This window comes from Schistocerca nitens, chromosome 2 (genome assembly GCF_023898315.1).
Source record: "Schistocerca nitens isolate TAMUIC-IGC-003100 chromosome 2, iqSchNite1.1, whole genome shotgun sequence".
Classification (NCBI taxonomy): domain Eukaryota; kingdom Metazoa; phylum Arthropoda; class Insecta; order Orthoptera; family Acrididae; genus Schistocerca; species Schistocerca nitens.
The window spans coordinates 873,785,343-873,846,290 of NC_064615.1; the positions used below are offsets into that span (position 1 = coordinate 873,785,343).

General features: G+C 41.6%; 1 protein-coding gene across 1 annotated transcript; it reads left to right on the forward strand.

Moving 5' to 3' along the window:
- Positions 1-12,967: 12,967 nt before the first annotated feature.
- On the forward strand, positions 12,968-57,967 carry LOC126237163 (trypsin-1-like). Its single transcript, XM_049947016.1, has 7 exons — positions 12,968-13,090; positions 13,557-13,655; positions 31,669-31,802; positions 42,542-42,633; positions 52,894-53,000; positions 56,926-57,122; positions 57,673-57,967. The coding sequence occupies exons 1-7, from the start codon at positions 13,042-13,044 to the stop codon at positions 57,814-57,816; spliced, it is 822 nt and encodes a 273-aa protein (XP_049802973.1). The 5' UTR covers positions 12,968-13,041; the 3' UTR covers positions 57,817-57,967.
- The last annotated feature ends 2,981 nt before the right edge of the window (positions 57,968-60,948 follow it).

Consider the following 60,948-nt stretch of genomic DNA (forward strand, 5'->3'; position numbering starts at 1 on the left):
TCGCAGGTTCGAATCCTGCCTCGGGCATGGATGTGTGTGATGTCCTTAGGTTAGTTAGGTTTAAGTAGTTCTAAGTTCTGGGGGACTGATGACCTCAGATGTTAAGTCACATAGTACTCAGAGCCATTTGAACCATTTGAACTAACAGCAACTTAAAAATGTCATGTTATTAACAATTGTTTAAAGTCTTTTCTTTTTATAAAATTGTAAACTTCTCTGGCTCAAAAACAGATGTTTACACTGAGGTGAAAAAAAGTCATGGGATGCCTCCTAACATCGTGTTGGACCTCCTTTTGCCCGGCGTACTGCAGCACCTCGACGTGGTATAGACTCAACACGTCGTTGGAAGACCTCTGCAGAAATATTGAGCCATATAGCCGCGCACAGTTGCGAAAGTCTTGCCGGTGTAGGATTCTGTGCACGAATTGACCTCTCGATCACGTCCCATAAATTTTCGATCGGATTCATTTCGGACGAGCTGGTTGGCCAAATCATTTGCTAGAACTGTCCAGAATGTTCTTCAAACCAATCGCGAAAAAAAGTGGCATTGTGACATGTTTGGGAACATTAGTTTCATGATTGGCTGCCAAAGGGCGTCTTAGTAGCTGAACATAACCATTTTCAACCAAAGATTGTTTCAGCTGGACCAGAGGACCCAGTCCATTCCATGTACACACAGACTACATCATTATGGAGCCACCACCACCCTGCACAGGGCCTTCTTGACATCTTCGGTCCATGGCTTCGTCGGGTCTGTGCCACACACAAACCCTACCGTCAGCTCTTACTAACTGAAATCGAGACTCGTCTGATGAGGCCACAATTTTCCAGTCATCGTAGGTTCAACCAATATGGTCACGAGTCCAGGAGAGACACAGCAGGCGCCGTCAAGCTGTTGGCAAAGACACTCGAGCCGGTCATCAGTTACAATAGCCCATTAATGCCAAATTTCGCCGCACTGCCCTAACGGGTACATTCCTTTTACTCCCCACATTGATTTCTAAGGTTATATCACCCATTGTTGCTTGCTGGTAGCAATGAAACTCTACTCAGACACCGCTGCTCTCTGTCGTTAAGTCAAGACCGTCTGTCGTCTGTTACTGTGTTGTTCGTGTTTCGATTTCCTAAACTGAATGTCCTATGCGTCTAGCGCCAATTAACATTCCGCGTTCGAAGTCTGGTAATACCTGTCGCATAGCCATAATCACGTCGGAAATCTTTTCACATGAGTCACCTGAGTACAAATAAAAGCTCCGCCAATTCACTGCTCCATAAGGGCGGCAGGTAAACTGCCAGCGTGCACTGAGACAATAAAACTTACGGGACAGCGGTATGCATACACAGGGTGTAAATTTTAAGTTAACAAACCAGAATAACTCGAAAACTAAGCTTCACACGAAAAAATATGTAGAATCCAAAGTTGAGTATTTTCTAGGGGAACATCTGCTGTTGCTAAAATTAGCCCGCCACCCCAGCCCCCTGGGGGTAGGGAGGGAGGCAACTTTAAAATTTCAAATGGGAACCCCCATTTTTGATCGCAGAATCAGATTCTACATAAGAAACTACGTACATTTTATCTTAAACATTTGGTTTGCTTCTTGGTAGTTGGCGCTGTAATTTAAGAAAATCCATGTTCCCATTTTTGCGTGGAAAGACTCCAACTAAGCAAGCACCCCAGTTGTGAGACTTCTCGACAAACAAGAGTGATTACTCCGAATCTAACAAAAAATTAGGTTCGGGAGTCAGTTAGTTTTTTAGTTAATGAGTTCACTCGTTAGTATGTATGATGTTTGGTTAGTTAGTTAGCTAGTCACATGATTTGTTTGATAATTAAAAGTCGTGTGGCCTCATGATAACGAAACAAACAAAACTTATCCGAATCTGCAGAAAAAATTAATATTTGGGTCAACATTTGTAAAACTCTTAATTCCTCTCACTCAAACCCCACCCTATGGGGAGAGAGGGAGAGTTTTAGTTTTAGCGAATCAAAATTTACGAAGTAAATAAGTATTTTTTATTTATCCGTAAACATTTTCCACGCAAAAATGAGAACATGGATTTTCTTGAATTACAGCGCCAACTACCAAGAATCAAACCAAATGTTTAAGACAAAATGTACGTAGTTTCTTATGTAGAATCTGATTCTCCAATAAAAAAAATGGTGATCCCATTTGAAATTTTAAAGTTTCCTCCCTCCCTACCCCCAGGGGGCTGGGGTGGCGGGCTAATTTTAGCACCAGTAGATGTCCCCCTTGAAAATAATCAACTTTGGATTCTACACATTTTTTCGTGTGAAGCTTACTTTTCGAGTTATTCTGGTTTATCAACTCAAAATTTACACCCTGTATATGCATATCGTTGTACCGTGACTTTTATCACCTCAGTGTACGCTGGCAGTTTACCTGCCGCCCTTATGGAGCGAGGGGAATGAAAAGAAACTTACATGTCGAATCTTCCAGAAAATTGCGCTTATTGAATTTAACGGTCAACATTAAACTTCACGCCCATCCTCGCAGGAGTCCAAACGGAGTTCTCAGATGTAATATCATTTCCCCACCATCACCACATAGTTCAAAGGGGTAGTGTCTGACATCACAATGGACGAGTCTGAATTCAGTTCCCATCATGACCTTTGAAGCAAATAAGCTCTCTGTACGAACACTTATCCAAACCGTGATGCTATTGTCTATATCTTTAGATACTTATTCTTATTAAATAATCGAAGCCAAAAAGAGGCGTATTACTGTTAATAATATAATTCTTCTACAATCACTGACGGAGTCCTGAATAAAAAATTGTACCTAAAGAGCCTCATAGAAACATACAACAGCAAACCACACCTGGCAGTAAATATCTGCTCCCTCTTCCTTGTAAATCCAACCAGTTTGTAATAAACATCCAATAACAACTCTCTTCCTATGTATAACGCCCATAACTTGCCTCATCCTGCTTCATCCTCGAAGTTTCACTAGCAACAATCACGCTTCCTACTAATCATTACACACTGATGAGGCAAAGAAGCTGGTACACCTGCCTAATATCGTGCAGGGCACCCGCGAGCAAGCGGAAGTGCCCCAACATGACGTGGCATGGTCTCGACTAATGTTTGAAGTAATGCTGGAGAGAACTGGTACCATGAATCCTGCAGGGCTGACCGTAAATCCGTAAGAGTACGAGAGTGTGGAAATCTCTTCTGAACAGCACGTTGCAAGGAATCCCAGGTATGCTCAATAATGTTCATGTCTGGGGAGTTTGGTGGCCAGTGGAAGTGTTTAAACTCAGAAGAGTGTTCCTGATGCCACTCTGTAGCAATTCTGGACATGTGGGATGTGGCATTGTCCTGCAGGAATTGTCGAAATCCGCCGGAATACACAACGGGCATGAATGGATGCAAGTAATCAGACAGCTGCTTACGTTCGTGTCATCTTTCAGAGCCGTATCTAGACGTATCAGGGGTCTGATGTTGTTATAACTGCATACACCCCACCACATTACAGAACCTCCACCAGCTTGAACACTCCCCTGCTGACATGCAGGGTCCATGGATTCGTGAGGTTGTCTCGTACCCGTACACGTCCATCCGCTCGATACAATTTGAAACAGGACTCGTTCGACCAGGCAACATGTTTTCATGCATCAGCAGTCCAATGTCGGTGTTGACGGGCCCAGGTGAGGCGTATAGCTTTGTGTCGTGTAGTTATCAAGGATACACGAGTGGGCTTCGGCTAAGAAAGCCCATATCGATGATGTTTCGTTTAATTGTTTCGCACACAGACTCTTGTTGGTGTCCCAACATTGAGATCTGCAGCAATTTACGGAAGGGTTGCACTTCTGTCACGTTGAAGAATTCTCTTTAGTCGTCGATGGTCCCGTTCTTGCAGGATCTTTTCCCGGCCGCAGCGATGTCGGAGATTTGATGATTTATCAGATTCCGGATATTCACGGTACACTCGTGGGACGGTCGTAGGGGACAGTCCCCACTTCATTATGTCAGAGATGCTGTGTCCCATCGCTCGTCCGACTATAACACCACGTTCAAACTCACTTAAATCTTGATAACCTGGTATTGTAGCAGCTGTAACCGAGCTAACAACTGCACCAGACACTTATTGTGTTATATAGGCGTTGCCCACCCCAGCGTCGTATTCTGCCTGTTTACATATCTCTGTAGTTGAATACTCATGCCTATACCAGTTTCTTTGGCGCTTCAGTGTATGATCTCTAATTTACATATATTTTGTCCTAAAAGTGTAACCACATTTCTTCCCTAGCATCTAGCATTCATTACTAAGACAGTTCACCACGGACTGCCCATACAGAACATGAATAATATACAGCGTAGATGATCCTGGTTACATTTCCTGTTACCCAGCGGCTTATGGTCCAACTTCTCTCCTCACAGCCTATTGCAACCAATCCGGTAACTTTAAATTGTCTATCTAAGGGCCACGTGACCTGAAGGGGAAAAAACTGCAACCCTGTGTGGCATTCCAATCTCCAAAGTCGAGAACTACGAATTTAGAAAGTCTTAACGATAACATTTGAATATAAATGCGTTTATTATATTCAGTTTCGCATTGTCAGCTTTTGAGCCATTTTCAAGTGTAATAAATCATGTAATACATCATGTCTCAACATGTCATCCTTCTTATTTAACTGGCCTCCAATCCAACTGCAGGGGTGCTCGAAAGCTCTATGCCCTTTATCCTCCTATATACCCACTACACTGTCAATATGCCTAAACGCACATCTCTTTTTACATTCTCAACTACATCAATGATGCCACATTCCTAGCACTGTGTCCTATCCTCTAGAAATGCCAACGATCCCTCTATCTCCACCTCTTTGTGCAACCATTTGATTCCCAAAATAAAGTCTTAGACACATTACCCATATGACATATAAAGATTTTTTTTTAATCATTAACATTATCATGGTATTCTCTCACAGATCCTTCTAAACCACAAACATATTGGTGTCCATGTCACTGGTACTTACTTCCTACTCACCGAGGAGTGTGGCCCAATGGTTATCACACTGAACTCGAATTTGGATGATCGGAGTTCAAATTCCTGTTCAGCAATTCAATTGGATATCGGCTATGTTCGTGAATCGCATAACACAAGTTATGGTATGGTTCCGTTGGAAAGGACTTAGCTGCTCTCTTCCTCATCATTCTTTAGTCTGCACTTACTTTCCGTCTCTCCGTCTCCAATGACTTCATCATTGATGGGGCTTTAAGCCGTAATCTTTCTTTCCTTCTCCGTCCTCCGAATCCACATCCATCCCTTTCCCACTGCGAGATTCAAAATCCTCCTCCCTCCTAGACACTTCTCCAGTTTAAATCTTCATCACCTATTTTTTTTTTTTTCATCAGAACGACACCTAGTCCAGACCCCATCCTTAACTCCATGAAATTCCACTTCTCTTCCATCCTTACTCCCTTAGAGTCACAATCACCGTCACAAACAATCTCTGTACAGGGTGATTCACGAAGATATGCAAATACCTTTAATATATTACTCAAGTAAAATTAAAAAATGTTCATACAAACATAGGTTAGCAAATGTTTAGTTACGGAGTTACTGCTAATAAAAGATATTTCTGAAGTTTAGCAACCTTGCTAATATGAGGCCGTCGCAAAACTGTACGAGGTTAATGTAAAGCACGATTTCCATTTGTTTTCTTGTTACTGGTCTGGTGAATCTAAGAAAACATACCCCAGACCCGTATCTGCAGTAGTTTTCCAGAACATCCAGAGAAGCAAAGAAGTAATTTCGTAAAATTTTTAATTTATTAATTACTTGGCCAAATTTGTTTTTTAAATTTCAGACAATTGCACAAAGTTTTCAACAGGAGTTGTAGAGAATTTGGTTTTGGAAAAAAATGATGGTAATAACGTTAACTGAAACTGTTTGAACGTGTCAGATAATCTGGTTTTATTAATACCATAGCACATGCGAATTCATGTTAAAACAGAAAAAAAACAAAGCTCAGTGTTAAGGAAGTTGTACAGTGCGAGTTCAATGCATTTAGCTGCAAGTGTATGAACGGATTTTGTTGCTTGTTTCAGTTTCACAGTGGTTTCACTTAAATACACTGTTGTTATTATGTTCTTTCACTGGACAATACGTAAAACTAACTCGTTTTAAGGTTAGAAAACGACTGAAACAACTCACTAACGGTTGCCAACAATGACTTAAACGTTTATGCATTCTTAATGGAAAGTAAACAAATTTACTTGTAAAATAATCTTTTGCTTCTCAGGATGTTCTGGAAAACTACTGCAGATACACGTCTGGGACGTTTCATTGGATTCACCAGATCAATAACAACAAAATAAATGGAAATCGTGCTTTACTTTAAGCTCGTACAGTTTTGCGATGGCTTCATATTAGCGAAGTTGCTAAATTTCAGGCAAAATGTTTTATTAGCCGTAACTAAACATTCGCGCCATCAGGTGAACTGACGGACTGAGCTCCTGTGAACGTGCCGGCTCGGAGATCCGTACGCTATGGCTGCTCAGAGGGAATTGGGTTCGGTCGCGGCGGCGACGCACAGAGTCTACCCCAGGAATTGGAACATCTGAGAACTGTATTTCGAAAAAATGGGTACTCAGAGTGGCAGATTCAACGTGCTCTCCGCCCAACCACTACAGCACAACCTGTGGAGATGGATGAAATCACGAGGGAGGAGTAGGCACTGCGTTTATTCCATATACAGGCGCACTCTCGGGGAAAGTCCCCCGCATTTTGAAGAAACACCGGGTCGGAACTGTGTTTTGTCCTCCGAATAAAACTCGTGGACTGGTGGGGAGCGCCAAAGATGACCTCGGTTCGAGGGAGGCCGGCGTGTACCAGATTCCGTGTCAATGTCGCAAGTCGTATATTGGTCAGACGATGCGTACCGTCGAGGATCGATGCAGTGAACATCAGAGGCACACTCGACTGATGTATCCGAGCAAGTCGGCGGTCGCTGAACATTGTCGGAAAATCACGCTATGGAGTATGAACGCACGAGGATTCTGGTACAGACGTCGAGATACTGGGACAGCGTTGTTAGAGAGGCCATCGAAATTCGCACCAATGACGACCTCATAAACGGTGACTGTGGCTGTAATCTTAGCAAGGCTTGGGAACCAGCGATTGGGTTAATCAAGAGTAAATCGAGCAAACGTATAGTTGTGACGACCACGGCGGACAGAGCCATCACACCGACGTCATCTCAGACGCCGTCGCAATCTGTTCCACCGCGCGACCGTGGCGCGGGGCGCGGACAGCGGACAGCGGAGAGAGCGCGCCGCGGGCGGAGGGTATTTAAATCGGCCGCCGCCGCGACCGAACCCAATTCCCTCTGAGCAGCCATAGCGTACGGATCTCCGTGCCGGCACGTTCACAGGAGCTCAGTCCGTCAGTTCACCTGATGACGGCGACATGTATGATCGCCGAAATATTGTGCCCGTTGGACACTGTAGACCGGCAGTACACCCGTGGATATTTTGATTATCAAATACGCCGGGAGAAACTCTAGAACCACATTTGCGTACCTATGTTTATATGAACATTTTCTTTAGTTTTACTTGTAGAATAACATATTAAAATATTTGCATCGTGAATCACCCTATATGTAAAAGGCAATGTCCTGACTGACTGACTCATCACCGTCCAGTTCAAACCGCTAAGGATAGAAACTTGAAATTTGGAGAGGGTATGGATCTCATACTGTAGGCATCGTTGAAAAAGCGATTGTCCGAAATTCCACTCCTAAGGGGGTGAAACAGGGGATTTTTCGAAATTCCAGTAGTAAGCGGGTGAAATAGGGGATGAAGGTTATTTTTTGGAAAAGGTCACTATTAAGGCAATTTTGAAGCTAGACCTACGAAAATTGGTATTTAGTTTCTCGGTTCGAAATAAAGAAATACGGGTTTCAGCATTTTCGAAAATTCAACTCTATGAGGGTGAAATAGGGCGAGAAACTTTTTTTGCAAATATATCATTAGTAAAGAACTACTGAAGTATTTTTAAAGCTACATCTGTGAATATTGGTATTCGACTTCTCGGTTACAAACAAAAAAATTCGTGCTTCGGTGTTTTTGGAAACTGAGTCCCTAAGAGGGCGAAATAGGGGTTGAGATTTTTTATGAAAATATTTTATTATTAAAGCATTCTTAAAGCTAAATCTATGAAAATTTAAATTTGGCTTCTGAATTAGAAATAAAAAAATACATGTTTCGCTGTTTTTGGAAATTCAGCTCCTATGGGGGTGAAACGGGGATGAAAGTTAATATGCAAATATTTCATTGTGCAAGGCTTTTTGAAGCAAAGTCTACGAAAGTTTGTATTTGGCTTCACTGCTGGAAATGAGACATATACATGTCACCGTTTTTGGAAAATCAACCTCTAAGGGGAGAAACGTTCGTTGCGAAAGCATTTTAAAGCTAAATCGTTGAAAATTGGTGTTTGGCTTCTCTGTTAGAGATTAAAAAAACACGTGTTTCACTGTTTCTGGAAAGTCAGCTCCTAGTCAGACTGATTCACTCACTCATCGTCGTCCAGCCCAAACCGCTAAGGATAGAAACTTGAAATTTGGAGAGGGCGTGGATCTTAACCGCAGGCATCGTTTAATAAGGAATTGTCCGAAATTCCAATCCTAAGGGGTTGAAATACGAATGAAAGAATTTTCTTCGAAAGTATGTCGCTGTTAAGAGAATTTTGAAGCTGGAATTACGAAAACTATTGATATGTGACTTCCCGATCAGAAATAAAACAAACTATGTGTTTTAGTGTTTCTGGAATTCAACCCCTAAGGGAGTGCAATAGAGGATGAAATTTTTAAGAAAACATTTCGTTACATTAAAAAAAATTAAAGCTTATTTAATGAAAATGGTATTTCACTTCTCCGTTAGATATAAAGAAATATTTGTTAGGGAATGATAGTTGCTATGGAAATATATCCACAAGAACGCAATAGGCATGATTACAAAAACTTTGGGCTCCAGCTATCAGAAACGCGTTTTGGTCAGACGTACATTCGGAAAGGACCACGCTTATATGGCCTTAAAGTAGCCTGTAAAACTTAGAAGGTGTTGCAATTTGTGAATAAGCTAGTGAATCTATAGGAATGACGAATTTTCTTACATTCATACAATGTGTTTGGAAATTCCCGTTACAAACTTCTAGGAATTGTAGAGGGGAGTAAGTAAATAACATTTTGAATAGGAACCCAAGTCCGGGAAAGCACCATTTCCGTTCTACGACGGTTTCAATGTAGATGTTTAACTCATCCACTTCTGCTTGAGGAATTAAATTACGTGTCACTCTGAATAATTATTAGATAACCATTAGAAAGGAAATATAACGAAACATCCATTTATCGCTTAAGCTCAATTGTCTGTATTTAATTTCCGAGACTATAGTAGAGTCAGAGGCACGAGTTCTGGCCGCTGCGCTAGAAATTGAAGACACCAGCTGGGCTGGAGTGTGTGTCGGAACATGCTTCGTAGATACAATGTCTGTAACAGCGCTGGTGATCACCACATCGAGCCGCTGTTGTAATGCATCAGTACTGCTCTGTACGAACAGTATGCAATGTTCTTTTTTTTTTTTTTTTGCCGGCCGCGGTGGTCTAGCGGTTCTGGCGCTGCAGTCCGGAACCGCGGGACTGCTACGGTCGCAGGTTCGAATCCTGCCTCGGGCATGGGTGTGTGTCATGTCCTTAGGTTAGTTAGGTTTAAGTAGTTCTAAGTTATAGGGGACTTTTGACCTAAGATGTTGAGTCCCATAGTGCTCGGAGCCATTTGAACCATTTTGAACCATTTGAACCAATGTTCTTTTTTCTTTTGGAATAATGTAAACATGTAATGTTTAAGTTTTAATACAAACAAATGTGCTTATGCGACAGGTGGTCGAATTGTTACCTAATGATTGTACTGCGTCACGTCTAATTCAGTTCCTCAAGCAGAAGTGGATGAGCTAAACATCTGAACTGAAACCGTCGTGAAACGGAAATGGTACGTTTCCGGACGTGGGTTCCTATTCAAAATATTATGTACTCACTCTCCTGTACAAGCCCTATAAGTTTGTAATGGGAATTTCCAAACACACTGTTTATTTCATACGGAATCCCCAAACTGGGTTTTTCATCAAACGGTCAAATGTACCAATTATTTATTATTTATAAAACACGTGTTCTAATATCATATAAGCAATGTTACATATACCAAATTTCTTCGTTGTTTCTCGCAGCGCGTTCCAGCCTTTGTGGGATGAGGACCATTGAAGAATAGCAAAGGACAAAGAGACCAGACAGTTCGTATGTGATCATGAATATGAACTATTAAAGACGTTGGGAAGGACTGAAATGAACAGGAATGAGTGACTGATAACATTCAGAGAAACAAATAAATTGAAATAGCGGTCTAATGATCAGTAAAATTAGAATTATTTTCGTGATACTTCAACGCACAAGCATCCGATAAGGGCCAGTCATCCTACCGAGCAACCTGCGGTCCCCGTTTCCCACTGCACAGTAGAGTCCTGACTATACCGTGTGGCCACAAGCAGTCTTGTCAACGAAACAATTAACAACCATGCCGTATAATGTAAAGAACGAATTCGTGGCATAATTATATGAACCGTAACTAGGCAAATTTTCCTAAGTATGCCTTTGAATCAACGCAACAAGTTATAAATATGATTTATGGGAAATACGGTTGTACATCGACAGATAGTACAACAATTCCACGACATACACTGAGGTAACAAAGGCAATGGGATCGCGATATCCACATATACAGATGGCGGTACTATCGGGTACGAAGGTAAAAAAGGGCAATGCGCTGGCGGTGTTGTCATTTGTACTTCAAGTGATTTGTGTAAAAAGTTTTCCACTGTGATTATGGCCACACGACGGGAATGAAGAGACTTTGAACATGGAATGATTGCACTGTATGTTAACCGGCGGCCGAGAAACGATGGAGAGGTAACCCCCCCCCCCCCCCCCCCCGGTGAACGTCTCACACCAGACGAGCGTAACCCCAATGTTTGCGTAGTAGAGTAACGCTGGTGTACGCGTACGTGTAGAACTTCTTTGCGCAGCAATCGCCGACATAGTGTAGCTGAGGCGGAATAAGGGGAACCAGGCCACATTCACCGAGGCAGATGAAAAACCGCCTAAAAACCATCCACAGACTGGCTGGCTCAACGGACCTCGACCCAAGTCCGCCGGGCGGATTCGTGCCGGGGACTAGGTGCTCCTTCCCAATCCGGAAAGTTCTGCGCTAGACCGCACAGCTAACTGGGCAGGCAACATGGAATGATAGTCACAGCACGAACATTCCATTTCGGAAATCGTTAGGGAGTTCAATACTACAAGACCCACAGTGTCAAGAGTGTGCCGAGAATACTAAATTACAGACATTACCGCTAATCATGAAACAACGCGGTGACCGACGGCCTTCACTTAACGACCGAGAGCAGTGGTTTTTTTAGTAGAGTCGTCGGTGCTGATAGACAAGCAACGCTGAATGAAATAACGACAGAAATCAATGTCGGACTTACGACGAACATATCCGTTAGGACTTTGCAACGAAATTTCGCTTTAATGGGCTATCGTAGCAAATCACTGACGCTAGCGCCTTTTTTAACAGCATGACATCGCCTGCAGCATCTCTACTGGGCTTGAGACCATATCGATTGGACCCTAGACGACCGGAAAACCGCGGCCGGGTCAGATGAGCCATGATACCGGTTGATAAGAGCTGATGTTAGGGTTCGAATGTGGCGCACATCCCGCAAAGCCATGGAACCAGTTTGTCAACGTGGCACTGTGCAAGCTGGTGGTGGCTCCATAACGGTACCGGCTGTGTTTACATGGAATGGACTCGGTTCTCTGGTCCAACTGAATCGATCACTGACTGGAAATGATTCTGTGAGGCTACTTGGAGATCATCTGTAGTCATTCATGGAGTTCATGCTCTCAAACCACGGTGGAATTTTTATGGATGGAAAAGAGCCGAGTCTCTGGGCCACAGCTGTTCGCGATTGGTTTGAAGAGCATTCTGTACAGCTGGAGCGAATTATCTGGCCACCCATCGAACATTTATGGAACATAATCGAGAGGCCAGTTCGTGTACAAAATTCTGCACTGGCAACGCTTCCGGAATTATGGACAACTATAGAGGCAGCATGGCTCAATATGTGTGCTGGGGACTTTCAACGACTTGTTGAGTCCATGCCACGTCGAGTTCCTTCCCACGTCGGGCAAAAGAAGGTCCGACACGATATTAGAAGGTTTCTCATGACATTTTTCACTTAGTATTTCCATATACTCAGAACCAGGCAAAATAAATCAGGCAAGCAAACAGGGATCCACTAACTATTAATGTATTATCGTTTAAGTAGATGAAAAGGGAGCCACAAAAATCCAATTCAGTTATGTTGTTTTACTTTGATGTGTTATAGGTATGCCAAAAGTTCAGAATCAGGGGAGATTTAGTTCCATGAAATATATTTTGGCCAGTTTGCTCAATAATTTTGCTGCTAAAACTCGAGGCGTCACAAATTTTGTCGCCTTTCAGTCTTGACACATCAGACGGCTTTTTTAGAATTGAGTCAGGGTTTTCGTTTATCCATTACATTGTGAGAGTCCAGCACATTAGCTAAACTATCTGCATAAATAGTAAAATCAACATTCTTTGTGACTTAAATATCTAGCTTTTTGGCTCCTGGACATCGGTATTACCGAGTGTGATCAAATGGGCGTTCCTGCCGCGTTTTTTATGAAATTAAATTTTACCGTTGCTTAACTACAGCAAGTGCGGTTATTTACTGTGAATGCCGTACGTAGATGATGATCGTTCGTTATCCATAAATCAAGATTCCGCTTACGTGTTCTATTAGATGAAGTAGCAAAGATAACAATACGTGGTAATCATTTCAGATAATCATTATATAAACAAGGTCAGCCGCTCACAAGTTATTGTGGTTGAGGCGTATATATTAATCACAGCAGGCTGCGCAGACCACAGCACGTCTTCTCGAGATGCTTAGACGGACACTTCTCGTTTTGGCACTCGCTGCCTGTGTGCTGGGTGAGTACTCGCCGTGGAACGGTACACTGTATCGAGACTAACTGTTTCTGTATTAAGTCGAGCACTAGCTGCGCTGATCTTTCGTGACAACTTCAAACGGACTGGTTAATCTGATACAGACTATTGAAAGTTGCATCTTGCGAGTTGTGTTCTCATGATGGAATTGTACGAGCACCTTTCTGACAGTTACTTACCGTACAGTTTGACACTAATTTCTGCCATCATAGATTTTTTCATTGTATCCTACGATACTGGTATCATGCCCCATGAGAGAGCATCTGCACAGGTTAGGTGGCGACGCGAGAAATGAACGGCGAACTCATCTGCTTTCTTGATTTGTTTAAATGGGTTTGGATAGTTGGGTTATGAGAACACTGCTTGCAATAGGAGGTTTCCAGTCCACACTTCCAATTTATGACAAATACTCCGCCATGGTTGGCTGAACGTCTGGATGTTTCTTGTACAGGTTCGTCACTGCCAGTGCGTCGACTACCGCACACCGGACCAGCTCGGCGTTTGGCTCTGTCCAGGGGACGCATCGTCGGGGGACATGACGCCAGCAGAGGTAAGGCTCCATCTCTTAAGGTTAGTAACCCATCTGGTCAAGGTAACGGTGTACCTGTCAAGTGCGGTCGATGTAGACCGTTCTGCGTGAGCACCGTCTAACATGCTAAACGATCCAAGATCTCTAGATTTAAAAAAATCGAATCAGTAGAATTTGACTGGTTGCTTAGCAGGCAATATGTCAGTTCAATTGATTAAATGCCCGCCCCCGGTAGGTGAGTGGTCAGCGCGACAGACTGTCAATCCTAAAGGCCCGGCCGGCACGGTAGCTCAGCGTGTTCGGTCAGCGGGTTAGCTGCCCTCTGTAATAAAAATACTGAGTTTCTCGATCAACAAAAAACTTAAAAAACCGATGTCTTACGATGTCCGCCCCGAGCAATCAGCGCGACAGACTGTCAATCCTAAGGGCCCGGGTTCGATTCCAAGCTGGGTCGGAGATTTTATACGCTCAGGGACTGGGTGTTGTATTGTCCTACTCATCATCATTTCATCCCCACCGACGCGCAAGTCGCCGGAGTGGCGTCAAATCGAAAGACTTGCACCAGGCGAGCGGTCTACCCGACGGGAGGCCTTCGTCACACGCCATTTTTATTTTAATTGATTAAATCCTAATTCCAAATATGTTCATTATTTCAACTAAATGCATTTTTACATATACACTGACAGAAAATATCGCAATACAGAGGAGGAGTTGTACGACATAAACGAAAGTTGATAGGCGTGTTCCTACACCTGGAAGATGACTTTTGTTTGAATTTCGCGGCCAGTTGCATATGAAGATCAGCTTTGTTTTAAATACACGCTATAACGTTCAGTAAAGTTAATTGGCTTTGAGGTTGGGTATGGTGAGGTGATGATAGTCAAGTATGCCTTTAAGGCTACAAAGACGCCGTCACCAACAGCTCACTGAGTTTGCACGAGGTCGTGTATTAGGGCTATGCGAAACTGTATGTTCCTTCTGCGGTACTGCAGAAAAACTTGGGAGGTATGTAACCGCTGTACGTGACTGCTGGTAGCATTGGTCACGAGAATGGATGGTCGCAGGAAGACCGGACTTCAGACGGCCACTTGGCACTACAGAGAGGGAAGACCATCATGTTTGGCGCATCGTTCTGGCGCATCTGCAACAGCAATTTAAGAAGTAGATTGCACCACATTTATACAAATTAGTTACTTCAAGGAAAGCTCCGAGGCAAACGCCCCGTAGCGTGTGTTCCACTGACCCCGAACCACCGCCACTTGCGACTTCAGTGGCGTCAAGCGAGAGCTCATTGGTGGTCGGGGTAGAGGTCTGTTATGTTTTATGATGAAACCAGGTTCTGTCGCGGTGACAGTGGTGACCATGTGTTGGTTAGGAGAAGACCAGATGATCGCCTGCAACAAAATCGTCTGCGACCTAGACACACTGAACCTACACTTGGAATTATGGCATGGGGTGCGATTTCGTATGAGAGCAGGACCACTCTCGTGGCTATCCCACGCACCCTGGCTGCAAATCTGTACGTCAATGTGGTGATTCGACCTGTTGTGCTGCTATTCAAGAACAGCATTCCAGGGGTTTTTACAACCCGATAACGCTCGCCCACATACCACAGCTGTAACCCAACGTGCTCTACAGCATGTCGACATGTTGCCTTAGCTTGCTCGATCACTAGATCTGTCTCCAATCGAGCATTTATGGGACATCATCGGATGATAAATGCAGTGTCGTCCACAAAGGACATTAATCGTCTGTGTATTGACCGACCAAGTGCAACAGACATGGAACTCCATCTCACAAACTGACATCCGGCACCTGTACAACAAAATGCATGCACATTTGCGTGCTTGCATTCAATATTCTAGCGGTTATACCGGTTAGTAATGTACCATCATTTCACATTTGCAAATGGCTTATCTCGCACTTACATTGACCTGTAGTCTTGCAATGTTAAATATGTTACCTACACAAATGTATTCCAGAAATTTCATTACTCTCCATTAATTTTTTTTTGTATTGCGGCTTTTTCCGTTCTAAACGTACTGTGTATTTTATTAGCCTAATTGACAATTTTTACATAGATATCTGAACCTAACTCCTACACTAATACAATGTTGTTGTCGACTTTTTATTTGAGGTCGGTAAAAGACACAATAGTTAGTGTCCCCTGCAATTTATGGTTATGACAGTTTAGAAGAATTACATTCGTCTCCCCTAACAGTCTTTCCAAAAGCTGGGTAGAAAGATAAAAAAAGATAGTGATTGCTTAACACTCTGAACTTTGCCATCCAAAACAGATGACACATGCCTGGTCTAAATGTGGGTAATCCTCTTCAGTGGGAGCTTTGTCCACTCACCCAAAGTTTCGCGCAGAGCTTCAGCACAAGCGGTGCGTGCTAGTGCATGCCCTCTGTGGAAGAAAGAACGATGCCAAAAGATTTTAAACTCGTCTGTTGTTAGACACTTCTGTATTCACGTGTAAATCGATAAGCACTTGTCTTTCTCAAAGCCGGCCGTGGTGACCGAGCAGTTCTAGGCGCTTCAGTCTGGAACCGCACGACCACTACGGTCGCAGGTTGGAATCCTGCCTCGGGCATGGATGTGTGTGAGGCCCTTAGGTTAGTTACGTTTAAGTAGTTCTAAGTTCTAGGGGAGTGACGACCTCAGATGTTAAGTCCCATAGTGCTCAGAGCCAGTTGAACCATTTCTTTCTCAAAGAACCTATACTCACTTATCTGTCTGCTAGGGTAGCTTATCGCTGGGTGGAAACTGTAAGGCATGTCTTAGCAGCCAATACTAAGACTAGGCGGCAGGGTCGGTTTGCTGGCTTGGATGATTAGTGGCGAATAGGGCTCTCTAGTCTACTCTGTTCTTCCGCCTGGTGCCGTGAGGTTGTGCTGATCTGTTACAGCATAGACGCCTGGTTTTGTGGTAGTGAAATGATGAATTTGAAGCGACTTCATTCTGAATTTTGGTGAGATTGCTGCCGGCTGGATTGCTTGCACTGCATTTGCGTAATTATATAAGGGACAGTCCCGGACTCTTCCGGATCTGAAGGATAGCCTACGAAGACATATAATTCTAATTTCACTGGATATATTGTGAGCAACAGTCGACCATGCCGTTTTAAGGATGCAGCATATTGCGGAGTTGAGAGACCATGTTTAACACACGTTGTAACTTATAACAATATGCTAATGATCGTTCCAGAACCACCATAATCACTTGTTTGATCGTTCTTTCTCTTTTCCTGCATCCATATCACATTCTGACTGCTTGCAGTGCCATATTTTCACCTGCTGATTGACAATAGAACTATTTTTTTAACATAATCCACGGCTGCACTGATGCACTGTTTCAGCGTCCTGCGTTGTATACAACCCGCACTGTAGAATTCGGAACGTGCCATTTTGATTAAAACCACCCACATATTTATACTACTGCGAGATAACACTACCAGTGCGGGCAGGACCAGATATTGCCAAGACTGCAGAAGTATCGATGGGAAGCCCTTACACATTCTTCATACAGTCTCGTTCTCTCCCCACGTCATTTCCACATTTTTGGTGCTCTTAAGAAAGACATTAGTGGCCGTCGTTTTGCTTTGGACGAAGAGGTGCAACCATGCTTCCCTAGAAAACCGTAAACGCTTTTCCATGGAGGTACTGACCGTTTCGTCTAACAATGGGAGATGTGTGTTAACAGTTATGGCAACTACTTTCGAACCAGTAAACAGTTCACTCACTGTTTTCCATCTGACTCGTTTTCATTTGTGCTTTACGGAATATAATATTAGTTTGCGTGAAATACTTAGAAGTCGTATTTAACTTGGGCAACGTTAGGTATTTGTTCGAGTACACCACTTTGTTAGAACACGTGGTGATCAATATCGAATTTTTATTCAGCCATCTGAGATTTTCCACTCATCAGATAACAGTATGAGCGTTAATAATAATATATACGACGATTTTCTTTGTCTTTTGTACATGGATGGTCATCTGAAGACACGTAGTCCATTACATGGCATTAATATGTGAAACATGAGATTTTGTATTCAATATTTGAATAATAGATTAAGCATCCGTCAATTTGGGGTTCTCAAGAACTTATTTTTCTCCCTTCTGTTCTTTAACCCATATCTCCACATGTGATCACACTAGAACAGCGTTCTCGAACGTAGCACGTACTACGTTCGCTTTAACTGTATTTAAAGCAAAGAAAGAATAAAATGTCTCCAGCAGTGACATAACCTTTATTTTAAACGAAATTTTCAGCTCGCCAATAAGTATTTGTTTGGGATTTATACACAGTGCTTGAGGATAAGGAGACTTTAAAATTCTGCTATATTACTTGTTCAGAGCTTTCCAGTTTATTAGGAATTGTAGGATACCGAGTTCAAAAATATTTGCGTCACACGATTTACACCGCCCGCCAGCAGCTAGAAGGTGCTACGCCATGGTTGGATCGTCAGATTCTCCGACTGTTCTTTATTTTCCCTAATTTCCAGCTACTCACCCAAGTAACGTTTTTGCGTAATCCTACAAGGGAGTTTGAAGTAACTAGGGTGACTTTAAAATGAGTTACTGTAATGCATGCACAGGACACCTTGTATCTCCAAAATCAGTGCCTGATTTTCTTCATGCTCTGGATACCAGCAGATTATCATCTACGAGGTGTGTGAGAAAAGTAATGCGACTGATTTTTTATCTACCCAAGTTTTTATTATTTCAAACAAGAATATTGTCCCCTTCTTCAGCTATGCACTGGTGGAATCATTGTTCCGAGTCTTGGTAGCAGCGCTAAAAGGCTTCAACTGGTAGGGCCTTTAACATGTCGGTAACATCCTTTTTGAATATTCTCCAGAGCCCGAAAATGATGTCCTTTTGAGATATTTGTCAATTTCGGGAAAAGAAAAAAGACACAAGGACTCAGATCAGGTGAATAGAGGGCCTGTGGAACGATAGGAATGCCTTTTGAGGTCAAAAATTCCGTGATGGAAGCAACCGTGTGACATGGGGCGTTGTCATGATGCAGCACCCAGTTGTCTGCAGTGTCCAACCTGACTCGATTCATCCTTTTCCTGAGCCTTTCAAGGACTTCTTTGTAAAGCACTCGGTTGACAGTTTGTCCTGGAGGAACGAATGTTTTATGCACGATGCTCCTAGTCTTAAAAACGCAAATCAGCATTGTCTTGATCTTTGATTTGCTCATTCGAGCTTTCTTCGGCCGAGGGGATGTCTCAGTGTGCCACTCCTTACTTTCCCCCAGGATGGTACTTAAAAATCCAGAACTCATCATCTGTGATCACACGACTGAACCATTTGTGGTCATTGGTAGTTCTCTCAAGAAGATCAACGGACACGTTTCTTCGATTGATTTTCTGGTCAGTTGTGAGATTTTTCTGCACATTTTTGGCATGTTCAAATATTCGGTCAAAGTCTGATGTACGGTGAAAATGTTTAACGGGTCACCCGTCATCCCTAGTGTTAAACGTCGGTGTGATGTCACAAGAGCGGGAACACGTTCGATGTCTTCGACGGTTTTTGAAGTTCTCTCTGAGTGAGATTCATCTTCAACGTATTCTCTGCCTTCCGAGAATGATTTGTGCCAGAGAAAAACGTGCTCTTGATAAGGAATACTCCCCATAGACGTGTTTCACCTTTTCGAAGGTCACTCGCTCGCAGTATTGTCAGTCTCATTACTTTTCTCACACTCCTCGAGTACCCCTACATGTCACAGCCCATCATTCACTCAGTTGACCGATTCTGGCATTCACTCAGTTGACTGATTCTGTATGCGAGGAAATTTATCGCTATCACTGCAGTGGAGGTTTACATTTGTAATTACTGCAATAGAGTCACAGGAGAGTGGAAGTGCTCGTCGGTTAAGCGGTTATTCTTAACAACTTTTATTAAAAGAAAAGCAGAACACAGTTAATCGCCACTTACTCCCAATTTTAAAACTGAATTTAACGAGAAGCAATCTCAATTCAACAGTGAGATGAGATGATGATTAGGTCCAATGGTCATCTTACCAAGTATTTTAAAATTTGAATCTTATATTGTATTGTATTGTATTGTATGTTAACCGTAGACCTAGAAACGACGGAGAGGCTCCGTCCCCGCCGCAGCCGCAGTGGTCCACAACCCAACGACGACTACCGCAGTCGCCGGCCGAAGTGGCCGTGCGGTTAAAGGCGCTGCAGTCTGGAACCGCAAGACCGCTACGGTCGCAGGTTCGAATCCTGCCTCGGGCATGGATGTTTGTGATGTCCTTAGGTTAGTTAGGTTTAACTAGTTCTAAGTTCTAGGGGACTAATGACCTCAGCAGTTGAGTCCCATAGCGCTCAGAGCCAGCCACTACCGCAGTCCACTTCACCCCTCCGGCGTCCCACACCGAACCCAGGATTATTGTGCAGTTCGGCCCCCGGTGGACCCCCCCCCCCCCCACCCAGGGAACGTCTCACACCAGACGAGTGTAACCCCTATGTTTGCGTGGTAGAGTAATGGTGGTGTGCGCGTACGTGGAGAACTTGTTTGCGCAGCAATCGCCGACATAGTGTAGCTGAGGCGGAATAAGGGGAACCAGTCCGCATTCGCCGAGGCAGATGGAAAACCGCCTAAAAACCATTCAGAGACTGGCCGGTTCACCGGACCTCGACACAAATCCGCCGGGCGGATTCGTGCTGGGGACCAGGCGCTCCTTCCTGCCCGGAAAGCCAAATTTGAATCTTGGTTGAGACAATCTGAATTCAGTGATTAGACGCGACGGCCGTTTTACCAAAAAAACTAAAATTTTAAAATTTGCCGTTAACTAAGCAGGCACACCAGCCACAAAGAGATAAGAGGTATAACACCTAACACAGACAATCTGAATCCGCATAGGGTGAATTATAGTTTATACAATTCCAAACACAGAGGTTTTGCTTCAGCATCTGTTTGAAAGGAAAAAAAAAGTAGTCTTTTTCAGATTCCTTGTGGTTTGCTGACAGATGCTTTAGGAGCACTGTTGATGTGCCACGCAGTAGCACCCTGCCGTACTCGGTAAGATTTCCAAGTGTTAGCAGAGGTGAAGCCGTCGTTGTCTGCCAGCAGCGATCGTGGTGGGCCACCAAAAGACGTTCTGCCCACAAATGCCTCGCTGCGGCACGTTGCACGGTCGTTGCAAGCCCTCTAGCGCCGAGACAGCGCCAGCTGGCCGCAGAAAGGTGCTGTGCCCAGCACGGCACGTAACCGGTCCTTTCCATTTTCTCGTCTCTGCTGTACTGCGCTATTGACTACCGACCCTACCGTTAACGTGTTCTACATAATTTTCTAAAGAACAATTTTCTAATGAGATCAGTGTGCTATTTAAACTGCAAATCTCTATAGTAGAGTTAACAAAACGGTCGCCTTCTTAGTACTTATTTACACAGTCCACTATAGTATGTAGGATACAAAAATGGCTCTGAGCACCATGGGACTTAACTGCTGAGGTCATCAGTCCCCTAGAACTTAGAATTACTTAAACCTAACTAACCTAAGGACATCACACACATCCATGTCCGAGGCACGATTCGAACCTGCGACCGTAGCGGTCGCGCGGTCCCAGGCTGTAGCGCCTAGAACCGCTCGGCCACCCCGGCCGGCGAAACGTTGTTGTGATGCCTCGTGTAAAGAGGAGAAATACGTACCATCACGTTTCCGACTTTGATAAAGGTCGGATTGTAGCCTATCGTGATTGCGGTTTATCGTATCGCAACATTGCGGTTCGCGTTGGTCGAGATCCACTGACTGTTAGCAGAATATGGAATCGGTGGGTTCAGGACGGTAATACGGAACGCCGTGCTGGATCCCAACGACCTCGTATCACTAGCAGTCGAGATGACAGGCATCTTATCCGCATGGCTGTAACGGATCGTGCAGCCACGTCTCGATCCCTGAGTCAACAGATGGGGACATTTGCAAGACAACAACCATCTGCACGAACAGTTCGACGACGTTTGCAGCAGCATGGACTATCAGCTCGGAGACCATGTCTGCGGTCACCCTTGACGCTGCATCGCAGACAGGTGCGTCTGCGATGGTGTACTCAACGACGAACCTGGGTGCACGAATGGCAAAACGTCATTTTTTCGGATGAATCCAGGTTCTGTTTACAGCATCGTGATGGTCGCATCCGTGTTTGGTGACATCGCGGTGAAAGCAGATTGGAAGTGTGTATTCGTCATCGCCATACTCGCGTATCACCCGGCGTGATGGTATGGGTGCCATTGGCTACACGTCTCGGTCACCTCTTGTTCGCTTTGACGGCACTTTGAACAGCCGGCTACAAAAGAAATGCCCCAGAAAAGTTTTGTTGTTTAGTCCCTGAGATTTCATGTAAGAATACACACAGTTGCTAACCAGGTAATAAATGAAGAACTACAGTGCGTCTTGATCGTGACCTGTCTAAGAAAGAGGCCATGCACTCTGCACATCGACCTTTGTAATTTCACACAAATATCACTTTCTATCTGCTCACTAATTGCTTCTTCAAAGCTCCACTTTACTGGAACAGTGTAGCAACAACAGCTTACACGGGAACTGCTACCATAATTTTTTCCACCTAGAAACCTAAAAACCCTAGGCTTTCTAAATGTTGTTTTCAGTAAGAAGGTTTTGCAGTGTTTGAATCTTCATGAAGCGCCAAAGAAACTGGTATAGGCATGCGTCTTCAAATACAGAGATATGTAAAGAGGCAGAATACGGCGCTGCGATCGGTTACTGCTGCTACGATGGCAGGTTATCGAGATTTAAGTGAGTTTGAAGGTAGCATTGTATTTCGGCACACGAGCCAAGGGGCACAGAATCTCTGAAGTAGCGATGAAGTGGCGATTTTCCCGTACGATCATTTCCGAGTGTACCGTGAATATCAGGAATCCCGTAAAGCATCAAATATCTGACATCGCTGCGGCCGGAAAAAGATCCTGCAAGAACGGGACCAAGGACGACTGAAAAGAATCGTTCAACGTGACACAAGTGCAATCCTTCCGCAAATTGCTGCAGATTTCAATGCTGGGCCATCAACAAGTGTCAGCGTGCGAACCATTCAACCAAACATCATCGATATGGACTTTCGGAGCCGAAGGCTCATTCGTGTACTCATGATAACTGCACGACACAAAGCTTTACGACTTGCCTGGTCCCGTCAAAAGCGACATTTGACTGTTGATGACTGGAAACATGTTGCTTGGCCGGACGCGTCTCGTTTCAAATTGTATCGAGTGGATGGACGTGTACGGGTAAGGAGACAACCTCATGAATCCATGGACCCTGCATGTCAGCAGGAGACTGTTCAAACTGGTGGAGGCTCTGTAATGGTGTGGGGCGTGTGCAGTTGGAGCGATATGGGACCCCTGTTACGTCTGGATACGACTCTGACAGGTGACACATACGTAAGCATCACCTGCATCCATTCATGTCCACTGCGCTTTCCGACGGACTTGGGCAGCTCCAGCAGGACAATGCGACACCCCACACATCCAGAATTGCTACAGATTGACTCCAGGAACACTCGTCTGAATTTCAACACTTGCGCTGGCCACTTAGCTCCCCAGACATACACATTATTGAGCATATCTTAGATGCCTTGTAACATGCTGTTCAGAAGAGATCTCCACCTCCCCCTCACCCCCCGCGTCTTACTGATTTATGGACAACCTTGCAGTATTCACGGTATCAGTTCCCTCCAGCACTACTTCAGACCGTGGTTGACTCCGCGCCACATCGTGTTGTGGCCCGTCTGCTCGGTCGCGGGGACTCTACACGATATTAGACACGTGCACCAGTTTCTTTGGCTCTTCAGCGTAGCTTTACTGTTAAAGTTCTTTAACAGAAACAGTACTTTGTTGTACAGAACAAGCATTAACTCAGAGGCTTAAGAGAAGTCTTACATGTACTAAACAAATTCAGTCGTGAGATCTGGAGACTAACCTTGCTTTGATAATTTCTAACATATTTAACTATCACTTCTTAACTGCAGCGAAACATGAGGACAGTAAGGCTCATTAAATATGGCCATTAATTTATCACAACGAGGTGACAACAACTTATTTGACACAATTTGTATAGCTCCAGCCACTATTAGTGAAGTTAAAAATCTATTCAAGGCCCTAAAAAATAAAAATATTACAGAGATTGAAAACATTTCATCCAAAATTATAAAGCACTATAGTGGTTATATACATCAAGCTGAGTGTCACATTTTCAATGAATCTTTGCAGCAAGGTGTTGTCCCAGAAAGATTAAAATTTGCTATAGTAAAACCACTTTTTAAGAAGGGTGACAAAACTGATATAACCAACTACTGTCCAGTATCTCTGCTAAATTGCTTCTCCAAAATATTGGAGAAACTGGTGTATAAAAGAACTGTAGACCACCTCGACTCTCACAACATCCTCAACAAAAACCAATTTGGCTTCCAAAAAAATAGATCAACAAAGCAGACTATTTTCTCTGAAACATGAAATTCTCGAATCAACAAATAACAAAATGTTAGTTATTGGAGATTTCTGTGACTTGTCAAAGGCCTTTGACTGTGTTGATCACAACATACTCTTAGGGAAGGCTGATGTTTTGGTTTGAATAGTCGTTGTACAAAACAAGCATTAACTCAGAGGCTTAAGAAAAGCCTTACATGTACTAAACAAATTCAGTCGTGAGATATGGAGACTAACCTTGCTTTGATAATTTCTAACATATTCCACTACCAGTAGTGGAAAAACTGGTAGAAGCGGACCTCGGGGAAGATCAGTTTGGATTCCGTAGAAATGTTGGAACACGTGAGGCAATACTAACCTTACGACTTATCTTAGAAGAAAGATTAAGAAAAGGCAAACCTACGATTCTAGCATTTGTAGACTTAGAGAAAGCTTTTTACAACGTTAACTGGAATACTCTCTTTCAAATTCTGAAGGTGGCAGGGGTAAAATACAAGGAGCGAAAGGCTATTTACAATTTGTACAGAAACCAGATGGCAGTTATAAGAGTCGAGGGGCATGAAAGGGAAGCAGTGGTTGGGAAAGGAGTGAGACAGGGTTGTAGCCTCTCCCCGATGTTATTCAATCTGTATATTGAGCAAGCAGTAAAGGAAACAAAAGAAAAATTCGGAGTAGGTATTAAAATTCATGGAGAAGAAGTAAAAACTTTGAGGTTCGCCGATGACATTGTAATTCTGTCAGAGACAGCAAAGGACTTGGAAGAGCAGTTGAACGGAATGGACAGTGTCTTGAAAGGAGGATATAAGATGAACATCAACAAAAGCAAACCGAGGATAATGGAATGTAGTCAAATTAAATCGGGTGATGCTGAGGGGATTAGATTAGGAAATGAGACACTTAAAGTAGTAAAGGAGTTTTGCTATTTAGGGAGTAAAATAACTGATGATGGTCGAAGTAGAGAGGATATAAAATGTAGACTGGCAATGGCAAGGAAATCGTTTCTGAAGAAGAGAAATTTGTTAACATCTAGTATAGATTTAAGTGTCAGGAAGTCGTTTCTGAAAGTATTTGTATGGAGTGTAGCCATGTATGGAAGTGAAACATGGACGATAACCAGTTTGGACAAGAAGAGAATAGAAGCTTTCGAAATGTGGTGCTACAGAAGAATGCTGAAGATAAGGTGGGTAGATCACGTAACTAATGAGGAGGTATTGAATAGGATTGGGGAGAAGAGAAGTTTGTGGCACAACTTGACTAGAAGAAGGGATCGGTTGGTAGGACATGTTTTGAGGCATCAAGGGGTCACAAATTTAGCATTGGAGGGCAGCGTGGAGGGTAAAAATCGTAGAGGGAGAGCAAGAGATCAATACACTAAGCAGATTCAGAAGGATGTAGGTTGCAGTAGGTACTGGGAGATGAAGAAGCTTGCACAGGATAGAGTAGCATGGAGAGCTGCATCAAACCAGTCTCAGGACTGAAGACTACAACAACAACAACAGTAGCACCGGAGATGGATTGAATCATATCTATACAGTAGAAAGCAGAAGGTGATACTTGATGGTACTGATGGCTGTGCTGTTTCATCTGACTGAGATACATTAAAATGTGGAGTGCCACAAGGCTCCATTTTGGGACTTTTACTGTTTATAATCTCCGTCAACGATCTCCCACTATGTACAACGACTGAGAGCAAATTTCCTGTTTTCGCTGATGACACTACTATTCTGCTTGAAAGCCAAACAACCAGTGAACTAGAAAATAGATGTAATGGTGTACTCGTAGACATCTTGCACTGGTTTAAGTCGAACAGATGAACTCTAAATATCGAAAAAACTAAATATATGCAATTTCACGCATTCTGACAAGAAAATGAAGTAATCCGTTTGAACTGTGATAACCGAAATATATTACTTTCTGAATCTACAACGTTCCTAGGCATTTTAATTGATGGCAAGTTAAATAGATCCAGGCATATTCTACACCTTCAAAAAAGGCTCAGTGCAGTGACTTATGCCCTACATATAATTACCCCTGTCGGTGATATGAATGCTATCAAAGCTGCTTATTTTGGTTATTTTCATTCTATCATGTCATATGGAATAATTTTTTGTGGTAATCAATCTTGAGCAAAAAAACATCTTTATTGCACAAAAGACAGCAATTAGAATCATGAGTGGTATTCATCCAAGATATTATTGCAGAAAGCTGTGCCATAAATTCCAGATATTATGACCACTTCACAATATTTATTTTCTCTGATGGTTTTGGTTTGTAATAACCATTCTCCCTTTACATCTAATGGTGCATACCATGACCACTATACAAGGTCTTAAAATGGTTTACATAGGGATCTAAAACATCTAAGGCTTGCAGAATAAGGTGTTCCCTATTTTGCCAAAAAAGTTTTCAATTTTCTTGCATCTGATATTAAAGTGCACATTAATGACCCACCTGCATTTAAATATAAATTAAGAAAATATCTTATGTATATGCCATTTTACTCTCTTGATGAATACATGAAGATTAACCAGAGATGTTTTTGTAAACTAGTATTGTCATTTGTATTTATGTTTTGAGACTTTCAATATCTAATGTGCTAGCTCCCATTTGTCTTTTTGGTATATGATGGTCAATGTATAAATACACTTTTCTTTTTATACCTTAAGATCCTGTGTAATATACATTATTTTATTATACACTGTTTACTGTTTCTGTATGATAATGGAAACCTGACTTATTCCACATCCTTTTGATTCAACACAATATGGATCTGTGGAATTCAAAATAAATAAGTAAATAAATATTTACTGCAGAATCTCTTACTTTACTTCATAGTGACTAGATATTAGCTACCTTGCTATTGGTTTATTTCTGCTGTTATGACTGCTAGATATAAACTACTCACAATATACATTTAAGTAGTGCTATAGGTGCATACATTGACTTTATGAAATTCTGATACTAAATATTGAGCTGTCAGAAATGTATGTTATTTTAGCAATGTTCTGAACAAACTGCAGTATGTTACTAAAGTTATGAACTGAAATCATATAATGGAAACCTTGAATTAATTGGTATAATTATTCATTTATTGTCATGCCTGTTTCTTTCAAATGTAATAGATTTTTATCTGGCAAATCTAGAAACTGCTATTTGCCTGCCATTCAGTAATACCACTTGACTGTGGGCTCAGAAATTAATGTAGTTTTACTCATTAAACGTCTCCGTAAACAACCTGTGCAATTCACAGTACATTTTTATCGTCTGATGCATTATAGTCGACGCAAATGGCTCTTTCTCCTTTATCCAAAGTTTATATTTCATTGCTTAAATATTTCAGCAGATAATGATGCTAATTTTGCCAAGAAACCTTTACATACTTAATAGTGATTCTAATTAAGGTAGCTACTAAATAACAAAAAAATGTAACCTTTTACGTTATATTTTCCAAAGAACGATTATTATCAATACGAAATACACCTTTATACATAAGTAGACATTAAAGTTCTTGCCTTTGTTGCTGACATGGTGTTTGACTTTTCCTTTTTGCAGTGCTCATACACGGTTGCTTAGGGCTCCTGGATGTGAAAGCTACAAATGTTTTGCTCATTTCCCTCTCAATGTACCAGCTTTACCATTTACATTTCTCTTGAAGTATTCTTATGCAAATGTCCATTTGCAGCTGGCAGTTATTATTTACAGAGAAACGACTCTGATGTCTTCAATGTGTACTAAAATACGTTACTGCATAGCTACTCTTCATGCAACTTCTAGCACTAAATTTAATTTCACAGTTAAAACAATTTCTTTTATCACTGTTCAGATACATACTGAGTCTTTCCATGCAGTTTTTAACACTTTCAGACTGGTCTTACTACACTGTTCTGTTTAAATTATGGACATACAGTGTAATGATGTAAATCCAAACACAACATATTAGATTAGCAACATATACACTCCTGGAAATGGAAAAAAGAACACATTGACACCGGTGTGTCAGACTCACCATACTTGCTCCGGACACTGCGAGAGGGCTGTACAAGCAATGATCACACGCATGGCACAGCGAACACACCAGGAACCGCGGTGTTGGCCGTCGAATGGCGCTAGCTGCGCAGCATTTGTGCACCGCCGCCGTCAGTGTCAGCCAGTTTGCCGTGGCATACGGAGCTCCATCGCAGTCTTTAACACTGGTAGCATGCCGTGACAGCGTGGACGTGAACCGTATGTGCAGTTGACGGACTTTGAGCGAGGGCATATAGTGGGCATGCGGGAGGCTGGGTGGACGTACCGCCGAATTGCTCAACACGTGGGGCGTGAGGTCTCCACAGCACATCGATGTTGTCGCCAGTGGTCGGCGGAAGGTGCACGTGCCCGTCGACCTGGGACCGGACCGCAGCGACGCACGGATGCACGCCAAGACCGTAGGATCCTACGCAGTGCCGTAGGGGACCGCACTGCCACTTCCCAGCAAATTAGGGACACTGTTGCTCCTGGGGTATCGGCGAGGACCATTCGCAACCGTCTCCATGAAGCTGGGCTACGGTCCCGCACGCCGTTAGGCCGTCTTCCGCTCACGCCCCAACATCGTGCAGCCTGCCTCCAGTGGTGTCGCGACAGGCGTGAATGGAGGGACGAATGGAGACGTGTCGTCTTCAGCGATGAGAGTCGCTTCTGCCTTGGTGTCAATGATGGTCGTATGCGTGTTTGGCGCCGTGCAGGTGAGCGCCACAATCAGGACTGCATACGACCGAGGCACACAGGGCCAATACCCGGCATCATGGTGTGGGGAGCGATCTCCTACACTGGCCGTACACCACTGGTGATCGTCGAGGGGACACTGAATAGTGCACGGTACATCCAAACCGTCATCGAACCCATCGTTCTACCATTCCTAGACCGGCAAGGGAACTTGCTGTTCCAACAGGACAATGCACGTCCGCATGTATCCCGTGCCACCCAACGTGCTCTAGAAGGTGTAAGTCAACTACCCTGGCCAGCAAGATCTCCGGATCTGTCCTCCATTGAGCATGTTTGGGACTGGATGAAGCGTCGTCTCACGCGGTCTGCACGTCCAGCACGAACGCTGGTCCAACTGAGGCGCCAGGTGGAAATGGCATGACAAGCCGTTCCACAGGACTACATCCAGCATCTCTACGATCGTCTCCATGGGAGAATAGCAGCCTGCATTGCTGCGAAAGGTGGATATACACTGTACTAGTGCTCTGTTGCCTGTGTCTATGTGCCTGTGGTTCTGTCAGTGTGATCATGTGATGTATCTGACCCCAGGAATGTGTCAATAAAGTTTCCCCTTCCTGGGACAATGAATTCACGGTGTTCTTATTTCAATTTCCAGGAGTGTATATGTTCACCTTTCTTCTTGCTATGGTAGTGCCCGCTTCTCATTTTTGGCATCTCCACATCTTTGCTACGCCCATACCAACTGTAGAACACTATTATTACTACTAAGGTGGATTTGTATAATTTCTTTGTATATCATATATATTTTGCTGTAGGAGGGTAAGTCAATTATTATCTGTGAAGTAGGTATAAAATTTTATTGTAATCAAATAGGAAACTTACAAGAACATCATTTTTCGACATAGTCTCCTTGCATTTCAACGCACTTGCTCCATCGTTGTACAAGCTTCCTGATACCCTCATAAAAGAAGGTTCTCAGCTGAGCTGCGAGTTAGGAATGCTCCTTTCAGTGCTTCGTCTGAGGCAAATCGACGGACCCTTAATGCCTGCGTGGACCAAACAAGTGACAGTCAGAAGTGGCAAGATTGGGACAATATGGAAGGTCATCCAGTACTTCAAATTTGAGTTTGTGGAGCGTTTCAGCAGAGTGGTCAGTAGTATGGGGACAGTCATTGTTGTGCAACAACACAACAGCTTTTGACAGCAATCCTCGGCGTTTGCTACGAATTGCATGCTTTAGCTGTTTGTTGTTGGGCCCCTTTCCCTGTAATGTTCCAGTACTGGACCTTGTGCATCAAAAAAACCGTAAGCATCAGTTTTTGATCTTGGACGATTGGATCTTGAACTTTTTCTTGCATGGCGAATTTGGGTGTTTTCATTCCATACTGAGCTGTTTACTCTCCGGCTCGTAATGATGGATCCATGTTTCATCCCCAGTAATGATTCGCTCTAAGAAGTTGTCCCCTTCGTTGCCATAGTGATCCAAATGTTTTTTGCAGATGTCGAAGTGTGTTTGTTTATGCAACTATGTAAGTTGTTTTGGGACCCATCTTGCACAAACATTATGAAACCCAAGTCTGTTGTGGATGATTTCATAGGCAGAACCATGACTAATTTGCAAATTTGCAGATGTGCCACTTCATCAATATTTAATCGTCTGTCTAAGAGAATCATTTCACATGAATGCTCAATGGTTTCTTCATTTGTGGCGGTAAAGGGTCGTTTGGCTCCTTCATCATGTGTAACGCTTGCGCAACCATTTCGAAATTTTTCAGTCCATTCGTAGACATTCCATTGTGGCAAAACACTGTTCCCATACTGTACCGAAAGTCTTCGATGATATGCCTTCCGACCACAAAAAACGGATCACTGAATGTTGCTCTTCTTTAGTGTAAATAGACAGCGGAGCAGCCATGACTAACAGCACAGCAACAATAACGAAACTAACCTAGCAGCTTGAAAAGTGCAAAGATATAACAACAAATAAACAAAGAATGCGTCATCAACATAAAATGACAGTACTACCAAAATAAACAATAATATAACTAAATTGCGGATAATAATTGACTTACCGTCGTATACAGACACACACACACACATTTGGTAGATATATTTACAGCAATGCACACCCAAAATTACAATTATTATAACTTCATAAAATATTTTTGAAGAAACTGCTTGCCATAGTAGTTAAAAAAAGTACAAAACTTTGTTAGCATCTAATGTAGGAAATTTTCATATTACCATTACACACAATTACAAGTAATCATCTTTGACTACTTCAATTATGCTGTCACATCAGTCTAAATTACACAAAAAGTATATGTCAGGAGAATAATAATAAATACAAGAATATAACGTATCATCAAAGTATGCAGTTCAAAGGTCACAGCAGTTGATAGCTTATTATTCAGCTTCATCACTGTGTCATATTTTCCACACAATTTTCTAAATTTTAAAATCCTTTCCATGAGCAGCCTAATGGTGGAAGGGTATCTACATCTACACAACTACCCCACTTCAGACTATCACTCTACTGTTCCACACTCTAACAATGCATAGGATAAATGAACACTAAATCTTTCTACAGTAGCTCTGATTTTTCTAATTTTATTATGATGGTCATTTCTCCTTACTACACTGCTGGTGGTAATCCGCTTGCTGAGTGGAGATTTAAATCTCAGCACCCACTGTGGTGCTATTCGATAGAAGTAAGCTACTGTGAGACACTATCTCCTCTCTCATTTATATTTTTAACATTATATATAATAATAAAAAACATTGGTCACACATTCACATTGACAAAATAAAGGAAATGAAATTTTCCAAACCCAGAGCTGAGCTGGCAACACATGCTGTGGATCTTCTTCGCAGGTGAGTTTCCTTACCAGGTGTCACTGCAGCTGGTCTCCTCAGGTACCGGTGTACACGTATGTGGTGCCTCCATCCTCACCAGCACTGCTGTCCTCACCGCTGCACATTGTGCTATCGACTCTGGATCCTTAATTGTAAGTATATCTACAGAAATGTATTACAGTACACTTGCATTAATCCCTCCCCCCCCCCCCTCCCAGAAATTTTGATCAATTTGAAGGCTTTAACCTGAAACATTTATAATCCATGCATACCATAATAATGGATGTACACTGAAATGAAAAGAGTCATGGGATAGTGATATGCATATATACAGATGGCGGTAGTACCACATACACAAGCTATAAAAGGGCATTGTATTGGCAGATCTATCATTTGTACTCATGTGATTTATGTGAAAAGTTTTCTGATGTGATTTTGGCTGCACAACAAGAATTAACGGACTTTGAACACGAAATGGTAATCGGAGATAGATGCATCAAACATTCCACTTCAGAAACCTTAGGGAATTATCAGTATTCTGAGATTCACAGCACAGTATGCCAAGAATACTGAATTTCAGGCATTACTTCTCACCACGAACAATGCAGTGACAGATGGCAATCATTCAACGGTGGAGAGCAGCGCCGTTTGCACGGAGTTGTTAATGATAATAGACAAGCAACATTGCGTGAAATAGCTGCAGAAAGTGCCGTGGGATGTCCGTTAGGGAAGTGCAACAAAATTTGGCGTTAATGGGCTGTGGTAGCAGATGACTGATGTGTGTGCCTTTACTGACAGCATGATATTGCCTGCAGCGCCTCTAGTGGGCTTGAGATCATATCAGTTGGACTCTAGACGACTGGAAAACCATTGTCTGGTCAGATGAGTCATTGTTTCAGTTGGTGAGAACTGATGGTATTTTTCCAGTATGGGGCACACTCCACAAAGCCAGGAACCAATTTGTCAACACGGCAATGTGCAAGGTGGTGGTGGCTCCATAATGTTTTGGGCTAGTTCACCTAGAATGGACTGAGTCCTCTGTCCAACTGAACCTATCACTGACTGGCAGTGGTTATGTTCAGTTACTTGGAGGCCATTTGCAGCCATTCATGGACTTCATCTTCCTAAACAACCATGGAATTTATGGATGACAATGTGCCATTTCAGAACATTCTGGAGGGTTGCTGTGAATGATTTTGCCACCCACATCACCCATCATGAATCCCATCAAATATTTGTGGAACATAATCTAGAGATCAGTTTATGCACAAAATACTGCACCTATAACTCTTCCACTATTATGGACGAGTGTAGAGGCAGATTGCTCAGTATTTCTCAAGGGACTTCCAATGTCTTGTTGAGTCCATGCCACATCAAGTTGTTGCACTATGACAGGCAAAAGGAGATTCAACACGATATTATGAGGTTTCCCATGACTTTTGTCGCCTGAGTGCATGAATGTGTGTATGTTCCACATTTCTTTCTAAACCAGTTGACCGATTTCAACAAAACTTGGTAGACTTATCCCTTACTGTCAGGCAACAATCACTGTGGGTGTGAGAACCATATACCCATAATAGTTCAGGAGATAAAACGTCACAAACAATCAGTTGCGTGAAAAACATCAGCATTGTGCATGACATTTAAAGTTATTACTTCTGTACTACTACTTTATTTGCAATGAATTCTGCAGACAGTATCCAGATATTCTACTAAATGCACCTACAAAATTATGTCACAGGCTGACCAGGTATCCCAGTTTTATCAAGACAGTGCTAATTTTCACATAAACGTCTTGAGGCCCCGAGAAAATCATTCAGAACACATAACTGTCTCGGTTTTTAATCGAGAAACAAAATATGTGCAATAATATTTCCCATTTAATTAAATATTTGTGAAAAAGAAAGTTTCCTAGGAGTATAAAATTGTAGAAATATATAATTTCGCGATACCCCCATAGACTTTCTGCATTTTGTTTAACTGGTCTTAATGCGGAAAGAAAGAGAAAAGATATATTGCAAAGAAAAGCAGGTCTAACCCACTGGCACTTCTAACTTGCCTACTTTATGGCGCTCGAGACAAGTTAAACCAGAACCAAAGGAGGTACAAAGTAGCATCACAAACCATTCCTCCTAATGGGTCTGCAGCCATATGTAAGTTAATTTTGTGAGGGATTTGAGCGATGCTTATAGGATATTGTACAGCATGTATACACACTTGCCCAAACAGTCTGCAGTAAACGGGGCGCTAAACTGTAGTATGAAATGTACAATCTGTACCTGATTACTGATTAGTAATATTACATAGTTTTTAGGATTATTACAAAGTTTTTAGGATTATCATCAATTTGTACCTACTAAATGCCTAAACATTGTAGAACATATATAAATGGTATTACGATAAAAAAGTATGTATCAGTCTTTTTTATTTCTGAAAAAATAATTTTATGTATCTGTAATTCACTAAATGTTCCTTTCCAGTTCACAAAATGAAGATATATTCTTGCTATGAGTTTTTCAGTTGCTGTATCGTCATAGGCATATTATCAATTTCAAAATATCATGGTAACTGATGAGAAAGGTAAGCGTAAGTTTAATAATGACGTTGGGTATAAAATACACACATCAAAAATAGTTTTGCATCACCCCAGTTCCCAGAACCCTGAAGATAGACGTTGACTGTGGATATTGTATCACAGACACAGTCCATTTGACTGTTCAGAGATGTCACTAAACTCGCCCAAAGATGTAAACAGCTATGCATGAGCAGCTCCGATTAAATGGAAGGTGTCCGACAGACGATCAGTTCCAGTCATTCCATCAGGAAGGAGTTACACGGCTTTTGTTCTCAGTAGTTCAACCATGCCGAGACGGCCACTACAGCGGTTCGATCGCATCCGCATTGTTACTTTCTGCAAGGAAGGGCTCTCAACAAGGGAAGCGTCCAGGCGTCTCTGAGTGAACCAAAGCGATGTTGTTCGGACAGGGAGGAGATACAGAGAGACGGGAACTGTCGCTGACAAGCCTCGCTCAGGCCGCCCAAGGGCTACTACTGCAGGGTAAGGATTATGGCTCGGAGGAACCCTGACAACAACGCCACCATGTTGAATAACACTTTTCGTGCAGCTACAGGACGTCATGTTACGACTCAAACTGTGTGCAATAGGCTGCATGATGCGCAACTTCACTCCTGACGTCCAATACATAGGTCTTTGCAACCACGACACCATGCAGCGCGGTACAGATGAGCCCAACATATCATGCCGAATGTACCGCTCACGATTGGCGTCACGTTCTCTTCGCTTATGCCTTCAACTAGATAATCGTTGGAGACGTGTTTGGAGGCAACCCAGTGAGGCTGAACGCCTTAGACCCACTGTCCAGCGAGTGCAGCAAGGTGGAGATTCCCTGCTGTTTTGGGATGGCATTATGTGGGGCCGACGTACGCCGCTGGTGGTCGTGGAAGGCGCTGTAACGGCTGTACGATACGTGAATGCCATCCTCCGATCGATAGTGCAACCATATCGGCAACATATTGGCGAGGTATTCGTCTTCGTGGACGGCAATTTGCGCCCCCATCGTGCACATCTTGTGAATGACTTCCTTCAAGATAGCGACATCGCTCGACTACAGTGGCCAACATGTTGTCCAGACATGAACCCTATCGCACATGCATGGGATAGATTGAAAAGGGCTGTTTATGGACGACGTGACCCAGCAACCACTCAGAGGGATCTACACCGAATCGCTGTTGAGGAGTGGGACAATCTGGACCGACAGTGCCTTGACGAACTTGTGGATAGTATGCCACGACGAATACAGGCTGCATCAACGCAAGAGGACGTGCTACTGGATACTAGAGGGGTACCGGTGTGTACAGAAATCTGGACCAACACCTCTGAAGGTCTGGCAGTATGGTGGTACAATATGCAATGTGTGGATTTCATGAGCATTAAAAAGGGCAGAAATGATGTTTATGTTGATCTCTATTCCAGTTTTCTGTACAGGTTCCGGAACTCTCGGAACCGAGGTGATGCAAAACTTTTTTTGAAGTATGTATAAACACAAATATCGCGGTTTCTTTTACCTATGAAATCTGGTCAGCTTAATCATGTTACGAAAAACCTCATCGACCTCATTTCAGCGGATATGACGTCATAAACACTCAGATGAGTGAAAAATTGCCGCATTCTTCAGGACGTTAAAATGTATTGCTTATTTGCTCCTAACTATATTTGCAATTCATTTTTCAGACAGTATTCACATATACTTCTGAATGAACCTATGACACGTATGTCAGGAAATATGACTTAATAAACACTGAGATGCATGAGAAACTGCCACATCATGCAGGACGTTTCAATTTATTACTTCTTTATTACTAATTCTATTTTCAGCATATTTCACCGACAGTATCCACACATGCTGCTGAACATAGACCTAGATAACATAGATCACGCACGCATCAATCTATACCGTCGTGACGTGTGAAACCAACATCTAATTGTAAGTCATGTGACTCGAGGTACCAAGCCGAATCTCTATTCATTTCGCGTTATACGTAGCGGAGCTGACAGTTTTTCTCATTTATAGCTGAAATCAAGCATACATTTTAACAACAAAATGACTTGTCGAATTCCTATTATACGTCGTGTACTAGTACAGTTAACCTATTTTCCGAAATTTCTAATATTAATGTCATGTTATCGTTATTGCATGTGACCATTTAAAGCATACAGTTCCCTTCACAAACGGCATAATTACAGTTATTTGGTGAATGCTTATTTTTGTTGCACTGTCAGTCTTAATTCATCGCATTCACAGGAAAAGAAGAGGAAATATCGATTTGGCAGGCTGCATTAGTTTTCCCAACGATATATATAAAATGTTTTACTACGCTTTTATAGGAAATAAAATCTGTTTGTGTCCATAATGTCCGTTTTTCGCATAATAAGCGTTTATATTTTATGATATTCACTTAATGCAGTGCAGATGCCAAAACAATGGACATAACACATTTGAAAATATTGTAGAGAATTCCTGTAGTGAGTTAGATATTAAAGTTCTGTCATTTTAAAAGGTTACTTCAAATGGTTCAAATGGCTCTGAGCACTATGGGACTTAGCTTCGGAGGTCATCAGTCCCCTAGAACTTAGAACTACTTAAACCTAACTAACCTAAGAACATCACAAAACATCCATGCCCGAGGCAGGATTCGAACCTGCGACCGTAGCCGTCGCGCGGTTCCAGACTGTAGCGCCTAGAACCGCTCGGCCACTCCGGCCGGCAAAACGTTAGTCTTTCATCGAGTTTTACACTTAAGGACCAACATATATTCTAACTTTCATCTAAAGGAAATATATCTGCAAGCATTTTAAAGTAGCTCACTTTCAAAACAGAGATTTTCGTCAGTTTATCTAATCTGCAGGATACAAAACAAGACTTATCTGAGGCATATGTGATGGCATTACTTCTGCTTCTTGTAAAAAGCTCACATTTAATCTGTAACAAAAATGTCATAAATTGTGCACTATAAATGTGTAGTGACATACTCATTACCCAGCTTCGTGCCTCGACTCATGAGACTTATATGTTGGTTTCAGTAAAATGACGTCATGTTCAGTCTATGTTGTCTATGGTCCATGCTGCTGAAGGTAGCTACACAAATATATCACTGTACGCATAGACCATATATATGGTCTATGATTGTACGCCATATAATTCAAGAGATATGACGTCTTAAAACATCGAGATGTGTGAAAAAAACAATGCCACATCATGCTTGAAGTTTTGATACACTTATTCTTTACTACTAAGATACTCCTACAGTCTTGTCAGCTTAAGGAACTCTCTGACACCTTGCAGCGCTTTTGACAGCTTTCAACTGCGAAATGCAAATGGCTGTAGGCGAAAATAGTAGCCGCCTATAGAGCTGCTATCTTATCACCCACTGCTTCGCTTCCACAGACTGTATGGTCTGCACGGTTTTTTCTTCTCTTTCACTGAATTTTTGTACTGTTCACGAATTGCATGCCTACCAACAACCTCTTCACGCTCATTAAGACCATGGAAGCATGGTGTTTTCCGAATGTACTTCTGACCAAAAAGCGATTCGGGTACCTGGACTCTAAAGTTTTTCGTTAATCATGCCTTTTGTATTCTTACGCTGAAATTTTCATGGGTACTTTTTACCCCTAACATATATTTCTTTATATCTAACCAAGAAGTGAAATACTAGTTTTCATAGATTTAACTTTAAAATTTTTTAATAAAGCAAATTATTTTCTTAAAAATTTTCATCCCCTCAACAAGTTTGTTTGTGTGGTCATCCTCCACAGCAAGCATATAAATACTTGTTTTGTAAATAAAACTGCCTTTTCCTGCTGCTAGTTGCTTTATTTATCCCATATGCGTTTCGCCTTCTCCTGTTCTAAGGCATCATCAATGGGATCTATAACGATACATTTACAGATGTGAGGAAACGAAGATCAGCAAATCGTAATTACTTTATTACAAAAAAAAAAAATCGCGAAGTGAACTGTTTAATAATCTAAAACTAACAAAACTGTATCGTTATAGATCCCACTGATGATGTGTTAGAACAGGAGAAGGCGAAATGCGTAAGGGATAAACAAAGTAACGAGCAGCAGGAAAAGGTAGTTTTATTTACAAAACAAGTATTTTCAAAAAATGGTTCAAATGGCTCTGGGCACTATGCGACTCAACTTCTGAGGTCATCAGTCGCCTAGAACTTAGAACTAATTAAACCTAACTAACCTAAGGACATCACACACATCCATGCCCAAGGCAGGATTCGAACCTGCGACCGTAGCGGTCACGCGGTTCCAGACTGAAGCGCCTTTAACCGCACGGCCACACCGGCCGGCCAAGTATTTTCATCCCCTCTTTCACCTCCTTAGGGGCTGAATTTCCAAAAACCGTGAAACATGTATTTTTTTTTAACTGAGAAGTTAAATGCTATTTTCATAGAAGTAGCTTTAAAAATGCTGTAATAGTTCTTTATTAATGCTTTATTTTCCAGAAAAGCTTTCAGTCACTATTACACCCCACTAGGGCTTAAATTTTCAAATTGCTGAAACATTTATTATTTTCTTTATTTCTTACCAAGAAATCGAATACCAGGCTTCAAAACTGCCTTATCAGCGGCATATTTCCAAAAAACCTTTCATGCCCTATCCGTTCTTAAAGAATGCCTACACTGTAAGATCAGCAGGCTCTCCAAACTTCAAGTTTCTGTCTATAGCTGTTTCAGCCGGGCAGTGATGTCGGTCAGTCAGGATGTTGCCTTTTGTATACAGAGAAGAGGTATTGCCATAGTCTTCTACAAAATTGCATTGTAGTCGTGCGAAGCAGCTGCTCCCAGATGGCTGAACATGTAACTAGAAGTTCTGAGTTAAATTAACATTACAGAGAATTTTTATTTTCCACACATGGAAATGAATTTTTTTAAAAATATTTCACTACAAGCACAGTTCATTCTTTAAACAGTTTTTAGTGTTGCTAAGCAATAGCCATCCATTAAGTTTTAAATGAACACACTGTAATTTGACTGTACTGTCGAAATGGAGGGAGAGGGGTCGAAACTTTTGTAGCCTAACAAATAAAGAATGACAGAAAATTCATAATACCAATTTTTTTTCAATGTAATACCCGTGTACACTAATAGACTTGCGCGTACACTCAGATAACTTCTGCAAATCATTCAAATACAAGGTCTTCAATTTCGAGCCCAACCAAGCGTTCACACCATCAATCACTGCATCATCATTGTCATTCCGTCGTCTTTTAGGCTTGGGAAAAGAAAAAAAGCGTCTGATGGAGCCAAATCTTGAGAATATGGCGGATGACATAACTATTCGAACCTGCAGTCATGCAGAGTTTCCAGTGTTGCGAGGGCTCTGTCCCCCAATTCGTTTTTCTGATGCAAAAGAACTCCGCGCACCAATTTTCTGCACCTTATTTTTCTTTATACCTTCTCTTACATGGTGCAGGAGGGTGCAATAGTACGATGCATTAATACTTACGCCATTTCGCAAGAAATCCACCATAATTACCTCTTCTGCATCCCAGAAGACCGATTCCATCACCTTACCAACTGATTTTTGCACCCGCAATTTTTTTGGGGTAGGGGATGAAGGACATTGCTATTTTGTCTCAGGATCAAAGTGGTGAACACCCGTTTCGCCCAATGTCATACCTTGCAAGAAAGCTTCAAATTGGTGGACGATTTCTACAGAATACTGCACACGCTCCCGTCTGTGTTCTGCATTCAAGTCTTTCGGCACCCATCGAGATGAAACTTTCTGCATTCCCAAAATATCGAGAACAATGTCATGAGCACACCCATGGGAGATTCCAAATATGGTTTAAAAAATGGTTCAAATGGCTCTGAGCACTATGGGACTTAACATCTATGGTCATCAGTCCCCTAGAACTTAGAACTACTTAAACCTAACTAACCTAAGGACATCACACAACAAATGTGGTTTAAATGTGCTGCAACGTTGTTCGGCGATCCTGCAAAATTGTATAGTGAATTGCAGTCACTGTTTCATCAGTGGTGACAGTACAGGCCTTCCGCTCCTTGGCACATCTTCCACACTCGTTCTTCCACGTTTGAAGTCAGACAACCAGCTTTTCACTGTTGCATAAGACCGAACACTGTCCTTAAGTGTATTCCCCACGTCCTGCACAATTTCCTTGGCATCATTCCCTTAAAATAAAGATATTCAATCACAGCACGATTCTTGATTCTCTCAATATTTGCTATTTTGCTTACACTACGGTATACAACGCTTTTTTCATAGCAGTAAAACTAACGAAGCTGTAGCCGCGAAATTTGACTTGCATACCCACAAAGGGTCAACATAATAGTAGTTGTTTGTGCGAGACATTACGGTAACTATTTCGGGCTAGAAACTTTTCGACCTTGTGTGTTGAAACTTCACCCCATGCGTCAGATTCATTGAAATATAATGGAGATCATCTTCTGTTATTGCGAAATATTTTCCTTAATTATTCTGAGTAAACATGACTCGGGATGCAAAAAGTCAAATTGCTGTTACTTTCAAGTTTACTGTGCAACATGTGCCTTGTAAGTTACATTAATTTGGAGGAACCAATGACTGCAATTTATAGGCAGAACAGTTACAAAATATACCAGGTATACCAAAGAGATTACTTACACTATACTTGTCTGCCCTCTTCTGGTGTATCGCTGTGCAGTATGGGATCCGCATCACATAGGATTGACGGAGGACATCGAAAAAGTTCAAAGAAGGGGAGCACATTTTGTATTCTCTCGAAATAGGGGACTAAGTGCCACAGATATGAAACAATAGGGAAGTAGCTTAAAGGTGGTGCGACGAACCATCTGCCAGGCACTAACTAAATTGTGAACTGCAGAGTAATTGTGCAGATGTAGATGTAGAGGATGTCCACCAGTACAACAGCATTTTATATAACACTACAGTAAAAGCAATTTAAGTCTCTCTACAACTGAGAAGGGAACAATATCATTTGTCGTCAGTATGAAATAGATTTATTTGATGCTAAGAGTACATAAAAATAATGATTTCTCCATGACACATCCTGTTATCAAATCAGTAGCTTATCTGGGTGTCATTACCAAAAGAACGTCAAGAGCCACATGGCATATTTTTTTAAAGAAAACAATTCATTATTAACGACATGTTGAGAACATTCATGTAAAATCCAGCCCAACTCTTGCAAAGAATTTTGTAACTTATCATAGTTCAAATGTATGAGGGCTAATCCGAAAGTAAGGTCTGATCGGTCGCGAAATGAAAACCAATGTGAAAATCAAAAATGTTTTATTTGTAACAGTTTCCAACTACTTCTAGGCACCGCTCTGACTCAGACGTCTGTCGTAGCGTTGTACCAACCCCCTTCTCATAGAAGGCAGCTGCCTACGCTTCCCAACAATTGTCTACGCTGGTCTACAACTCGTTGTCTGTGCCAGAATGTTGTCTTCATAGCCCGTGGTTCACGTGAGCAGAGATGAAACCCAGGGGAAGCCAGTTACGGATTGTATTGTGGGTAATCAAACATTTCCCATCAAAAACGCTGCAGGAGCGTCTTTATTGTTCCTATAAAGTGCAGCCTAGAACTGTCATGAAGGAGGAAACACGTGACACTTATATTGCGTGGGCTGCATGACATCGGGCGTAATCTTTCGCCAGGCTTGATGGGAGACACTATTTTCTAGCATCTTTGCGTGTTCACTGCGCAATCAGAACTGAAAAGAGCGAAATGACGCAGTCGATGGGCGCACTAGAGACATTGGGCAACGCATCTGCGTAAAGCGTCATTGGATTCTCACTTTGGATTTCATTTCATGCCTGATCAGGCCATGATTTCTGAATAGCCCTCATAACATTGGATACTTTATTTCAACTATGGCACAACTAATTTTAATGAACAATACAATGTAATGACTATGCTTTTGATGTCTTCACATAATTATGAAAAATTTACATTGAGTATACTGAAAAGAGTATCAATTAATCAGATACCAATAGAAAAGCCTATTGGTACCTCTTCGGCACGCTGAAAAGTGAACTAAATCATTGAAACAACCATATCAACTTGGTTTTACTTGTATGTTCAACTCTAATTAGGGTGTTTACTTCTTGGCTGTGGAAGTGGGTAACCCACACAATAACGACGTCTGAAACATTTCTAGCGAAGTTCTAACAGTACAAACTTGGGAAATGGGTGACAGATAATACTCGCAAACTGTTAACTTTCTCACAAAGCATACGACGAACTGCCTCACATGATCAAAAGCTAATTACACTCAACTCCGAAGGAAAAATAACGTTGTTGATGATGTAGTGATTCGTTGACAGGCTGTGGCTGGAGAATACGACTTGGCCAGCAATGATGGGAGCGAGCAGGAGATACAAGTCGCAGACCAGATCGTGCATCCCGACTACACTGGGTGAGTACGCACTCTGGGAATTCTCGGCGCAATGCTTTTAATAAAACTACGACATTTTCAGGTTCCGTAGCTCGTCGTGAGTCACGAGTTACCGGTACTGATATTCCACTCTGTTACGTTAACTGTCACATCCATGGGTTACAGATTTATTGTAATTGAAATGTTAATTTAACTTACGAGACCACATATGTCAGAGTCTAAATTTTTTCCTGTAGTTTCGTCATAAGAATACGTAAATGTAATAAATCACGCTGACTGCGTAACTGCACTGTAAGAGTAAAATTAATACCCACTTGCATGTCTAGATGAACAGATGTGAAATACCACAGACAGCTCTCTGAAATAAATTCTCTGTAAGAGACTATGATGTAGAGTGACATGTGAAAGTTTGGGCGAGTCCAGGAGGCACCCTTGGTTAGCCAAAGTGGTTAAGGCAGTGGTCGTCGAACTGTGACCCACATCAAGTATTCGTGTGGTCCTTGCTTCTTAGGTATATTTTACAATAGTATGCATCTACCAACTAAATGCTGAATCCAGAAACGTCCACCAACGTCAAGAGCATCTTAAGAGAACGTTTGTCCTGCTTAGTTACAAACAAAAATATTTACAAGATTATTAAAATTTTAAAATGTGCTTAATTTTAATTGATGTTGGTGAATTTGGCAGTGAGATATGAAAACTTGGCCACTTACCTTGGGGGCAGATGCGTAAGTAGCCTGGCCACTGCAGCCAGTGTTGACAACTCACAGGAATGCACAACTCATAGCGATCAACTGCTGTAGTAAAATTTTGACATAGATGTAAGATTGATTCTTGAATTTGCATTACAGAGATGGTCATCTTAAAATGCAGTACTTGTTTGTCACATGAACATTAAATTAATTATGGCTGTTGTGGTACAACACAATGAGTAGAAGGAAACTGACATTCAAAATATTTAGTAATCACGTGTTTACATATTCCACAATGCATTTCAGTATGTGTACAATTACTGTTATTAATCAGTTAATCATCCACTCATGCAGAAAACACAATACCACTTCATCAGGCAATTACACAACTGCCATGCATCTGGATTTCCTTACATTTGTCCTAGTTTTGTGGTCGTCTGGGGACATCCTGGGGGAGGGGGCTGAGTGTTTATATAATTGTCTGGGGTAGACCAGGACCTTTTTCGTGCCTAGCAAAATTCAATTAATTCAAAATAAATTAAGATCAATAAATCTTACTTAAAGTCACTAAATGAAGTTTGTGCACAGGTAGATTAATTTGTTTTAAATTGTAAAATAGGCTTAATCGTTCTCCTATACACATACTTTCCATACTGGAAAGTAATATGCCCTATAATTCAACCATTTCAGCAGAGAATAAGGTGGCAATCTGCGGACTTATCATTGACAGACTGTATGTATCGAATCTGATCCAAACATCTATGGTTCTCTGCGATCAGCAATTTAAGTGATTTCAAGACTAGGTAATTACAGTGTCACAATTTTGGACTCGTTGAGAGTGGTAGCAATGGTTTGATTTGATTTGATTTATTATTTGGTCCTGTTGATTACATATTATACAAAGCGTGTGCTAGTAATGTAGGACAAGTCAAGTGAAATAATACAAAATTATGTGAATATTTTATACATCATACAAATACTTATTTTCTATGAACGAGTGGCTGCAGACAACATTATAACCTGCATTTTACTGGTATATCTTCAAGTGAATGCTTAAAATAGCAGAATGAATAGGAATACTCATTTTTATCCCATTGCCACAAATAAATAGTGAAATTTACATTTTGTCACTATGAAGTAAATTGTTGTTGTTGTTGTGGTCTTCAGTCCTGAGACTGGTTTGATGCAGCTCTCCATGCTACTCTATCCTGTGCAAGCTTCTTCATCTCCCAATACATACTGCAGCCTACATCCTTCTGAATCTGTTTAGTGTATTCATCTCTTGGTCTCCCTCTACGATTTTTACCCTCCACGCTGCCCTCCAATACTAAATTCGTGATCCCTTGATGCCTCATAACATGTCCTACCAACCGATCCCTTCTTCTTGTCAAGTTGTGCCACAAACTCCTCTTCTCCCCAATCCTATTCAATACTTCCTCATTAGTTACGTGATCTACCCATCTAATCTTCAGCATTCTTCTGTAGCACCACATTTCAAAGGCTTCTATTCTCTTCTTGTCCAAACGATTTATCGTCCATGTTTCACTTCCATACATGGCTACACTCCATACAAATACTTTCAGAAATGACTTCCTGACATTTAAATCTATACTTGATGTTAACAAATTTCTCTTCTTCAGAAACGCTTTCCTTGCCATTGCCAGTCTACATTTTATATCCTCTGTACTTCAACCATCATCAGTTATTTTGCTCCCCAAATAGCAAAACTCCTTTACTACTTTAAGTGTCTCATTTCCTAATCTAATTCCCTCAGCATCATCCGACTTAATTCGACTACATTCCATTATCCTCGTTTTGCTTTTTTTTATGTTCATCTTATGTCCTCCCTTCAAGACACTGTCCATTCCGTTCAACTGCTCTTCCAAGTCCTTTGCTGTCTTTGACAGAATTACAATGTCATCGGCGAACCTTAAAGTTTTTATTTCTTCTCCATGGATTTTAATACCTACTCCGAATTTTTCTATTGTTTCCTTTATTGCTTGCTCAATATACAGATTGAATAACATCGGGGAGAGGCTACAACCCTGTCTTAGTCCCTTCCCAACCACTGCTTCCCTTTCATGTCCCTCAACTCTTATAACTGCCATCTGGTTTCTATACAAATAGTAAATAGCCTTTCGCTCCCTGTATTTTACCCCTGCCACCTTCAGAATATGAAAGAGATTATTCCAGTCAACATTATCAAAAGCTTTCTCCAAGTCTACAAATGCTAGAAATCCAGGTTTGCCTTTTCTTAATCTAGCTTCTAAGTAAATTAAAATACAAAGTAAGTAAATTAAAATACAAAATTTTTATCACCATCACATTAGTAAGTTCAAGTGGATATTTAATAGTGTAGAATAAATGGTAGTACACATTTTAACCTATGATATAAATAAATTAAAATTTTATCACTATAATTTTTGAAAGTTCCCGGCAGATTAAATCTGTGTGTTGGACCAAGACTTGAACTTGGAACCTTTGCCTTTCATGGGCAATTGCTCTACCATCTGAGCTACCCAAGCACGTCTCAGGTCCCACCCTCACAGCCTTACTTCTGCCAGTATCTTGTCTCCTACCTTCCAAACTTCATAGAGGATATCCTGTGAACCTTACAGAACTAGCACTTCTGGAAGAAAGGATATTGCAGAGACATAGCTTAGTCACAGCATGGGGGATGAATCCAGAATGAGGTTTTCACTCTGCAGCAGGGTCTGCACTGATATGAAACTTCCTGGCTGTCCTCACAACCTTACTTCTTCCAATATCACGTCTCCTACCTTCCAAACTTCACAGAAGCTCTCCTGTGAACCTTGTAGAACTAGCACTCCTGGAAGAAAGGATATTGTGGAGACATAGCTTAGCCACAACCTGAGGGATGTTTGACAAAGAGATTTTCACTCTGCTGCAGAGTGTGGATTGATATGAAACTTCCTGGCAGATTAAAACTTTTTGCCAGTCCGAAACTCAAACTCAGGACCTTTGCCCTTCGTGGGCAAGTGCTCTATCATCTGAGCTACCCAGGCATGACTCACACCTCATCCTCACAGCCATACTTCTCTCAGTATCTTGTCTCCTACCTTCCAAACTTCACAGAAGCTCTTCTGCGAACCTTGCTGTGAGGACAGGGTGTGTGTCGTGCTTGCAGAAGGCAAAGGTCCTGAGTTCAAGTCTTGGTCTGGCACATAGTTTTAATCTGCTAGGAAGCTTCATATCAGCACACACAATGCTGCAGAGTGAAAATCTCATTCTGGACCATAACTTATGATAGTAGTACACAATTTTGTCTTCATGACATAAGTAAATATTTGCTTTCCTTTATTTTTACTCAAAAGGATGCCTTATTACTATAGGAATTCAATAATTTTATAACAAGTTTATTCTCTGAGGAATGTTTTTAGTTTTATTTTGAAAGCCTGCACATCATCAATTTCCTTTTTTGTACTGATGGGAAGCTTGCTATATACGTTTATTCCTGACTCAGTTATAACCGTATGGACTTTTGTCAGGGTTGCAGAGCCTGGTGGAAATTTTGTCCACTGTCTTGTTTTATGCTTGTGGATGTCACAGTTTTTCTGAAATATATATATATATATATATATATATATATATATATATATATATATATATATATATATATATATATACTACGTGGAATGTTTCCCTCTATTATAACCATATATATATATATATATATATATATATATATATATATATATATATATATATATATATATATATAAAAAACAAAGATAATGTGACTTACCGAATGAAAGTGCTGGCAGATCGATAGACACACAAACATACACACAAAATTCAAGCTTTCGCAACAAACGGTTGCTTTATCAGGAAAGAGGGAAGGAGAGGGAAAGACGAAAGGATGTGGGTTTTAAGGGAGAGGGTAAGGAGTCATTCCAGTCCCGGGAGCGGAAAGACTTACCTTAAGGGGAAAAAAGGACAGGTATACACTCGCACACACACACATATCCATCCACACATCCACAAGCTTGTGTCTGTATATGTGTGGATGGATATGTGTGTGTGCGAGTGTATTCCTGTCCTTTTTTCCCCCTAAGGTAAGTCTTTCCGCTCCCGGGATTGGAATGACTCCTTACCCTCTCCCTTAAAACCCACATCCTTTCGTCTTTCCCTCTCCTTCCCCTCTTTCCTGATGAGGCAACAGTTTGTTGCAAAAGCTGAATTTTGTGTGTGTGTTTGTGTTTGTTTGTGTGTCTATCGACCTGCCAGCGCTTTCGTTCGGTAAGTCACATCATCTTTGTTTTTAGATATACACTCCTGGAAATGGAAAAAAGAACACATTGACACCGGTGTGTCAGACCCACCATACTTGCTCCGGACACTGCGAGAGGGCTGTACAAGCAATGATCACACGCACGGCACAGCGGACACACCAGGAACCGCGGTGTTGGCCGTCGAATGGCGCTAGCTGCGCAGCATTTGTGCACTGCCGCCGTCAGTGTCAGCCAGTTTGCCGTGGCATACGGAGCTCCATCGCAGTCTTTAACACTGGTAGCATGCCGCGACAGCGTGGACGTGAACCGTATGTGCAGTTGACGGACTTTGAGCGAGGGCGTATAGTGGGCATGCGGGAGGCCGGGTGGACGTACCGCCGAATTGCTCAACACGTGGGGCGTGAGGTCTCCACAGTACATCGATGTTGTCGCCAGTGGTCGGCGGAAAGTGCACGTGCCCGTCGACCTGGGACCGGACCGCAGCGACGCACGGATGCACGCCAAGACCGTAGGATCCTGCGCAGTGCCGTAGGGGACCGCACTGCCACTTCCCAGCAAATTAGGGACACTGTTGCTCCTGGGGTATCGGCGAGGACCATTCGCAACCGTCTCCATGAAGCTGGGCAACGGTCCCGCACACCGTTAGGCCATCTTCCGCTCACGCCCCAACATCGTGCAGCCCGCCTCCAGTGGTGTCGCGACAGGCGTGAATGGAGGGACGAATGGAGACGTGTCGTCTTCAGCGATGAGAGTCGCTTCTGCCTTGGTGCCAATGATGGTCGTATGCGTATTGGCGCAGTGCAGGTGAGCGCCACAATCAGGACTGCATACGACCGAGGCACACAGGGCCAACACCCGGCATCATGGTGTGGGGAGCGATCTCCTACACTGGCCGTACACCACTGGTGATCGTCGAGGGGACACTGAATAGTGCACGGTACATCCAAACCGTCATCGAACCCATTGTTCTACCATTCCTAGACCGGCAAGGGAACTTGCTGTTCCAACAGGACAATGCACGTCCGCATGTATCCCGTGCCACCCAACGTGCTCTAGAAGGTGTAAGTCAACTACCCTGGCCAGCAAGATCTCCGGGTCTGTCCCCCATTGAGCATGTTTGGGACTGGATGAAGCGTCGTCTCACGCGGTCTGCACGTCCGGCACGAACGCTGGTCCAACTGGGGCGCCAGGTGGAAATGGCATGGCAAGCCGTTCCACAGGACTACATCCAGCATCTCTACGATCGTCTCCATGGGAGAATAGCAGCCTGCATTGCTGCGAAAGGTGGATATACACTGTACTAGTGCCGACATTGTGCATGCTCTGTTGCCTGTGTCTATGTGCCTGTGGTTCTGTCAGTGTGATCATGTGATGTATCTGACCCCAGGAATGTGTCAATAAAGTTTCCCCTTCCTGGGACAATGAATTCACGGTGTTCTTATTTCAATTTCCAGGAGTGTATTTTTCCTCTGGAATGTTTCCCTACACAAAATTCTAGCTTTCGCAACCAAGGAATATGTCTGCTTGTGTCTGTGTATGTGCAGATGGATATGCGTGTGTGTGCGAGTGTATACCTGTCCTTTTTTCCCCCTAAGGTAAGTCTTTCCGCTCCCGGGATTGGAATGACTCCTTACCCTCTCCCTTAAAACCCACATCCTTTCATCTTTCCCTCTCCTTCCCTATTTCCTGACGAAGCAACCGTTGGTTGCGAAAGCTAGAATTTTGTGTGTATGTGTGTATGTAAGCAACTATGGCATTCGGGGGCAACCAGGTGAATGGATAAAATCATACTTGTGCAACCGCAAGCAGTATGTATCATTAGGAAACTCGTACCAATCAGAAACCAAATCCATCAAATATGGAGTGCCGCAGGGTTCGGTAATGGGGCCATTGTTATTTAATGTATTTGTTAATGATATAGGTGTTGAGGAGGAAGAAAAGAAAATATTGTATGCTGATGACATGACAATACTAAATAGTGACCAAAATATGCAACAGCTTGAGAGAAGAGCATACATATCTGCAAATGTCACAGTTCAATGGCTGTTGGAAAACGAACTGGTTATAAATCTAAAAAAGACTATGTATGCAGTGTTTAAAAACAAGGAAAAGGCTGTAGACATGGATTTAGAGGTTGATGGAACAAGGCTGGAAGAAGTAGAATCTGCTAGATTCTTAGGTATTCTTGTGGATAATGAACTGAAATGGAAAAAACATATTAACAATGTCTGTAAGAAACTGAGCTCTGTCATATTCTTAATGATGCAGCTATCACAGTATTCAGACAAGAACCTTCTGTGTACAGTGTATCATGGACTTTTCGAACCATACTTACAGTATGGAGTGATGGTGTGGGGAAACTCAAACAAACAAGAGACAAAACGAGTGTTCACATTACAAAAAAAAAGCAATTAGGACCATTTTAAGAAGAAAGACCTCTGAAACATGCAGAAACTGTTTCAAGAATTTAGGTATCTTAACTTTTTCATCGTTGTATATATACAAAACAATAGTGTACATCACAAAAGGTAGTGAGGACTGGATTACAAATGCTAGTGTACACACCCACAATACAAGAAAGAAGAATGAAGTACGGAGCATACCCCACCGACTGGCAATGCTAGAAAAAGGACCCCAGTACTCTGGTATCAGACTACTAAGAAGTCTGCCCAAAACCCTGCAAGATAGTGTACTTCACAATGACTTTACAAAGAAACTTAAAGACTATCTCATTGAAAAAGAGTTTTACAGTGTTGCAGAATACTTATGCCATTAAATTTGTATATATTGTTACTCGTTATCAGTGATGTAAAAATGTAAGCTAAAGGTGTAGACAAAATAAGTGATAAAGAATTTTAATACTTTGACATGTCCTATATTACACGTACATTTACTGTACACAATGTAATCTTACAGGATAAAATAAAATTTTATATATATATATATATATATATATATATATATATATATATATATATATATATATATATAAAGATGATGAGACTTACCAAACAAAAGCGCTGGCAGGTCGATAGACACACAAACAAACACAAATATACACACATATATGTATATTTGTGTTTGTGTGTGTGTGTGTTTGTTTGTGTGTCTATCGACCTGCCAGCGCTTTTGTTTGGTAAGTCTCATCATCTTTCTTTTTAGATATATTTTTTCCACGTGGAATGTTTCCCTCTGTTATATATATATATATATATATATATATATATATATATATATATATATATATATATATATATATAACAGTAAATATCCTGAGAATCTTAAAGAGACCTCTGCAGGATGTTCTGTTAGACACACCACATATTAACCTTGGTACTCATTTTTGTAGTTTGATGACTCTTTCAACTCCTTTAGCATTTTCTCGGAAGAAAATACCACTGGATAGTACAGAGTGCAAATATTCAAAATATGAAAAAAGGAATATTTCTCTATTAACAAGGTGAGAAATAGCTCTCAGGGCAAAACACGCTATGCTAAGTTTTTTGACCATCTAATCACTTTGCTCTGTCCATCTTTGCTAGCTGTCTTCCTGATGCATAGGAATTTTGTGTGTGTGATTTCATAAATATTTTGGTTATTGATCTCCATTTAAGGAACTTGGAGTTTTTTATTTACTATCTTAACCTGTGTAATTTTAGTTTTTGAAAAATTCAGGGTTAGGCTATTTGCTGTAAACCATTTGTGTAACTGGTTAGTGACTGTCAGTGCTGTATCTGGCATTGGGAAGAATACACGCATCATCCACAAACATGACCATTTTTGCTCTGTCATTAAGTGTAACTGGTAGATCATTAACTTAGATCAGAAAAATCAGTGGCCCAAGGACTGAGGCCTGGGGGACTCCTTATTTTACATTTACCCTGTCTGAGTTTACTGTTACACTTGCCTCCATTAAGATAACTCTTTACTTCCTGATGACCGACCGAGGTGGCGCAGTGGTTAGACACTGGACTCGCATTCGGGAGGACGACGGTTCAATCCCGCGTCCGGCCATCCAGATTTAGGTTTTCCGTGATTTCCCTAAATCACTCCACGTAAATGCCGGGATGGTTCATCTGAAAGGGCACGGCCGACTTCCTTCCCCATCCTTCCCTAATCCGATGAGACCGATGACCACGCTGTCTGGTCTCCTTCCCCAAACCAACCAACCTTTACTTCCTGATGTGTAGACAAGATTCTAGCCATGGCAAAAGTTTGTCTTTGATGCCATAGTCTGGAAGATTTGTTTAGCAATGTGTTATGATCTACACAGATGCAAACTGTAGCGAAGTCACAAAAGATCCCCATTGGATACCTTCTGAGATGTAGTGCATCTAGAGTTTCATCTGTTAGGCTAAATATAGCTCTCTGTAGAGAATCCCTTATGAAAGCCGAAGTGTGTAGATGTCAGTAAACCATGTTGTGTCATATGGCCATGAATCCTATCATAAACTACTCTCTCAAACACCATTGAGAACACTGACAGTAAAGAGATGGGCTGATAATGGATAGTACATTCCTTCGCCACTTTTGTTGATGGGCAGCAGTATTGCATATTTCAGTATGTCTGTAAATGTCCTAGTTTTGAGTGAGTGGTTACGTAAATAGCATAATAAGTGACTGATTAAGTCTGCAAATGTTTTGAGAATCCTATTTGATTCCATCATATCCAGAAGAACCAGAGCTTTTAAATAATTTTATGATTTTTTCAATTTCTTTGGGAGTTGTGCTTTTGAAGTGAAGTGCTGTATTTTTTGTAATTTGCATGTGATTTATTAGCTTTATGGCTTCTGTGGGAAACATAGAACAGTCAGTGTGAAGAATTCTGGATGGTGCTGACTTTTAACAACTAGAACTTAGGGACAGGAGGTCAACTTATCATGTTCTTACTGTATCTAGTGTCTTGGTCACTCATAACTGATTTATGTAGGTTACCAATTAATTATAAGATCGGTTCATATGTGGCCCATGGTTCTACCCCACAGTGTCAGTATTGGCTCTTGAACTAAAATGTTTGATACAACAGCTCAGAATAAGCAGGGAAGCTGGGTTCAATACCCAGTCCGGCACAGATTTTCATTAGTCACTAATAGGTAGTACATCAATACCTAACAGAGCTGATGCTCAGATATTTGCATTTAGTGAATTTTATTTGAAATAGTGAAATTAATGTTTTCATTGTCACAAAGAAATTCAGTTCACTAGAGAGTATTTTCTTTTATTAGCGACTCACATACTAATAAGATATTGTTCATTGTGATTCAACAGTTATGACTGTCTTTATAGAGTAGCTAACTTAACACAATGCTTACGGGAAACAATTTTTTTTTCTTCAGAGACGTATCTCCACATGATATTGCTGTCTTCACCCTGCAGTCCTCACTATCTCTGGGCACATACGTGCAGACCATCAGTTTGCCCACTGCTGGTTCAATCCCTGCAGGTAGGCCAGCTCAGAACTGTAGCTGTTAATTCACTAATACAACATAGGCTGTTTACCCAAATGTCCAAAATACACTCTAAGACAAAAGATAAAGTAAAACGACACACCGTGAAGGAATTATCCAAGTGGGACAGATATCAGTAGATGTGATGTATATTTACAGACAGACAGACAAATGATTACAATTTCAGAAGAACTGGATAATTTTTTAAAAGAATGAGGTTCACAAATTGAGCAAGTCAGTAATGTGTTGGCCCACCTCTGGCCCTTAAACAAGCAGTTACTCAGTTTGGCATCGACTGATAGAATTGTTGGATGTACTCCTGAGGGATATCTTGTCAAAATATGTCCAATTGATGTGTTAGATCATCAAAATCCCTAGCTGGTAGGAGGGCCCTATCCACAGTGCTCCAAAGTTTCTCAATTGGGGAGAAACCCAGCGACCTCGCCGGTCGAGGTAAGGTTCGATGACAAGCAATAGAAAATCTCTCTGTGTGCAGTGCAGTGGTATGTCGACGATATTCTAAGTACCGTTCTGTTGCCCTTGGTGGTAAGCCATCTGGGACTTACATTTCAGCAAGACAATGCCCACGTGCACACAGGAGAGTTTCTACTGCTTGTCTTCATGCTTGTCAAACCCTACCCTGGCCAGCATGATAGCCAGATCATTCCATAACATAGCCGGATCTCTCCCCAACTGAGAATGTTTGGAGCATTATGTGCAGGGCCCCACAATCAGCTTCGGATTTTGAAAATCTAACATTCCAATTGGACAGAACTTGACATGATATCCCCCAAGAGGTCATCCAACAACTCTGTCAATCAGTGCTAAGATGAATAACTGCTTGCATATGGGCCAGAGGTGAATCAACATGTAATTGATTTGTTCAATTTATGAAATTTGTTCTCTTGAAAAATCATTCATTTTTTTAAAATTGTAATCAGTTGTTTGTCTGTACATGTGCATAACATCTAGTGATTTCCATAACATTCGGGTAATTCCTCCAGGATGTTTTTTTTTTTTTTTTTTTTTTTTTTTTTTTTTTTTTTTTTAGTAATCCTTTCCTCGCAACTGTTGTTATGTTAAACCAAACCAATATCTGTACAGAAAAGTGTACAAATTTTTCATAAGCTGAGCAAGAGAGGAATGGGAAGGGATTCTTCTGTTATTAAAGAACTTATATGTGTTAAGTTCTGTGGGTACAGCAGAAGATTAATTATGAGTTCGAGTAATGCAGCATCATACATAATTGCTTTAGTGCAGTCTACAAAGTATAACATTCCACATGGGAAAAATATATCTAAAAACAAAGATGATGTGACTTACTGAACGAAAGCGCTGGCAGGTCGATAGACACACAAACAAACACAAACACACACACAAAATTCAAGCTTTCGCAACAAACTGTTGCCTCATCAGGAAAGAGGGAAGGAGAGGGAAAGACGAAAGGATGTGGGTTTTAAGGGAGAGGGTAAGGAGTCATTCCAATCCCGGGAGCGGAAAGACTTACCTTAGGGGGAAAAAAGGACGGGTATACACTCGCACACACACACACATATATCCATCCACACATATACAGACACAATGTGTGGATGGATATATGTGTGTGTGTGTGCGAGTGTATACCCGTCCTTTTTTCCCCCTAAGGTAAGTCTTTCCGCTCCCGGGATTGGAATGACTCCTTACCCTCTCCCTTAAAACCCACATCCTTTCGTCTTTCCCTCTCCTTCCCTCTTTCCTGATGAGGCAACAGTTTGTTGCGAAAGCTTGAATTTTGTGTGTGTGTTTGTGTTTGTTTGTGTGTCTATCGACCTGCCAGCGCTTTCGTTCGGTAAGTCACATCATCTTTGTTTATATATATATATATATATATGATGATGTAACTTACCAAATGAAAGCGTTGGCATGTTGATAGACACACAAACACACACACAAAATTCAAGCTTTCACAACCAACGGTTGCTTCATCATGAAAGAGGGAAGGAGAGGGAAAGACGAAAGGATGTGGGTTTTAAGGGAGAGGGTAAGGAGTCATTCCAATCCCGGGAGCGGAAAGACTTACCTTAGGGGGAAAAAAGGACGGGTATACACTTGCACACACACACACACACACACATATCCATCCGCACATATACAGACACAAGCAGACATTTGTAATATATATATATATATATATATATATATATATATATATATATATATATATATATATATATATATATATGAGCACAATACCGTATCAGTGCCTTCAAAGCTTCTGGGAAAGTGATGTGCGAAGATCTAGGAACACAACTCATTATACATACAGAGGTTCAGCAGAGGTATGGGAAAGCTATGAGAGATGCATGCTTGAACATAAATATGAATTCCAGCCAAGCCTGGTGGTTGTGCTGTTTTATTCGACCATGAATGGCATCTGGGCAACGTCCTCATGGTCAGAACAATGTTCTGTGTAACTCTGAGTGCATTATGTGTGCCAAGTGAATTCGAATGTGCGAAAATTGTTGATGCTCATAAGGTGGGTGCATACGTAACTGAGGTAGCCAAAATGTTTGGTGCTCCAAGAGTCATCATATCAAAGGTTTATATCACATATGGGGAAAGCAGAGAAACATCATCCAATAATCACAATACAGATGATAGCGTGTGTTGAGCGATTGTGATGGGGGTCATCAAAGAGGGATGTCACAAAAAATAAAGAGGACAATAGCTGCAAAGGTCATTGGAGAGCTAAATATCACACTTTTGAACCCTGTCAATGTCAGAACATCACAAGTGGAATTCCATAAGCAAGGAATTTCAGGGCGAGCTGGAATTCCAAAACCACCCCTCAGTGCCCATAACAGGAAAACATGGTGTCAAAGCCATAAAACCTGGATTATGGAACAATAGAAGAAAATCATTTGGTCAAACGAGTCTTACTGCATGCTGTTTCCAACTAAGGGTCAAGTTTACATCCCAAGAGTGAAACATGGTGGTTGTTCGATGATAATTTTGGCATATATAGTGTGGTATTCAATGGGTCCTGTGGTTACTCTGCAAGGTTGCATTAGTACCAAGGATTATATGATCATTTTGGTTAATCAGCTCCATTCCAATAGTGATGCTGTATTCCGAGACTACAGAGCCCCTGTTCACACTGCTTGCATCATCCATGACAGCTTTTGTGAGTATGCAGACGAACTGTCGCATCTCTCCCAGTCACCATAGTTACCATATCTTAATATCATTGAGCCTCTGTGGTCCTCATTGGAGGGAAGGGTGTGTGATTGCTATCCACCTTCATCATTGTTACCTGGACTTGCTACTATTTTGCAGGAGGAATGCTACAAGATTCCCTTGAAAACCAAACAGGACCTGCACCGGTCCATTTCGAGGTGAATGGAAGCTGTCATGAATGTGAATGATTTTCCTGCACCATATCAGGCATGTAATGTGTTGTGTTTGTAGTGTTTCCATAGTTTTGACCATCCCCTGCATGTTTGTTGCCAGAGCCATGTGATGTCTTTGAGCTGAAATAAATAGCAAATGCAGTACATTCTTTTGTGTATGTGAAGGGCTTGCAGGACATTACAAGAATTTGAAGTCAGTGTGTATTGTAGGATATAAAGCCCGTGTGATGATGACGTAATCAGAGACTGAATGCAAGCTATGATTCTGGAAGGATGTGGAAGGAAATAGGCTATTTATTTTCTGTGGGAACGATCCTGATATTATTACCTTAAGTGTTTTACAGAAATGATGGGAAATCTAAATCAGTATTGGTGGATGGGAGCATTGAAATAGGCTTTGATTGTAAAGTCAGTTGCATGTTAAACAGAGAGATCTGTGATATCAGGCCTTGCATGACTAACCAGAGCACGACTGACAGTGTGTCCTTAGACGACTTTGCCTGCTATAACCTGCATTTCATTGTTACATCAGGTGGATCTACAGCTGTCTTATCTGGCTGGGGAGCAGCGGACGATCCGACAGAGACTGTTCTACAGACAGTTGATGTCACAGTCATCGACTATGAAACTTGCAGACAAAATATTGATGACATATATTCGGGCCCGAACCCACTTACAGAGACTATGGTCTGCACGGGACCCATCTATGATGGCATCTCTGTCTGCTTTGTAAGTAACAGTTTCCAGTACTTTCATTTGACTAAACAAGGATGTTACTTATTTTTAGGTTAATGTGTTAATTGTGATGTAGTTATCCTAGACTTTCTGTGAACTTTGTATTCATCTAGATTAAATATATTTGGCTAACAATAAGTTTAGGGCCATAGAAACTGTCTTTGTTCATCTACCACAATCTGTCTTAATTCTTTTTCCTCTGAAGCAGTCCTTCTGATCAGAAATATATTATTTCTTTAAATGTTCAAAGCACTTTATTGCATTATTACAACAAATGGGTTATCTCAGTTATTGCAAACCTGTGGCAACACTAAACATAATTTATGCAACTGCTGCTGTTATGTATTAAGACTAAAAACAGTCACACTTTGGTTTGCTATTACTAACCTAAGACTTTTTGATGGAACGTTGCACCTTGCAGAAATGTACGCATGTATCAAATTTTGATGAGAAAATATACAGTAACTCCATAGCTTATTTAGTCTAGAAGCACTGATATTTATTCTAGAAGCACTTCTTCATATCCTGTTTACGGTGTGTGCAGGGTGATTCTGGAGGCCCCCTGGCGCAGAACGGTGAGCTCATCGGTGTTGTGTCCTGGGGAATGATGCCGTGTGGTAGTCAAGGTTCTCCATCTGTCTTCACCAGAGTGTCTGCATACCTGGACTTTATCAATCAAAATATATGAAGGGCCACAGCTCATCTCACATGGCACAACATATATAAATTTACTAAATTATGTCCACAGGCAGCACTTCAGCTCAATTCTAGATTACTATTGTGCTAACTGGACCTCAATTTCAAACACTGATGATAGTAAAAGTACCATTCCAAAACTATATTTATCTTTTTTATTGTTACCTAATAGTGTGATAGTGTAACAGTTCATGTATTCACATGAAATGAATATCATGTAACGAATTTACTTGAATAATATAGAAGCATTATCTCTCACTCTCCTGTGTGTGTGTGTGTGTGTGTGTGAGAGAGAGAGAGAGAGAGAGAGAGAGGGAGAGAGAGAGAGAGACTGATAATACCACAAAAAATTAATGACATAGTACACAACGACTTATATCCATAAACTAAAACAACAATTTTAAAAATATTAGAGAAATTTGCCTCTGTTTCGCATATTGCACAACAGTCTCCAAGCAAATTTAACCATTACTGAAGACAAGAATGGCAAACTTCTGGAATGGACATTCACCTGACTGAATACAAAAATTGGTATATAGTGCATGTGAAAGTGGCAGCTACAAAGTTTAAAACAAGGTACAGATTAGCATACCCGCAGATGGAAGTGTGATAACAATGATTCTGTATTTGTTACACATGTAGCACTGGTATACCTAATCTGCACTGCCAGAAAAAATGCAACTCTTCAAGTACTGTGTTCAGTGGCACCAGGATGAAATATGTGCATACTGAGGGTTTGTAATGCTAGTGATTCAATTTTCAGGGTCAATAGTGGTCAGATGGCATTCAAGAGGCATGTCTGTGCATCCTCTATTTTAACTGTGTGAGCAATAACTGTGCCAAGTTTAGGGGTGAATAATGTTTGCACCATTCATTCTAGGGTACAACTATGCCCCATCAATGAGTATATACTCCTGCTGAACAACCTGTGATCACATTAGATGTTTGTGCAGGGTGCAGTAACCAGTGTCTGCTATACTGCACAAGCTGTTATCCCGGTGCTACTGCCATTTCTTTGACAGGGAGGAATGTACTTTTCAGCAGGCAATGTACATCCACATATGGCTGCAGAGACATGGCAAGCTATTTAATTTGGGTTCACAGTTTTGCTGAATTTTTTAAATGACAACTTGCACACCATGGACTGCACAATTTATTATAATTTACATTAGTGCAGTTTCCACTTTAAAGTCATGTTCAAGAGTTTAAGGTGCTCAAAACATAGAAGCTGTCAGAATTAGTAAAATTGATGTCAGCTTATATAGCTCATGTCAACACTTGTCACATACACCATCAGCATCTAATCGATTAGCCCAAAAAAGAAAAAAAAAAAAAAAAAAAACACTGCACTGGTCAATAAATATGCACAAGCTGGAAATAATTTTAATCAACATTATATAGCCCAAATAAAAATTAAGTGAGTCTGCAGTGGTTTCTGGTTTATGCAAAACTTTTGAGGGTCAAAAAACCATTATAAAATGAAAATGATACATCCTACAGAAAATTTTCAAAATTCCAAAGTGAAAGAGCATAAAATTTTGTGTGGAATGACCTACTAAAAAATTAAAACTGGTTCAGCCATTTAGCCACACTGGATTGTCAAAAATCAGCAGTTTTTACCATCTTGGTGGAAAAATGATTTATCTCGTATTACAATGCCTGTAACTTAAAAACAGCTACTTTAAATTGAAACTGTAATTCATGAAAATTGTGAAGAATCAAATTCTGTGTAACAAGAGCTCCTAAATTTTCAGATACATTCACTCTTTTGCAAAGATACAAATAAGAAAGAGAAAGTATGGGTAGGGCACAATTCCTGCTAAGACTTTTATGTGAAATCCAGTTACTTTTCAACCCCAAATCATCCACATTCATCCAAGTATTCATTTTTAAGGGCAGTTTAGTTAGCTACCATATCTACCTAGGTAGTTAACTCTATTTATTAATTTAAGTAGGCCAGTAGGGAATTTACAGCATTTTAGGTTAAATACATTTCCTTGTGGTAATCACACAAAGAAGTAGGGCTTAAGAAAAGGGAAACAAGCATGGGAAATATTGAAGGAAAAAACATGAAGGATTTGCAGTTCCTGAGCCCCTGATAAGGTTGCTGACGCAACAGTGAAGTTCATTGTGTGTTTGTAGATGTATGGCAGCTCCATACTTTTGAACAGAATTCATCTGCAACTGTTCTAGAGAGCTTTATTGGGGGGGGGGGGGGGAACACCTTCAGTTTGGCATGTTTGCCTCCACTTGCCAGCACTCCATTAGTGTCTACTTGCTACTTCAAATCAGGAGGAACACTCAGTGGGATTCATTGAAATAGTGATGGTAAACCAGAAAAAACTGTCTGGTCCCCATTGCAACCACATAACCACCAGTGTCCCAGTATCCTTCAAGTGTAAGAAGGAATGCCAAGCAGCTTCTTCCTGCAAGAAAGCTTCTATAAAGTGTTCAGCTATATGTAGTGAAGGCAAGTGGCTTTCATGCCTTAACTCTTGAACAGAAGAGGACAGTTTCCTTGATTCAATGTAAATTGATGATGAGATTGACATCTGTAGGTGCCCCGGGGGTCCCGGTCGCCTATGGTGGACTGGAGGCCAAGCGGTGACCTCTCCAGTTGTCAGGATGCTAGGAAATGACTGTGGACACGTCAGAAATGCCAAAGAAACATTATTAATTCATAACACCTTTATTCCTGCCGAGTACAATGTGGCCTGCGTAACACAGGCTGGCTGAGCTTGGTGATATCAACGACCCTCCCCAAGTCCTCCCTGACTCGTAGCGATGACACCAGCTCCGGGCCGCACCAGTCTTGCTAGTGCAGCGCTGCGTGCTGTGACGTAGGGTTGGAATGTCCTTACTTCGGCTGTGCATGGTGAAGTTGTGAAATGCAGTACAGCTGACGCTAACCTCTGTCTTACACTCTACGAAAGTCTCCGTCTAACACAAACCCGCGTGCTAAGCAATTCTCTCGCCTGTTGTGTGTAACCAGGCCATTGCCCGTGTGTGATGACACATTCTGATATATGTGCAATCCTCTTACCTCGTGGTTAACTTACTGCCTCTGGCTCTCGTCATAGGCAACGAAACTTTGACAATATTCCACGTTTCCAACTCTTTACTA

Excerpts from the sequence above, each read along its gene's own strand:
- LOC126237163 (XM_049947016.1), top strand. The coding sequence starts at position 13,042 with ATGCTTAGACGGACACTTCTCGTTTTGGCACTCGCTGCCTGTGTGCTG. Across the intron at positions 42,634-52,893 it reads GTGCATCCCGACTACACTGG|AGACGTATCTCCACATGATA; the intron begins GTGAGTACGCAC and ends TTTTTTCTTCAG. Across the intron at positions 57,123-57,672 it reads ATGGCATCTCTGTCTGCTTT|GGTGATTCTGGAGGCCCCCT; the intron begins GTAAGTAACAGT and ends CGGTGTGTGCAG.